Raw genomic sequence first — 61518 nt, forward strand, 5'->3', positions numbered from 1 at the left:
TATTAAACCACAAGCCCCTACTCTGCAAAACGTTCATTCAAAACGTCAACTGAGGAGCTGTTGTGGAAGGGCGTCGAGGGGACATGACCGCCGGTTGACCTGTGAGCCGTATGTGGGCACCAGGAGCTCCTCGCTTCTGCCCCTGTCCTTGGAATGTGGGTTCCACTCGCCTTTCCTGCTCCCAGAGACTGGTCCAAGGACATCGCCTTGAGATGGTGATGTGCTGTTGAGAACACCTGCACGGTATACGTGACTGAAACCAGTTAAGGATTCTTTACGCGCTTTTAAGGTTTGGCGGGCTGGTGTGGGGCTCCACTTGTCTTCAGATGGCCAAGGCACGCCTTGTGTATAAGGTCCCTTGTTCATTCATTCTGCCACCTACCAACCGGGAATGGCCTGCATTATCTCCCCTCATATCTCTGCTCTCTGAGTACTGCCTGGTTCCAGATTGCACCCAGTATGCTTCTGAGGAGCCCTTTAAGATGAAAGGAAACTCAGGAGATATGTCTGCTACGTTTAATAGATTACCCTGGATAGAATCTAGTTTGGAAAAAATATTGCTCCATAAGACATTGTTTGAAGCAAAATTGGCATAATTTGGGTAAGATAATTCAAATTAGATAATTCTATCGTATCAATATCAAATGCCCTAAATTTGATCATTTTGTTGTGATTATAAAAGAGTGGCCTTGGTCTTAGGAGATACTCTTGAAATACTGAGGAATAAAGGATCATAAAATCTTTGACTTGATCTCAAATGATTCAGAAGAAAATAGTAATATTATTAATATTGAATATGTACGAGAGGGGAGATAATACAAATGTGGCAAAATAGTAACACTGGTAAAACTGGGTGGACGATAAATGGGTGTTCATTGTAGTATTTCTTGAATTTCAATTGTCTTGAAAGTTTACTGTGGTTTAAAATTTTTTCAGTTAGAAGTTAAAGGGTGCTCAACTGGAAAATGCTATGGCATCATGTCAAATAAAAAAATTCAAGCTAGATAATCATGTATCCAGTGTGATCTTAAGTAAGTTAGAAAAATCCCTCCACATAGAAGACCAGACTGGCAGGAAAATATTGAAACATTAATATCTACACTTGGTGGGTAAACTGGACTGGGAATGCTTTTATGCTTCCATTTTTCTATATTTTCTTCACATTTTTAATAACCATCTATCACTTTTATAATGAAAAAAAAAAACTAACTACCAAGCACCATGGGAGAAAACGAAGTCATTTTGTCTACCTCCTCAACTTTGAGCCGGAAGCCAAAATCCAGAGCAATGACAGAAGAAAGGGGTTCAAGCTCTCAGCTATTACGGTGTCAAAGACTGTGTTTCAGGGGTTGCCGAGTGACCTTTAATGAACACCTGTCTGAGACAGAAAAATCATAGTATTCCAGGCTTAGGACTCAATGTATAATTGAGCTTTAGTATCACAGTGGGACCGCTGGGTATATCCCCAGATTTAAGATTTGTGACCAAGCCGAGGAGTATTTTTTAATTTGGCTGATTCTCCATGGGCTTCACTTCAGATCGGGGGCCCAGTGGGTCAGATGGAACTGATTCATTAGCCCACAGGCCTTTTTCATTGCTGGCAAGGTCAGCATCCTCTCAGTTCCCCGGGGGCGGGGGGGAATACTGGCCTAAGACGCCCCAGCGACTCCTCTCCCCCACCTCCTTCCAGCTACCTTCTTCTACCTTGGCTTCTGTTCTGTGCCTGTTCTCTGGCTCCTGTTCTCAAAACCCCACTTCCTCCTCCAGACTTTTGGAAGGGAAGCTGTCTCTTGTCTGTCCAAACTATCTCTGCACTCTTAACAGCCCTCTTCCTTCCTCTGGCCTTGTAAGCATGCAGTAAAAGTCTCCTTTCCCTCTGTTCCAAGGTCTCCAGGAATTCTCTCCAAGCTCCATCCGCTCCTGCCTCTCCCCAGCCCTGTCAGTCAGTCTTGCTGGAACCACATCTGTCTTTGGAATCACAGCCAGCAACTTGCACCCACATAGGCTGACATTTCTTATGGTCCTCTCACTGTCACCTTTACTGGCTGGAACAAGGGCTTCCATTCTGACCCTGAGACCTTGCCTTGGCAGAGTCTAGGTTCGAGTTGCCTAGACCAGAGAAGCAGCTATCAACATCGCCTAGTCCCCTCCAGGAGATCGGAGACCTTCTCATCCCCCCTGGTGGTTATGATGATCCTTAGTATTCCTCCGGTAGAACTGACTACTCTTAACACTGCCGCTAAGCCCTCGCCTTGCTGAGCTGGCAGAAAGATCAACCTCAGTCATGCTAGAAAGCTCCCCACTCCCCAGAGGTTTTGCAGAGGTCCTACATGATGCCAAGGCATTACGTTGAAAGCCTGGAGTAAGACCCCTTGAGATCAAATCCTGCCTCTGCTACTTATGAGCTGTGAGCACTCATGGGAACTACTCACCCTCTCTCTGCCTCAACTTCCTCATCTGTATAGTGGGAATAATAGTCTCTGCCTTGTAGGGATGTTGAGACGATGGCATGACTCGAAATGTGTAAAATGCAAAAAAACAGTGCCTGGCATATAACAAGCTCTAAGAGTTTGTTTTTGCTACTGTTTGTGCATCTGTATTGATTATGGCCATTGTTCCGGACACATCACCTTGGAATCCAATTGTTCCATCACTTCCCTGATACATTCAGGGTTTAGGAATTCTTGGAGAAGCAGGGGGCTCCTGTGCCTGCGGCCCAGTCCCCTGGGAGGCATCTTCAACCTTCCCTGCTGGAGTCCCGCCACCTCCTTGAGGGCCTCCAGGGAGCAGGGCACAAGCCTGGGTGCTCCAGGAGCCTCAGAACACCAAGGTGCAGAGCAGAAACTCAAAGCTTTGCTGAGGAAATGAATAAATGAATCTCTAATGACCGAGAATTCACACTGCAAAGGGATAGGAGGAGCTATGGGAAAGAGAAAATGTCAAAAGACAAGTTGGTTTGACAGAATGGCAGTCCTAGTCCATTCCTTCTGCTCAGTGTGAATTTGTGAGAGTTGGGCCTCAGGGTTTAGGGGAGAAAACATAGAGGGATGCTTCCCTAAGAAAGGCTTTGTATCGGGGCGCCTGGGTGGCTCAGGTGGATAAGCATCCGACTCTTGATTTCAGCTCAGGTCATGATCTTGCAGTTCATGAGATCGAGCCCTGCATCAGGTCCTGGGCTGACAGTGGGGAGCTTGCTTGGGTTTTCTTTCTTCCTCTCTCTCTCTCTATTCTATCCGTGCTTGTTCTCTCCTCTCTCTCTCTCTCTCTCTCTCTCTCTCAAAAATAAATAAATAAACCTTACAAAATAAAATGGGGCTTGTAATGTCACTCAGGGAAGATATCCCGACTCCTACTCAGAATGTGAAAAGTCCCAAGAAATAATTGCTGCTACCACTCGAATAGGTCAAGAGAAATGACCAGACTGAACCCCATGGAGAAAAGACATTGAAAAAGTAGAAAGAGCAACCTAACATCTATAAACCAATACCAAATGTTCTAACCTGCATGCAGCTGGAGTCTCAGAAGGTGAGGAGAGAGTGAACGGGGCCAAAGAAATATTTGAAGAGATAAAGGCTGAGAATCTTCCAAAACTGATAGACGACACCAAACCACTTACGAACCCCGTACAGGAAGCTCCGAGAACCCTCAGAAAAGAAAGACAAAGAAAACTCCACCTAAGCACTTCAGAGTCAAACTGCTGGAAACGGAAAACAGAGAAAGATCTTACAAGCAGTTGAGAACAAAAGAAAAATGACATCAAAGGGGAAAGGGGAGACTTACTGGAGACTTCTTAATCAGAAAAACTCAAGCCAGGGGGACAAAACATAGGCCGTGTGAAAGGAGCAAAGTGAAAAAGAAACCATCTTACAATTTTGTATCCAGTTTTGCTCCAGGACATCTGGAGGTACTTAGCCAATAGCAGGTGGTACTTTTATTGTGTGTAGTCCCGCTGGGGGATGCAAGGTCCTGGGGAGCCTTCCTTTTACATTTGCAAAGCCGGCTGGATCACCCACAGGACCACCCGCTCCTTCAGCAGCACGAAACTCAGTAGAACTGCCAGGAGGAGTCGGGGTGCCTGGGTGGCTCAGTCGGTTAAGCATCTGACTCAGTTCCAGCTCAGACCATGATCTAGCAGTTCATGAGTTCAAGCCCCGCATTGGGCTCTGCGCTGGCAGTGTGGAGCCTGCTTGGGATTTTTCTCTCTCCCTCTTTCTCTGCCCCCCCCCCACCCCGCCCCCTTGTGGCTCTCTCTCTCTCACTCTCTCTCAAGAAATAAACTTTTAAAATTTTTAAAAAATAATAAAAAGAACTCCTAGGAGGAGTACGTCCTGATCAATATGGTTTCCAGCCTTGATTGATATCACCTGGGAAACCACCTGGGGTACTTCAAAAAACTAGGCACATCCAAGCCCCAGACCTTGAGATTCCTGTTTCATTGTTTTGGGGTGTATCCTGCCATTTTCTTTTTAATTCAGCAAGCTAATTACAGTGAACAGCCAGGTGGCTTACAACCTATTTTTTTTTTTTTATTTTTTTTGATGTTTTATGTATTTCTGAGAGACAGAGAGAGACTGAGCACGAGTCGGGGAGGGGCAGAGGGAGAGGGAGGCCCAGAATCCCAAGCAGGCTCCAGGCCTTGAGCGGTCAGCCCAGAGCCTGACCCGGGGCTCGAACTCACGAGCTGTCAAATCACCACCCGAGCCCAGCTTGGATGCTCAACCGACTGAGCCACCCAGGCGCCCCGCAGCCGACCGTTGAAATAGGACTGTTTCTCCTTTAAAGTCAGATGTGATTTAACTACCAACACTATTTCTTCTGTTGAATATTAGCTAACCGTCTCCTAACTGTTTTAAAAATTAGTAGCTAGAACTGTCTCGGGCAAGACTCCTACACAGCTGACTTGCTCCCAAATTTGGATGCGCATCGGTAACACCTGGAGAGTTTTAAATCGTTCTGCTGCCTGGGTCACGGGAGATTCGGATTTACTCGGAATAAGCTACCCCCCCCACCCCCCCCACCCCCCCGGGTATCTGGAGTTTTATAAGTGCCACTGCTCTTCGGATTTCCAGAAGGCCCCGGTTCCCAGTAAGAGGTTGAGGAACTTGGGCCAACGAGAGCTTGCTGTAGAGAGCAAACAAGAACAGATGGAATCAGGTGAACTCCCAGGCCTCTGGCCTGCGGACGCTGCCCCCTGTTGGCTCAGCCACCACTTTGCTCCCTCGAAGGGGCGCCCTGGGACCCCCTCTGGCCCGCTGCACGTCGGCGTCCAGCTGGCTGCCTGCCTACTGCCCAGAGGGGCGCCCTGCAGAGACCACACACACGCTCCCCTGCTCTCTAGTGCCCGGTCACAAAATAGAAACCTCGTTACCTCCAAGTTGACGGGGGGGGGGGGGGGCGGCCCGAAATGGTCGCTGCCGCCTGGGTGTCCTGGAGGCCCCGGGGGAGGGTGACTCCTGAGCAGCTACAGTGTCCGAACCCTCGGCAACTGTTACTACGACAGGAAAACCGGCCACCTGACGGATGGCTGAGCTGTGCCTTCCCCCCCCCGCCCGTCCTCTCCCGGCCCTTCAACACTAATGTTGCCTCCTGGGTTTAAGCAGCCTCATTAGCAGGTTCATAGCATTCAGCCACGGGGAGCATTTCGTCGCTGTGCGATCTAAATGCCACGTTCCACTGACTTCTGTAAATCCAGTTTCTGTTTTCTGATATTAATGCTTCTCAGGCTGAGCACGCAGCCACAATTCTCACCTGTGTGTTTTTGCTTTTTCGTTAGTGCCCATTTCTTCTCTTTTATTAAGGTTCCGAGTTTCTCAAAGAATGCTCCCTGAAGCATCCATTGCTATCACCTGGGGAACCCGTGAACCTCTCAGATTTCTAGACCTACCACAACGCCCCTCCCCTCCCCCCCCAACCCTGATGAATCTTCTCCGAAGGAGGATCAGTTACTGTATTCTTACCAAGTACCCCCAGGTCCTTGTGAAGATCGAGAACCTTGAGTGTCCTGGGAAACCAAACTCTGGTGCTGGTCCCAGTGTGGCAGTTTTACTGGTTCAATCCGCGGCCTCGAGCCATCTCTCCGGTTTCCGCACCCTCCTCTGGGAAGTGGAGCTGAGGTATCATCTACCCTGTAGGACGGCTGTGAGGACAAAGTGAGCCGGCACGGGTAACATGCCCAGAAGGGTGCCCGCACGCAGCAGGAATTCACCACCGCCGGTCCGCTCAGTAAGGGGAGACTGACCTCACGAAGCATCGAAGAATAAAGCTGCGCAGACGTTGTCAAGGGCCAAAAGCGTACCGGAAATATGACCGTTAAAGCACTGCAGAGGCTAACATACCGCCAGCTCACCCGAGGGAGAATGAGCTGCAGTGTCAGATTGGGATGCACACAGACTTCACCTTCACCTGAGAAGAATTCAACGCACCCATCTAGAGATCCGACTCAGTGGAACTACCTAGCTGATTATTATTTTTCCTTTCTCATTATGCATGTGATAGATGAATGTTATACATGCTATATCATGTGTACCATATAATACACCTCATCACATTTATACCTAATTGAATGTGGAAAACGAATAAAATTGTACACGTGCATTAAAACAAAGGTCTATAGAAAAATTGAAGAGATAACACACAGTTCCCACACACCTCCTGCTCATACACAGTTTCCCCATCGTTAACATCTTGCATTACTGTAGTACCTTTGTTACAATTCATGAACCAATACTGATATATTTAAAAATATTTTTAGGGGCGCCTGGGTGGCGCAGTCGGTTAAGCGTCCGGCTTCAGCCAGGTCACGATCTCGCGGTCCGTGAGTTCGAGCCCCGCGTCGGGCTCTGGGCCGATGGCTCGGGAGCCTGGAGCCTGTTTCCGATTCTGTGTCTCCCTCTCTCTCTGCCCCTCCCCCGTTCATGCTCTGTCTCTCTCTGTCCCAAAAATAAATAAAAAACGTTGAAAAAAATTTTTTTTAAAAATAAATAAATAAAAATAAAAATATTTTTAATGTTTATTTATTTTTGAGAGAGAGGAGAGAGAGAGAGAGAGAGAGAGAGAGAACATGAGTGGGGGAGCGGCAGAGAGAGAGAGAAGGAGACACAGAGTCTGAAGCAGCCTCCAGGCTGTGAGCTGTCAGCACAGAGCCTCAATGCGGGGCTCGAACTCACAAACCATGAGATCATGACCTGAGCTGAAGTCCGACGCTTAACTCACTGAGCCACCCAAGCACCCCACCAATACTGATATATTATTAACAAAGGTCCATAGTGTAGATTAGACATTTTGTGTTTTCAGTACTTTCCGCTTATTTTTTGATTGGGCGGTTTGTTTCCTACTGTTTTGGGTTTTGTTTTGTTTTTTTTTTGGTTTTGAGAGAGAGAGAGCGAGCATATGCGTGTAAGCTGGAGAAAGGCAGAGGGAGGGGGGGATGTGGGGAATCTGAAGCAGGTTCCATGCCCAGCCCAATGCAGGACTCAATCCTCCAACCCTGAGATCATGACCCGCACCTAAATTGAGAGTTGGATGCTCAACCAACTGAGCCACCCAGGCATCCCTATTTCTTACAATTTTAAGGAATCTTTATATTTCCTTCGTTAGGGATGTGTTTGGATACAGGTCCTTTATTGGGTATTATATTTTCTCCATATTTTCTCCCAATCTATGGCTTGCCTCTTCATTCTCTTCACAGTGTCTTTCAGAGAGCAGAACTTTTTAATTTTAGTGAAGTCTAGCTTATCAATTTTTTCTTGAATGGATTATACTTCTGTTGTTGCAACTAAGAACTCACCACCAAACACAACATCTCTGATATTTCCCCCATATTATCTTCTGAAGATGATATAGTTTTACATTTAGATCAAAGGCATATTTTGAGTTAATTTTTGTGAAAGGCGTAAGTTCTGTAAAACCAATATGCATTGTATTTCTGGGGATGTGTTCCCAGGATTGAAACTTCAGGGTCAGAGGCCTATGTAATTTTCATTTTCATGGGCATTGCCAGAATGCATGTTCAGAAAATGTATTAACACTCTATTTTGGCATCATAAAAGCATGGGAAATTTTAGCCATGTTCCCGCTAGAAATTACTTTCATCAGTTTTTCAATCATTTTCTCAGTCTGATGAGCATGAAAAAAGATTTCTGTGTTACTTGTATTTTCCTTCCCTATTAGTTGAATTTGAGAATACACTGTATGTTTATCAGCCATTTGGGTTACATCTTCCATTAACTATTGAGGCATATATTTGGAATTTTTTTCAAATTGTTTTTTGTTGTCGATTTGTAAGAACTCTTTATATATCATAGATACTACCCTTTGCTGTCTTCCTTACAGTATGTTTTCCCCCCAAACCTACCCTTTTAATTAATTTTTTTATGGGCCACTTATTACTGACTTTGTTTCCACTTGAAAGTATCAAGCATTGGCTAAAATATGTGGGGGAATATTTTAACTAGAGAAATAAGAGTCAAATGAGGGGCACCTGGGTGGCTCAGTCGGCTAAGCATCATGATCTCAAGTCATGATCTCACAGTTCATGGGTTCGAGTCCCACATCGGGCTCTGTGCTGACAGCTCAGAGCCTGGAGCCTGCTTCGGGTTCTGTGTCTCCCTCTCTCTCTGTCCCTCCCCCGCTCATGCTCTGTCTCTCTCTCTCTCTCAAAAATAAATAAACATTAAAAAAGAAAAAAAAATAACAGTCAAATGATTTACTGGACAATTCACTCTTAGAAGGCGATAGATATGAGAAAATCACAGAGAAACTAAGGTCACACTGGTTAGAGAAGAGAATATTGGGCAGGAGGTTGGCAGGTAGAAGGAAATAAAAAGTTGTTTCAAAATATGAATGATTGCCATGTGGGAAAGGGGTCACATTAATTCTGAATGGTCACAAATGATAGAACCGCATCAAAGGAGAATGACAAGTAGGAAGAACTGGGCTCGATATAAGGAAGAAGCGTCCTCACGGTCACGGCCGCCCCGGAATTAAATGGTTGCTTAAGATTTAGCGTTCCGTGAAATTTCCGAAGATGGTCGCCATAAACATGGAGAACTGGGGGAAAGTATCATGCACAGGCTGCTATCGTTCAGAAAAACTGAAACCAAGCTCCAGTGTTTCAAAGAAAATGGGGCTTTAATACAATTTGGTGATCACAAAACTGTGGGAAGGGCTGGAGAAGGTAAAGGCAGGAAACAGGTGTTAGCCTTCAGCTTCACGACTACAGTTACAGCCTTGTAAGACGGAGAAACACTGCTGTCATGCAGGGGTCAGTGACGTGGACCTCACTGCTAACTTCCCAGCTCCTCTGTAGCCTGGAGTCAGGTGAAAACCAGGAAAACTCAGAAGCCACTGAGAAGATTAAATGGCATATATACAAAGGCCGTGTCCGTCTGCTGTCCCTACTAAAGGAAGGAGAAATGGTGTCTACCTCTACCCCACCTTTGTGTGAGTGCCTTTCATTGACAGAATGTAAATGACATCCATGGAGCTGGAAGCAAGAGGTTCTGAGAAATCCAGCTCCTAGACTTCTAGACCCTGAAGTACAGAGGAGAGTTAGAAGGATGGGACAGGCAATAAGGTTGTCCAACAACATCTAGTGCAGGGTTCCAGCATCTGTACAGCCCTTAGCACGGGTGGCGCCTCCTTTCTCAACGTGATGGAAACCCACCCACTCTATCGCTCTTATAAATTTTTGTACAAACTGTACCTTAAAGAGATGTCATTTCATTGAAGATGACCGTCTTGGCGACTGCTGAAAACTAAACCTGTTATTTAATTCAATTAGGGCATATTGAGTATCACTTTCTGTGAGCGGTTGGAGTGGTTTGAAAGCCCAAGAGGCCCAGCGGACCACTGGTACTGTAGTCACAACCATGCACTTGAGGGGCTTCTCCTACCCAGACACCGCGGTGTCCTCTGGAGAGCAAGGAATTGAGGACCCGTGGCCTTCCTACTTGGGTTAATCACATCATTATACGTGGATGGGCCTCCCGTTTACGCACCAAATATCGGGACTAATTCTACAAGGTCACGTCGTGAAGATTAAGGAATAGATCTCATTGAAGAAAGGCAAAGCTCACAAAGGCAGGGTCAGCAATAAGGAAGTTCATGGTGTACTCCATCTTTCGTTATCCCATCGAAAGGCACGCCAGGGCCAGTGAGGCAGCCAGGGAGGGCCACCTCTCAGACCTCATTCAAGAGTGATTTGCCATGAGGAGTGCAGCTGGCTGACAGCTTCCTCTTTGAGGGCCTCCAGAATCTACAGTAAGGCCATGCTGTCCTCAAGCAGCCTCCAGCCAATGACTGGGCATTACATAGGTAGTAGGGCCTGGCCACTTTTGCCCAGCGTGGAACCCCTCTATAGGCAAGCTTGTCCTGGCCCCTTCCACTGGGCTGGCCAAAAGTATCTCAGAGCCTCATCAGGGGACGCTCACAACAATTCTTCTTATGCACATATACAAGATCTCTGGGGGCCTATGCATGAATGACATTGCTGAATCAAAAGGAATTTCTTTACATGGCTTCCAAAGCTCCCATTATAGGTCACCTCATTTGTTCATTGGGCATCACAATTTAAATCCGTGGTATATCACAGAGTTCATTTGGAGCCAACTGTATAGGGATTTATAGTACTTCTGAAGCAAGATGAGCCTTCAAGGACCAGCCTCCCACCACCATTCAGAAATTACAAATACGATAAAGTAAAGATTATTCACCAAGCTTACAAACCAGACGAGTGAACTCATGTTGAGTTTGGGAGAAGATGACAGATTGCTGTTTGAAAGTAGATAGGACTCTAAAAGCAGCTAGAATCGCCAATGAAACTGAAATCGCATCCTTTTGTGAAGAAGATTATAAAAACTACAAAGCTAATTCCATTTAAGCCTGGTGAAAACCTAACAGGGGCTTCCTTTTTGCATACGATGTTAAGCCCTTCATTCCACTGCTGAGTACAATGCACCTGCCTGAGGTTCTTCCCCGCCCCCCTTCACCAAACCTGACCACCTTCCACCCCTCTTGACACAGGAGTCTGGTCCAGGGTGTGGTCTGAGCTTTCCCCGCTGACTCCCCTCCACTTATCTCTCAGACCTTATCCCCAATAAGTATCTTGCCCTTATAACTGTGTCTCAGTGTATACTTTCTGGATGACCTAACAAATACAGCTGTGACATCTTCTAGACACAGTGTGGGCTTTGCTCCAGAGGAAGCAGCCCTTCCCTCTTGTCAGCTCTCCATTTTCACGTCGCCAGAGTAGCGGGGAAGGAGGTAAGGAGTGCTTATCGCCAAGCAGTCTGGATTTGGGATGCAGCTGTTTATAAGAATTCTCTGAGATAGCCAGCCCCTCTCATCCTGTGGGAAATTTGGTCTGTGAGATGATCAAAAATCCTGATCCTGTAGAGTAAGACAGCTGATCTTAGATGTAGCTTCTTCCACTAGGAAAAAGGAGGTTCTGCTCCCAGGGGAAGTAGGATAACTCCCAGGGCTACTTGGAGATGTTTCTGCTCATTGAATATTGTACAATTAATACCGTACATTTTATTCATATGCCATGATGGTCCTTTGGAGCAGGAGTTAATTAGGAGATCCTGGATTTTACAGCTTTCAATTCCTAATTTAGAGCTGGGATGTATAGGCATCCTTTGATCTTAAAAACTTCCAATTAGGGGCGCCTGGGTGGCGCAGTCGGTTAAGCGTCCGACTTCAGCCAGGTCACGATCTTGCGGTCCGTGAGTTCGAGCCCCGCGTCAGGCTCTGGGCTGATGGCTCGGAGCCTGGAGCCTGTTTCCGATTCTGTGTTTCCCTCTCTCTCTGCCCCTCCCCCATTCATGCTCTGTCTCTCTCTGTCCCAAAAATAAATTAAAAATGTTGAAAAAAAAAAATTTAAAAAAAAAAAAAAAAAAAAAATCTTCCAATTAAAAAAATAATCCCAGTTGGGGAAACACACCATCACATGGGCACCACTCTCTGCTCCAATTCAGAAACAAGTTTTGCTTGTGAATCACAGGGCTGTTGGGTTTTGCAGGGATTTATTTTCCTCCATTTCCCTCCCAACATTCAACTCAACCCCTTTCCACCCCTAACACCATATAACCGTCCTTCATCTCTCACCCTCCTTTTGTTCCTTCTGATGCCAAGAAGAAAAAAAAACTAGCACAATTCCTTGTTTTGAAAAGTTGATTTATTCCAAGCAGCAGAGTGGAGTTCACCTATCTATACCTCTTTGAGACAGGAAAAGAGAAAGCAGAAACTGAGACGCAAACAAGGTAAATTGTATTAACCAAAGTTATATAGCAGCTTTTTGAACAAGAGAATCCAGTAGTTGAGTATCTAATTTGGGTACCTCTGTCCCTCGCCCAAAGTCTAAATGCACAGTTGCAAACAGGAGACAGAGAAACGTGGTGGCCTGTAGGTTAGCAGAAGTCACCGGGGTCATGTAAGGGCTTACTTGGATCATAGTACCTAGAAGGCAGCCAGACATTTATTTGGTCCAACATTTCCACCCACAGATGAGGAAACTGAGTTGCAATAATACATCCTTAGAGTGGTCCAACCAGTTGTGGCCCGTCAGAAATGGGACCCAGCTCTCCAGACCCCTAATCCAGGGCTCTTTCTTCAATGCCTGATTGCCCCTTGGTCATTTACTGTTTGGCTGCCTCGCTTTCTCCAGCTGCTTTTGTGTAACTCTCGCCAAGGAGAGACGTAAACGAGGTGGCCTTCATTTCCTCTTTACTCACAGTGAGGACATGACCTAGTCCGCTGGCATCACATGGATTGTCAACAGCAGTATCACCTTCTACCTGTGGGCATATGTCTTACATTTTTACCGCCAACTTGTCCTCTTCCGTCTAGCAGCCCCGCTACAATCCACGTGGATTGCTTTTCTCCAGAGAGGAAAGAAGTACAACTCATAAAGCTGATGAAGGCCATTGCACGCTTCCATTTCAATAAGCAGGAACTGGTTGTGGCAGACAATTACTCCTCACATGCACTGAGTCAGTTTCTCTATGTTATTACGTGTGGTCATTTGCATCATGGACCCTGATATGTTATCCCTTCCTGAAACCATGCCCTTTTCCACATGTCGTACCTTTGTTTTGTCATCGTAGCTAAGCTGAAACTACATTTCCCAACATACTCTTCTCTGTCTAGTCCTGCATTAAGTTTGCCAGAAGAAAATTTCTGTGAGTTTCAGAAAAGGGAAGGAAAGCGGCCGCTATTTTTTTTTTTTAATGTATTGAAGGTTGGGGTGTGGGTTGGCACTGTTGAAACTCCTGTGTGTTCTTGTTGACCTGTTGGCTCAACGCGCCGTGTTGACATGGCGTGGCACCTGCCCCACAGAGCCTCCAGCTCCTGCTGGAGATTTTCCTCCACCTTCCGTAGCTCTTGAGCCGGGTATGTGTGCACCTGGCCAGACACATCAGCGGAGCACCAGCTTCTCCTGCAGGCCACCCATGTCTGCATATTTGAAAACAGAGACCGACGCGGGTTCCAGGTGGCTCTTGCTCTCGCCACATTGTGTCCCAACCACTGGCCCTTCCCAACCACTGGCCCTGATTACCCCAGTCCCAGCCTCAGATACAGAGGCAACAGCCTTACGGTGACTTTTTAAATAGCTCCCACGACTGCATAAGGTATAATCCCTCTAATAAATCCTTTATTCTATATCACTCATAGTACTTCTGCACGCCCAGTTAAAGTGTGAGCAATATGCCATAGACTTGGCAGTTACCCCCCACCTCCACTGGAACAGTAAACCTGCTCACCTCTTGACTTTGAGTCTGGCCAGGTAACTTGCCTAATGTGACACAGACAGGGACTTGCCCAGTAAGTCTTTCCCCTCAGCAGGTGTGCTGTCGCCAGGAGAAGGGAGCATGGTCTGGCTGCTTGTGCCCCCGAGGAAGATGAGATCCACGTGCAGCATAGCGACCCCAGCCACGGCAGCCTGAGGCTTAACCATCCAGGCAGCTGCACACCCACAGGGCAAAGTAGAACTGTCCATCCCAGCCCCACCTAAAACCCTGGCTGACCCACAAATGCAGGAATAATAAAAAAAAAATTACCTCTTCTTAAAGTCACTGAGTTTTGAAGGGCTTTGTTATGCAGCAATAGCTAACCCATATACTGTTACTAAACGTCTTTTACCAAAGATACACTTAGATGTGTTCTCAGGTAACTTTAGCAACACTTCACTTAAAAATCACCCCCCTGGGGCACTTGAGTGTCTCAGTCCGCTAAGCGTCTGACTCCTGGTTTCCGCTCAGATCATGTTCTCACAGTTCGTGAGTTCCAGCCCAGCATCAGGGCTGTCAGAGCAGAGCCTGCTTGGAATTCTCCCTCTCCCTCCCTCTCTCTCTGTCTGTCCCCTGCTGGCTTTCTCTGTCTCTCTCAAAATAAATAAACTAAAATAAATAAATAAAAATCACCCTCCTTCCATTTTGATTGATTGATTGATTGATTTAAATGTTTATTTTTGAGAGAAAGAGAGAGAGAGAATGACTTGGGGGAGAGGCAGAGAGAGAGGCAAGCACAGAATCCAAAGCAGGCTCCAGGCTCTGAGCTGTCAGCACAGAGCCTGACACGGGGCTAGAACTCATGAACTGTGAGGTCATGACCCGAGCCAAAGTGGAACACTTAACCGACTGAGCCACCCAGGCACCCTTATTTATTTCTGTAAATTTTATTATTTTTTTAAGTAGCTCCACACCCAATGTGGGGCTCTAACTCATGACCCAGAGATCAACAGCCTCACACTCTGCCAACTGAGCCAGCCAGGCACCCCTCATTTTATAATGTAATTGTCAAACGTTGGAGGTGATTTGGGTGTGAAATTTTGGCTCAATTCTTATGACTTTAAAAAAAATTTTTTTTCAATGTTTATTTATTTTTGAGAGACAGAGAAAGACAAAGCATGAGCAGGGGAGGGGCAGAGAGAGAGAGACACAGAATCCGAAGCAGGCTCCAGGCTCTGAGCCGTCAGCACAGAGCCTGACATGGGGCTCGAACTCACGAATGGTGAGATCATGATCTGGGCTGAAGTCAGACACTTAACTGACTGAGACACCCAGGCACCCCATGGTTCAATTCTTCTGACTTTAATGAGAACTTATTTAACTTCTATAAACTCAGTTTCCTCATCTATACAATGGGGATGAGATATTACCTACCTGGTTGTAGTGAAGGTACAGTCCTTAACATAGCAATTGCATCTAATAATCACTAGCTATCACTCTGTGTGTGTGTGTGTGTGTGTGTGTGTGTGTGTGTGTGTTTTGCTAAGTATACTGCCCCCAAGTATTCGTATTCATTTAATATTTTAGTTGTCATTCACTCACCAGCCGCAGAATATTGAATATCCATCTAATAGTATTGTATAACAAGCTTCTGTGATGGGCTCAGAAAACATCTAGATGAACAAGACTCATACTGTGCCCTTAAAGATTCCTATCACCTGTGCTGTATTTCAAGCTACTCTCTAAATAACTAAATCACTCCTGAAAGGCAATATTTCTAGGCAGGATGGCGACCGAAGCTATAGTAGCCAAGAAGATACACATTTTATGATTCTGGAGACGATTTCAGGAGGTGACCAGAAAGATGAAATGTTCAGTGACAGTGGCCAGGGGGAGGGGGGAGGGGAGCTACTTGTTCTGTTTAAGTAAATTGTCATTATTGCCATCATTATTTCTATTTCATTTGAAACCTTTCGACTATTATATGGAACAATGGTAGGATTCCCATTCTTATTTGTGGCTTCTATTTTACCCCAACTATAAATCTTTCTTTTCAATGTGTGACCTGAAAAAAATAACAGGGGCGCCTGGGTGGCTCAGTTGGTTGGGCTTCTGACTTCGGCTCAGGTCATGATCTCACGGTTTTTGAGTTTGAGCCCCGCGTCGGGCTCTGTGCTGACAGCTGAGAGCCCGGAGGCTGCTTCAGATTCTGTGTCTCCCTCTCTCTCTGCCTCTCCCCTGCTCGCATTCTGTCTCTGTCTCAAAAAATAAAATAAACGTTAAAAAATGTTTAAAAAGACAACAGAAGTCTCAAGTTGTATTTTCCTATGTAGTGGGACCATTTTATTTCTGAAAGGAACCTCCCGAGTCTTGTAATTCATAAAGTGAGATTAACTCTTTGCTGTGCGCAAATTTATGTTACTGACGTCATTTTAGGCTAATAATAGCAACAAATATTTATAAATGCTTGCTATATTCCTCCCATTATTTTGAACATGATATTCACTTATTACGATAAAGTGATATAAGCAGATTTTATAAATCTTCCCATTTTGTGGATGAGGAAGTGGAGGCAGAGAGGTTGAGTAACCTTCCCAAGGCCACACAGTTAGTCCATGGCACAGGCAAGATCCATCTGGCTCCAGACTCCGGGCGCTTCACCTGCAAATTCTGCTTCTTCCGTCTGTCCCATGAAGCAGGGAGTCTCTACAGACAGAACATATTGATGCCTGATACAAATCCCCCCACACTAAACATTCCTCAGAATAATTCCTTTGTTCTTCCGAACGCTTGGCCTTGAGGGATGCTCTCTGTTGTCTTTAAGCACAATTTCCATTTAACAAATGTCCTTTCTTTATTGACAAAGGATTGCATTAATTTGGTCCTCTCTCGGGCCTGACAGAAATGAGTATCGCGGTCAGGAAATTGGAGAGAAATGGGTTATCACTTTGGAGGCAAACAGAGCAGGGAAGAAAGAGAAAAGAGGAAAGGCGAGGAGAGTGAGGTGCCCAAAAGGTGCCAGGAGAGAGAAACGGGGAAGTGAGGGGTCGGGTGCAAGCACGTTTCTATGCTTCTGCCCTCCCTCCCTGGGGTCAGTGGTCAGACAATTATCAGAAGGCCCATGACATCCCATCAGGGAGCAATGAGACAGCAGCAGCGACTGGGGATGGGGATGGGGGCAGGTGAAGGAATGTGTCCTGTGTGTTTCATCTCCAGGCTCCCGGAAACTTCCCTCTGCTCTGCGTTCCTCCCAGGAGCCCAGGAGAAAGACCGAATGAAAAGCATCCTTCAAACAAGCCCAGGAAGGAAAGCCAAGTCCTCCCTGTGGGGTCCCTGGGAGCAGGTGCGCTTCCCAGAGACACAGCATTCCTCCTGGTTACGTGGTGACTTTCTGTGAAACTGTTTGACACAGAAACACCTTGACTCAAGTCTTTCCAGCTGGAGAAGACTGCTTCCTTGTCCAGGCCACGGGGGCCAACCAGCTTCTGCCCTGCTGCGTGAGATGGTTCTTGGCAGCCCTGTCCTGGCTTTGTCCAACGGCCCCTCCCTGGCTCTCGGGATTCCTTTATCCCACAGGGAGCTGATGCCCGCAGCTGCCTGGCTGAGCAGCTACAGCCCAGCACGTACGCTTCAAGGGCCTCCTAGCTGGCCTCCTCATGTTTTCTCCCCTCCCTCCCATCCATTATCAGTCCAGCAACCGGAGTGGCTGTTTTAAAAACATAGAGAAAATGATGTCATCCACTATCCTGGCTGAGAACCCTTTTAAGATAGTGGGCAAAATAATTCACACGGCCTATAAGGAGGTGCCAGGAAAGGTCCTTACCTACCTCTCCACTCTTGTTATTGACCCGTCTCACCGTTGTTCTCTGTCTTCCTGTCACACCAGCCCATTCTCCCAAGACAGCATGCTGCCTTCCACCCAAGGGCCTTTGCACGTGCTGCACTGTTAGCCTAGAACTTACTCTCTTCACAGCTCACTTTTGCTTATCTTTTTGGTCTCTGAGCTCAGTAGTTTCCCCCTGCACTGCCCTATTTTCTGCCCCAGGGGACTAATCTATATGGACTACATTAATGGTCTTTTTTTTTTTTTTTTTTGCCTTCTAGCCTCTGGAAGGCTCTTGAAGGGAGAGAAGAGAGTGAAGTCAAGGCATTAATTTTCCTGGACCGTTTCTTGTGAAGGTCAATTCTTTGCAACTATCGAGGTTACTCTATTGGTCAGCTGTGGTTGTATAGTAACCCCAAACTCTCGGTGGCGGTACGACCATGGCACCCATTTCTCAAATACCTTCAGGGGGCCTGCTGATCAACCCTGCTGTAATAATAAGTCCTGATTTTCCGTAATTGATGTTTTGACATCTTCCAAGCATGAACCAAGCTAATGGCTGAAGCTGTTTACACCCGTATGACCCCTGTGTTATTGCAGATTACATAGATAACATATTATGAACCCTCTCACGCCAAACCCCAATATTGCATTTTGCTCCTACCCACTTAGAGGATGCCCCCACCTCATGACTTTTCACGGCTATAGTATTAAAGATTCTCACCTACGCTCGCTCCCTCTGCCTGCCGACTGACCCTGCTCCTTCCCCGTGTGGCCCTTCGTGACATACCATATCCCCTCCTCCTGGAAACTGTAAGTAATACACTCTTCTTTTAATGGCATTGACCTCTCCATGTTGTCACTCAGTCATACCCATAAATGAGATCCCAGGTATCGTTTCCAGTAGCTGTGCTCAGCTGGGCAGCTGGAGAGCAGACCCAACCCTTTATGTCCCTTGATAATTTAGCTGCCTTTCTCTCCTACTACGTTGTTAGTTCCATGTTTGTCTTGCTCATCTTTACATTCTCATCACCTAATAAAGTGCCCAGGGCATCGTAAATCCTTGATAAACATTTATTGAATGAATGGATAAAACAGGCCGCCCGCATTCGATGCAGCCTGGTGCCCTAATGCAAAGGGGGGCAGCGGAGCTGAAAGAGAGGCTGCTCTGTTCTTCAGGTGGAAGAAGAATTCTGAAAGGACATCGATTTCCCGTGAAGGCAGAGGCGACTGTGAACCGTCACCACACGAAAGTGACAATTTCTGGCTAAAAGCAGCCAACCGAATGGGTACAAAACCACCCTAACACCATCAAAGGCCGACCCAGGCAGTGGTGACCAAGGCTTCAAACACGCTGAGGATGCTTTGTGATGCTCAACAGATTCTCACTGATTGACTGGGAGGTGGATTTGGAATGAAGTGATCGGGGGACTTTCTGTTTGTATGACCTCTTTGAGCCCTGGTGTTCTTCTCTATAAAAGGCGATGGCATTACCTGCCTTAAGAGCTGCTGTGACAACAAAAAGCCCATGTACGAATGAGCTGTGCAAAAATTTACACACCGTGATTCATGCGCGTTATTGGCTGGTTTTGGTGGTGGCCGTAGACGTGTTAGCTGTTATTATTCACTGCTGTGACTGAGGACGGTTTGAAATAAAATAGCTCCTCGTTCTACTTGCGTGGAACTCTCTTAACGGCGTGTAAATGGTCTGTGCATGAAGGAGGAAGAAATGGGACCATTTGGATGAGCACAAAGTGTGCCTATGCCCTCTGATCCCTCCGCCTTAGGGGTCTCCAGTGCTCATAGAAGGGTGGGATTTGGGGCAGAAGAAAAAGAACTAGAGGAAAAGGCAGAGCACGCCTGCCATCTCAGGATACCTGAGCTGGGAGAGGCAGTGTGGCGTGTCAGTCAAGGTCAGACTTTCATGTCCCAAAGACCCAGGTTTGAATCTCAGCTCGACTACGTTCGAGCTGTGTAATCCAGACGTGTGCTTAAGCTGTTTGAGCCTGAGTTATCTAGAAACAGGGCTGCATGACATTCCCCTCACAGAATTATCGCATTGATTTAGATAATATATAAGGTTCCTGGCACACAGCAAACTCTCTGGCAATGCGGTGGCTACCACTCGTGCTTCGAAGAGGAGTTCGGAGAAATAATAGAGTCTAAAATAGGTTGGAGAGAGTCAGCCAAATTGCATCCACCCTCCTACCCTCCGTGCCCACCCAATGAAATCTAGCTTTCATATGGAACTCATTCATATTTAGAAATCTAAAAATTGCCGGCAAAGGATGACTGCAGAGGAACTTTGAATCATGCCAGACACCTTCTGCTGGGTTCCTAAAACTAACGCCTCAGAGCTGGGTTGTCTGCTTTCCCACGTCAGCACCTGGGGTTCCGTGGCCATGACCAGGTGAGCTGCCACATGGTCCATCGCTGTTTTGCATGGACCAGAAGTGGGACCTCTTTCGCCTTTAGGCATGAGCCTTATCATCTCTTCTCCCTTAGCCAACCAGTCCAGCCTCTGTCATGTTGTTGGCCGTATCTGTGAATACCCACCATAAGCCTTCGCCAGTGACAGAAATGTACAAATTGGAACTAGGGGCAAGAGCAAAAACAACATCTCCACACGAGTCACGTGACAGTTCATCAACCGTCTGGTACAACTTGTCAAGCTGCTTCGGCAGTTTTGGGACCTTGCATCCACTATTTCCTATTGCCGCTATAACAGATGACCACAAATGTAGTGGCTTTAGAGGACACAAATTTATGCTCTTCCCGTTCTTGAGTTTCACAAGTTCCAAATGAGTCTTACAAGGCTAAAAGGGTCCAACTCTCGATTTTGGCTCAGGTCATGATCTCATGGTTCACGAGGTGGAGCCCCGCACCCACAGAGAGGTAGACTCAACTATATCCAGTCATTTCCTTCCCTAGAGAGGGATACCACATCACTTCTCACTCATACCCACCACCGCCCGTCTGCTTCAGTTCTGAATGCTCAGTGACAATCAGCCCAAGTCTGTGGCTCTGTTAGGTCCATTTAGCAATAGCATAATGGTTGGAAGGAGAGAGCACACAGTTCCCCCATTGAACCATTTCAAACAATTGGAAAGAGTTCCCTGGAATCAGGTGAACCAACGGAGGTTATTAACCCCAAAAGCATTAAAGAACAAAAGCAGAGGGGAATTTGTACCATATGGGCGCGGCCATGTACATGGCTTTATGTGTCTAGAAAGTAAGGAAGATGACATTTTCAGGAGAGAAACATGACTTGCAACTAAGACGAGATTCTGCTTAGACAGTAGTCCCCATTGTATGCATATTTAACATACATGATTTCAACTGTAAGCAGAGAACATAGGAGTGTGAGAAATGCCACCATTCTTTTAAATGTGTCTTTAGGGGGATTCTCGCTAAGCATACTGTGAGACAAGGATTGGATGCATGTAATTTATTCAGGTGGTGATCCCAGAAAGCATCGGTCGTGGAGTAGGGAAGCAAGAAAGGCAAGCAAAAGAAACTAACAGAAGATGCATTAATCAGCTCAATATTGCTGTGAGTTAATGGGGCTCATTCCCCTGGGGTTCCTCTGGGAGACTTGTCACAGACGTTTCAGAGTGTCTCATCCAAGCGAAGAAGCACTTGGGATATTTATCCTCCAACCTTGGTCCATAATCGGTACGGGGCTTACTAGGAGGGCATGAAATCTTCAGTGCTTCCAGCCTCTTGCAGCGCAGGCTGAGTTTGCTCCCACCACCAAAGAGAGCCTTGGGCAAAGAGTCCCAGGTATGTGCAGAAAAAGTAATCCTTGGGCACAGAAACTGAGCGATGGAATTGTGAATTGTGAGGGCATGGTGGCTACCCCAAAGTTAATGAGAGATGGCAGGTGAGAATTAGTTATTTACTCAGCTTCTCTTCCTGGGGGAAACCCATTCACATATGTTTAAGGTGCATATTATTCCGTAAGTGCAAAACATTTACTCTATCTACTGCCCAACCGAACAAACACAAACTGTCTTGGCATTTGGTGAGACCCTTCATACCCAGACCTTTAGGAAAGCCTCGGCACCCTCAGCTTCCCTCGGCCAAGAAATCAGGTGAAAGGCCGGAGAGAGCCAGATCAGAGGCGGTCAGTAGAGGAAAGTAAATGTTTGAAACAGATTAATAAAGGAGACCTGAGGCTTCAGTCGTGTTACTCGGTAGAGAAACAGAAAGAGCATATTTTGTAAAGTAAGAAAGAATCCCAGAATTAACTTAACAGAAGACCATGGGGGAAGGAAAGGGGAGAAAATTCGTTTCAAACAGAGAGGAAGACAAACCATAAGAGACTCTTAAATGCAGAGAACAAACTGAGGCTTGTTGGGGGGGTGGCCAGGGAGGAGGGCAAAATGGGTGATGGGCATCGAAGAGGGCACTTGTTGGGATGAGCACTGGGTGTTGTATGTAAGTGATGAATCATGGGAATCTACTCCCGAAGCCAAGAATACACTGTATGCACTGTATGTTAGCTAACTTGACAATAAATTATATTTAAAATAAATAAATAAATAGAATTAATATTACTAGATATATAACATTTAATAGTTGCTTTACCTTTCTAAGTTTCCACCTTATCATAATCCTTTCTTTTTGTCCTTGTGGGACTTCTACAAGCCAGAGTGGATCCAGAGCTAACCTAGTCCTGGCATGTTGTGGGCACTCCGTGCACTTTAATTCTTGCTTTCAAAATAGGGATTTGCTGGATAAACTAATGTCATCAGTGTGTTATCCTGGATCCTAAAAGTCAAAGCACATCGGGTTTGGATACCTGACATTGCCTCCCAACTACTCCCAAGGTCAAATCAATCCTGTAACGACCTTTGCCCTAAGAAACACTTGCTAAATCTGGGACTAGATCCTGGACTACAAGTCCTCCCTATGCCAGGGAGCAGTTGAAAAAACAAAAAATGTGGGCGTAGATAGAGCTATGAGGAAAGGAGAGTTGTGATACAAGTATCTTGTGTCCCAGTCCCTTGACCAGCCTTCTGAGTTTTCTCATCCGGCACTAAGAGGGACCAAGGTGGAGGAGGGGAACCCGGAAAGGATTAAGATCAGTGTGGCTGAGGGAGGCTCACTCCCGTCTGAAGGCTGCCATAGTGGTATGGTGCTGAAAGTTTAGTCATCCTTCATCTCTGCTCTTGCCCAATCCTTCTTAAAATCCAAAATCCAGATGGTAATTGCCTATAGAGCTTCTTGACTTGGGTGTTTTATAGGTACCTAGACAAATAGAATAAATTCCTTGACTTTCCTTCATCCGTGCACCTCTGATTAATTGATTTTTGTCACCCTGCCATTGTATTGCCAGTTGATAGGAGCTAGAAACCATTGGATTGTTACTTACTTCTTCTTCTTGTTCAAAGTCCCTTTCATATAGCCAGTACACATAGCCTCTTTCTACTAGGACATTCTTATCTGGCCAGTATTCCTTCACGCTCATGAGTAGCAGAAAAACAATTCAGCCATGCTCATGGCCAACTCATTTCTCCTTGTCGCAACAAAAGTAGAGGTGCAGGACATTCTGTGGCTGCCCTCTCTCTTCACCCTGCAACCTCTAACTCTCTTTTCTGCTTCCTCAAAATAACACAGGATAGCAAAATCAGCAAACGGGCTGCAGACAGACTTTCAACTGCACATCGCCCTAATAAAGTGTCCTGCGGGTATGCGAACACACAGCAGTTGTGTGATGAGGCCAGTGACTCATGCATGACTTCAACAACTCTTCCTGTCCCTGTCCCAGTTTCCTGCTTACATAGGATTCGCAAGAAAACATGGGTGGAGAGGAAGGCTGGGGGTATGGTTGAGGGCAGCAGAAATTTTTTAAATTTGCACACAGTTAAATTCACTTTTTGTGGAACATACCGTTCTATGGGTTTTGACAAATACCTAGAGTTGTATAAACATCAAGACACTCAGGTTCAGAAGAGCTTCATTACCTCCAAATATTCCTCCATGCTTCTCCTCTATACGCAAACCCTCCCCTCCTTTAATCCCTAGCAACTAATAATTTGTTCTCTGGTCCTGTAGGTTTACCCTGGAATATTACATAAATGAGATTGTATGTAGCCTTTTGTATGGAAGAAAGGCTTCTTCCACTTTGCATAATACATTCAAGATTCATCGACACCGGTGATTGCTTCAGTATTTTGCTCCTTCTTACTGCTGAATATGATTAGACCACATTTGTTTACCCATTCACCAGCTGAAGTGCATCCGGGTTGTTCCCAAGTTTTGTAAAGTTTGAACAAAACTGCTATGATCATTCATCCGCAGATTTGCAGGGGGTGGGGCGCAGATTTTCAGGTCAAATGTAAAGATAAGTTTGCCTTATAAGAAACTGCCAACCAAACTACTTTCTAAAGTGGCTGCACGACTTTTCATTCCTACCAGCAATGTCTTAGGATTTCAGGTGCTCCGTATCCTTACCGGCACCTTATACTCGATAATATTGTCAGTCCTATTTTTTTTTTTTTAATTTTAGAAATTTGTATAAGTGTATAGTGGTATCCCATGATTTTCATTTTCATTTCTTAAATTACTAGCGATGTTAAGATCTTTTCACGTGTGCTATAGCTCACCTGTAATTGAGGTCAAGTTGAAGTCCTTCAGGGTGACCTCTCAGTGGTTTGTATGGATTTGTCTGCTTTTTATCTCAGTCCATTCGTTTTTGTCTCATGTGTTTTGAAGCTCTGATTTTAAGGACGTATGTATTTAGGGTTGCTTTTTTTAGTAGATTTGTCATTGTATCATCACATAATGTCCCTCTTTATCCCTAGTAATTTTTCTGGTTGTGAAGTCTATGATGTTTGATATTAATACAGTCACTCTAGCTTTCTTTTTATTAATATTTTCATAGCATATTTTTTCCATGATTTACTTTTAACCGATTTCATATCATCCTATTTGCAGTAGGACACTCGTGCATAGCTAAAAGCTGGGTCTTCATTTTCTGTTGGCTTTTTGCTTGTCCAATCTGACAATTATTATCTATTCAATGTGCTTAGACCATTTGTGGTTAATGTGATTATTGATAGGGTTTGATTTGGAGCTACATTTTTATTATTATTTTCTGTTTGTCCCTTATGTTTTTTGTATCTCTGTTTCCGTTTTCCTGCCTTTTAAAGAGATTATTGACATATTTTAATGCACACTTTTATTCATCTATTTGCTCTTCAGCTACACCTCTTTGAATTATTTTTTGTTACAGTTGACTAAAGATTAAAGTGTACATACATATTTTCTCACAGTGAATTTAGTATTAATATTTAACAACCTCCATAAAATAATCTTTACAACATAAAGTTCACTTTATCCTCTCTCTTCTATGCTATAGTAGTCATATGTATGTATTGCATCCATATACCTTGTACATAAACCAGATGTTGTAACATTTGCTGTCGATAATTAAGGAGACAAAAATAGTCTTATATTTCCCCAGATATTTACTATTTTTGTTGCTCTTCTTTCATTCCTGAAATTCCAAGCTTCCCTCTGTATCATTTCCTTTTCATCTAAAGAACTTCTTCTAGCATTCCTATGGCCAAGTCTCTGGCAACAAATTCTCCTCTTCTTCATTTGAAAATGTCTTTATTTTGCGTCCATTTTTGAAGGACATTCTTTTTTTTAATTTTTAATTAAAAAAATTTTTTTAATGTTTATTTTTGACACAGAGAGAGAGAGAGAGAGAGAGAGAGAGAGACAGAGCATGAGTGGGGGAGGGGCAGAGAGCGAGGGAGACACAGAAGCCGAAGCAAGCTCCAGGCTCTGAGCTGTCAGCACAGAGCCCGACGCGGGGCTCGAACTCACAGACCGCGAGATCATGACCTGAGCTGAAGTCGGATGCCCAACTGACTGAGCCCCCCAGGCGCCCCAGGTGAATGTTTTTAATTTCAAATACTATGCCTTTCACGTCACAACTTTATGTTAGCTTCTTTGTATAGTTTCTTATTTTATGCTGAGATCTTTTTTCTTTCCACTCATTTCGAGTGTGTTTGGCTTTACCTCACTGAGTATGGTTATAACTATATAACCTGTAGGCTTTTACAGTAGGTTGAACAAAGAGAAGCAATTATGGAAAAGCAACTCAACTATGTGGGGAGGCCAGAGGAAGAGAAGAGTAATTTTAACAACGTCTGTTTGTATAGAATTCTCTAGGCCTCCACATCTCATCTTGGTAAGAAAAATTTACTTTGCTTCTGGAGCTGGGAGAACACCTCTCACGTGGGAATCTCATCTCTTGCTTTTAAGACGCTGAAAGAAGATTAGGGTGTTTTTCTTGTATTTGCCGTTTTTCAAGTGCCTCTAACTCAAAATAACACTTGGACCAAAGTGACAAATTTGGGGGTGGCATATTCTGCCAAGTGTTCAGTGTGTAGATGTATTTGTTGAAAGTCATCGAATTATGCGTTTAAAAGGCATGCATTCTTATTCTATGAAAACTAATGCCACCATAAAATTTGTTAGAATTTAAAAATACTTGAGTGGCACAAAAAGCCAGTACATGGTAGTGCGTGTTAACTAGAATTATGAAGTTCCATTATATTTGAGAAGTAATGGTCATGTTATCTACAAAAGCATTCCCCTGGCATGTGAAGGTCTGAGTGGAGTTGCCTATGATGGTTGTTCTCAGTCTTAACTGCACATCAAAAGCACATGGATTTTTTTTTTAACTCTGATTTAATTGTTCTGGCACGCAGCCTGGGCACAGGAATTTTTCGGATCTCCCAGGGTGATTCCAGTGTGGAGCCATGGTGAAAGACCCACCGAGGTCATCTGATCCCCCTTCATATGCTCAGGACTCCTCCAGCAGAGAAGGTGGCTCTATGGCTGAGCTTACTTAGCAGGTGTCACATGTGCTTCCTAAAGTCGGGGAGGCCCCTGAGTTCAAACCATGTGGGGTCGGATGAGGCGGTGGCTGGGACTACCCTATTCCAGGACAAGGTTCTGAGAGTCACCCCCACATGTTTACCTGGGCACATAATGTTCACTGAAATTAATTAGCCAGACTCAGTGGTCCGGAGAGCAAAGATGGTCACTCCAACTCCATGATTGGAGGGTTAGTGATATGTTAATCCTTCCCCAGAAGAATTAGGTAGGATGGGGTCCAAGGGAATCATGGATTTGATCTCATTTTATCAAAACAGGGGAGGAGGAGAGTGAAATGCGTCAAGGACAAAGAAACAGCTGTAAAGATGCAAAACCCAGTGTCTCTTACTGGCCCTCTAAAAATGGAGGAAGAAGCTGACATGTACTGAGACCTGCACTGTATACCTTGTATACATCATCTTATTCAGTCCTCACTTTCCTTCTCAAAGATCCTGTACGGGGAGTATTGTTTCACCCATCTGGCGATACAACTCCTGGGCTCCTTTATCTCACCCAAGGTCTCGCAGTAAGTGACACAGAGCCTTAGCTTCAGAATTCACTTTCTCTAAAACTTGTGTGTGCTCGTACTACTACGCCATAAGGCCCTCTAACTATCTTGAAAACTGAAAACAATAATAGTCATGGAAGCAGTCCTACCAAAAATAATATTTATTAAAAGTTGCGTAGGAGGGCACCTGGGTGGCTCAGTTGGTTAAACTTCCAACTTCAGCTCAGGTCATGATCTCACGGTTTGGGAGTTTGAGCCCCATATCCGGCTCTCTGCGGTCAGCATGGAGCCCGCTTTGGATCCTCTGTCTCCCTCTCTTTCTGCACCCCCCCCTACTTACACCCATTCTATCTCTCTCAAAAATAAACAGACATTAAAAAAAGAAAGAGTTTCCTATGCGCTGGGAACAGGTCTAAGATTCTACCTATATCGATGTAACTATATCTGCATCTAGACTTACACTTGTACCTAGATAAAGATTTATAGAAGGCCATTTAACCTTAACGACTCTAAGAGGTAAATGCTATTATTATCCTCATTAAACAGGATACAACTAAGTTGCAAAGAGGTTAAATAATTTTCTCGAGGGCACCACGCTACACGAAATAGAGGTTATTTAACGATAATCCTCTCCTAAAAATCACCCGACCTAACAAGGCAGCCAGGAAAAAAAGAAAATTTTGCTAACTGCTCAACCTCGACACTCAGTACAACTATGATTTTTAAATCGCGCCTCTTTTCCCTCAGACTTTGCACACTTGTGATCGTCCATTTTGACCTGAGTGATCACAGTGTATGGGAAAGGGCTAGTTATTGCAAACTACTATTTGCAAGATCGATGGGAGTATATTATCCATCATTTTAAAAATCGTGGATTAGCAAGCTGGAAAATAGTTCTGGCAGCTTCTTCGGGGGAAAAAAAAGAGGCAACGCATTGTGTCTGACATGGTGAAAGGGACCAAAGAAAGTAGAGCTTAGACCAAAGATTGTCAGCTGGAATCGACTATGGAAAAAATGAGCCCTCCCTTCTTCATCAGATCCGTGACAAGCAGCAACCCATGCGTCAGGCCTCCCATTTCACCGACATATGCAAGTTCTTACCTGGCTAAACCCTGCGGGGCAGACGCAAGCGTGGAAATGTGAACGGGGTCCAACCCTCCCTCGTACATCATCAGCACAACTGTCGGCTGAGTTTTCACCGAGGAACTTTTATTCGTAAGAATGCAATCCGAACTGGAAGACGATCATGGAATCCATCATACTGAAGGCATGTTTACGTGAATGTATGTTTATGTGCATATACTCCGTGGCATTGAATATAAGCAGAAATTATTCCAGTACCAAAGAGAGATGGTTTAAAAGATAACTGGTCCAGTTTACCAACTTACACTTTTATTGTCTAGAACCCTCATTTAAAAGTCAACCATGTCCGTTCCGTTATTCACACACTTCCAAAGCCAGACCCAGGCTCAGTCTGAGGGGTGGTCTCAGGGAGATCTTCCCCTCCCTGGTTAGTGCATGAGGCTGGGCCTGGCAGTGTGCCTTCCAGAAGGAGAACTCTCCGCGTGTCTCCAGCCTGGCAAGCGTGCCCTTCTCCCTGCCCTGCTCGCCCAGCACGCTCATCGACGCTCTACCCTCCCAGAGGCCCAGCTGTCACATCACCAGGTGAATCTGCCCTCCTAAGGATTCTGCTTTGCTAGATGGCATTGGTTTAGGAGCATTTTTATACTCATTGGAGTTAGGCCTAAAAGAGTTTTTTTTTTTCTTATCTCTGCTTTTATCCCCACTTTATCAAATCCACATTTTCTCTTAACATCTTGGGGAGATTCCAAAGTACTTAGTCAAGTTTCATTATTAAAATTGGTTTGGACGAGTTTTAAATTTCAATCTTACGTGCCATTCAAAGCTCTCCATCCCCCACGCCCAGTTGGACTTTTGAATGAAGACACAGTGTGTGGGTGTGGGTGTGGTTTATACACGCCACTCCCCCTCTGTCCTAGGCTCCACCTCTTCCAAGGAGGAACACAGGGAGCAAGAGGAGGCAGGGAGAACAGAAACTCCATTATCTTCTTGGCCATTGAGGTCCGCTCTTCCCGCTGGCTGTGGCTGCCCCTCCGGCCTTCACCTTCTAGCCCTCAGGAGCTGAGTGTGTTAGGGCTCCAAGTGCTGGCTGGCACAGGGGTGGGTTATCATGGAACCTTGTGACTCCTCCCTCCCCCACAGTCCCCTGAAGTGGGGGAGTCCAGCTCCCTCTCCACCCTACCACAACTCCCCCGCCTCTGCCCAGTGGCATTCCGCATGGCCCCTGCTGTTACCATGTCCCCTTGCCTAGCACGTGTCCCTCGAGGGGGGTGTATCAGAACACCAGCTCAAGCCCAGCTACCTTGTGCAGCATCCCCTGGCTGCGTGGGCTCGTCTTTGCCAAATGGTGGAAGCCCCGCCCTCTGCTCCCTACTCCCTTTCCCCTGCTCGGTGGGCACGGGGCTCATCAGCGAGATTCTATCCAACCTGAAAACCAACATCTCCTGTCCTTGCGGGGCGTGTACCTCCAATCTTTGCAAGTGCACTGGAGGGTTTGCATCCTTGCTTTAGACAGAAAAGCACAACCCTCCCTCCCTCCTCTGTGGGGAGGGAAGGAGACAGCCTTGCTCCCCAGAATGCTCTCTCCACAAGACTGCCCCCAAGGACTCTCTCCTCCCCCAGCCTTCTGAGTATGTAGAAGGGAGAGGCAGTGGGGCTGTGCTGCTAACAGGTGAGTGCAGATCTCCACCCCATCTGCCTTCTTCAGAGCAGGACTCATTCCACTTAGGGCAAAGCCATACCACCCATGTAAGCCCCCCCGATGGGAAGTGTTAGACCTGAGGTTGCCAGGTAAAATACAGGACTCCCAGTTAAAGTTACCTTTCAGATGAAAGACAAATTGTTTATGTAAGATTGTGTCCTAAGTATTGCACGGGACATACTTAATTAATAAATAATTATTTGCATGCCGCAACATTTAGGACCTATTTATACGAAAAGTAATTTATTGTTTATTTGGAATTTGAATCTGGTCCAGCACCGCATCGGGCCTTCTGCGCAAGGCCTTTTTGGGATTCTCTCTCTCCCTTTCTCTCCATCCCTCCCCCAGCCCCACCCTCTATCTCTCTCTCAAAATAAGTAAACATTAAAAAACACTTAATCAGATATCTTATATATTTTTTAATGTTTATTTATGTATTTTGAGAGAGGGAGAGAGCGCGTGATGTGGGCCGGATGCCGCGAACCTTGAGATCATGACCGGAGCTGAAGAAATCAAAAGCTGGACGCCCAACCGACTGGGCCACCCAGGCACCCCGGATATCCTACAAATTGACTTAATATTTTATGTGTCCAGGGGAGCATTCAGAAGGAAAATGAAGAATTTAAGAAGCCATTAGACTCAAAAGCTTATAGCTCTTTTTACATTGAGAACAGTTAAGTTGAGGGGATGTCACCAGACAGAGGGGCTCAGGCTGGGGCGGTAAATTGTGGGGAGGTGACCAGGAAGTATATGGGGGCAATTAAGGGAAGGGAAGGGTTATTTTGGTAAATTTGCTTGTACAGGCCCATTTTGGTATTGGCCCCAGGATCTGGTGATAAGAGTGTTCTTATCTTCCTGGTACAGGGAGGGCGCCTTCCTCGCAGGAAATTCTATGTCTGCTTTTCAGTAGAAAAGGTGAGGGCAGAGAGCCCTTCCTCTTTCTGCTGTTTCTCAAGTGCCTTCAGCTTAAAAGAATAAATATGCCAAAGCGGCACATTTAAGGATGGAATGACCTGGTTCCTTTGGTTCACAGCTTCGTGAATCTTCAGCCTCTCGCAGGGACACTCAACCACGGTCACAAGTCTCCATGCCTACAATAGGTGTGATTTGTCCACCCACAACTGACTGTAGAGAAACCCGATTAACTGAGAGCTGACACCGGACCCAGAAGGAGTTTGGCCATCGTCACCATAAAGCAAGCAGGGCGGGCTGGGACATCCAGAAGCTGGCGTGCAGCACAGAGCACATTCTTTGGCCTAAATGCCTCAAGTTAAGATCTTCTTGGGCCAAACACCCTACCTTTCTGTATATTTTCCTCCCTGAGATGGACTCTCTCATGCCTGCACCCAGATCTCCTCGAGTCCTTTTATTGTTTCTCTGTGTCTCTCTCCCAGGTTCTGATTCAGTTGACTTTGAACACACCGAACCCATGACTGATGTCGGACGCCTACTCAGGCTGCTGGAGCTGTTTGGCCCACGTACAAAAAAAAAGCAGAAATGTCAGTTTCCACTCTGCCCTTGGCTATGAAGCCCTCGATCAGTGACTGGTGGGTGAGGAGACTGGAGCTCAGCCCTGTTCACCCCTAAATATAAAACTCTGAGGTCCCCTGAGCATTGAGATGAAGCTGCCCTCTGTGGGACTTGACTCTTCCTGTCACCTGTTTGACTTCTCCTCCCTGCACTTCTGTTCCCACTGCCTTACTGTTTCTCATCATAGGACTTCCTTAATAAGTCATTTGCACATGAGTTCTTCTCTTAGGGTGTGCTCCTGCAGGAGCCCAATCTAAACATTTCCTTTTGAGCAAGCGACGGAATAATACGGAAGGCATAAAACTGGAGAAAGCCACTGCCCCTTGAATGCTTACATTTCCACCAGGATTTTCCACTCGTGCACTCAAGCTCCCTCTCATTCGTGTTAAATTAAACCACTTGGAATAAAAGCCGTACAGGAAACGAAATAAAACGTGTTCATTTTTTGAAACGTTTGTGTGGATAGATTTTTTGGAAAGGAAAGGGTGCTCTCATACGCTTACAGAAACTAGGATAATGAGTTCTAAGAGGAAACTCAAGAGTTTCAAAGACATGATTTTGGCAGAAAGAACTGAAACGCATGGAGCGAACATCAAAATTGTAATTTTCTAGAGTAGTTAGATAATTGTGGAAGTATATTGGGGGAGGAGAGTCACTTTCTAACTAGTAGAAAAATTCTAAGAATCCCGTGCCATACTGACTAAGCATTCTTACGAAAAAGTCCAACTGAAATCTAGTGCATAGGCAGTGAAGGTTTGTTGCTTTTATTTTTTACTGAAGAAGATCATACTCAGGCAACCCAGAGAGTCATCCTATGAGGAGCCTCTATGTGGCCACAGTTTAGCTGAAATCTACGCAGAGGGCCTTGTGGGAGAGAGAATGGAGGGTGGTGCTTCACATGACCTCTGACAAAGAAACCAGTCAGCATTCAGGTTGCCTCCTGGATAAGCCAGGTGTCTTATGTGGGGTTCTGCAAATGCAGAGCCTGAGGCAGGGGTTCTTAGGCCTGGATTTAATGAGGGAGCACTCTCAGGTGAAAGTCGTAGGGAAATGAGGGACACAGGATAAGGCAGGTGAAAAGTCTAAGCAAAAGTGTGGTTTTAGATGAAGTGTAGTCCCAGCCAATCCCACAGCGAGCTCTGGGAAGGAAACTGCACCATGGTTGTCCTACCGAGAAGCTGGGATTTTTACCCTCAGTGACAGTCATTTGTTGCCAGGGGCTCCCTGGTGGGAGGGGGTGAGGTGGTGGGTCTGATCACCCATCATCACTGGGCATGCTGCTGCAGGTTACTTTTTTACCTCAACAGCCGGGATTGATACTCTCACCGCTTTGAAGAAAGAAGGGGTAGACACAAAATAAAATGAGGAGTGGGCAAAAGTTTATTAGAGTATAAGATTAGAAAGGGAGAATAGTATGAAAGCTCTCTTTATGGAGAAGGGGCATTCGAAGGTGAATACCCCTGACAGTAGACAAGGGCCTCTGTTTTGTAAGGTTTTGCCCCCACCCTTACCTCCCTCCTTGTTCCTTCCGGGTTCTACCTTCATTGGCTTGAATGCTGGGGTTGTCCGTTCCCGACTGGCTCCACTCCATTGTGTGAGGAGTCAGACTATGGTCATACTGTCCCTCGTGTAACATAAGTTTTATGGTTTACTTATTTTAGTTATTTTGATTGTCCAATGCCTGAGGGGACCCTGAGGGGGAGTACGAGGTGTCTGTTATATTCTTAAGAGGAACCTTACGCCCAAGGGGGTTTCCTGTGGTCAGATGCTCCCAGCATTGTTCCCAAATCTGTGTTTTCCCCCACCCAGCGACCTGAGGTCCTGATCTTTCCCTCTCTGCCTATATGATCCTATCTTTTCCCTATCATAATGGCAGCAACAACCAAGGAGAGACCTTCTGTGGAGAAGAGGACAGCTGTGCCACCAACACCCACAGCAGCTGCGGGGGTGAGGTAGGCTGGTCTCCTAAAGGAAGGGGCTGGGGAGACCAGGAATGCCTACCACACGAGGTTACCTCAAAACCGTGGTGTCCCAGAGGAAGTACCACTGTAAGGTGACTCCCTATGCTACACTGGCCTACAGCATGCCTCCACACTCAGTAGTTTTCCAGTAATTTTCTAGAGAAGGAAACCAAATCCTCAAATCGTTCTGCTCTATAATTATCCAGTGCTAGCACCCAACTGAAACAAAATGATTTTTTTTCCTCTTTTGCAGTTTAACATTTCAGCCTTTATGAAAAGATGTGTGGCTCGTCCTCTCCAAAGTCCTCATCTCCGCCCACTGGAAACCTCGCCCGGGCGGCTACGTGTGCGGTATGGTTTTGCCCTCAGTGGTTGGAGTCCTGCTCTGAAGAAAGCACACGGGGTGGATTAATAAAATCTGCTCTTCCCCAGTTCACCTGAGGGCCTAAGTCCCTGAAAACCGAGATGAGCAGTCCCAGGGCTTTGCCGTTTTGATACGGAGGAGATTTAGGAGAGGCCTTTCCAGCATTTGGGGATTTCTGTTAAGTATCTGAAATCACGCGGTTTGATCCTATGGGAGACGTTTCGTCCCAGGAGGTCAAGTTTGAGAGCCGCACCCCTATGGCTGCCTCTGATGAGGAGAGTAAACCCGAGGGGCTGTGCACACCCGTCCAGCCTCACTAGCAGCCCTGGGGGGTGTGCACAGTGTGGAGGCAGGTGTGAGGACAGGTGTGAAGGCCCCGTAAACGGCTTACCTCTGAATCGGTCCCGGATTAACAAGAAAGCCTCAGGCATACCCAGAGAGCCCAACAAAAATGCCACATGAAGACATCCTAGTCAATTCAGAGGCTTTTTCAAACTAAATAACCACTCTCTGAAACACTGCATTGTGAACTGGCCAGCTGAGGAATCAGCCAGCACGGACTTCAGAACGGAATGAAAGAGGGTGTGTTCCCTTTGTCATCCTTGCCAGACAAGACAATTGTGCCTATTTAGCTCAGGTCTGTGTTTAAGGATTCACATCGCCATCCTCCCCACTGAGCGGGGCAGGAGTTGTGTGTGTGCAGGACCGTTTTCATGGTCAGGAGCATGAAAGGGAGGCGAAGTGGGTGGTGACTTTTGTCTGAAATCAATTGTGTTTGGGAGCCTTTTGAAGAGCGAAAAATAGACCTACTTATTGACCTAAAGCCATCCATGAAATGGGATATGATCTCTGGCACAAAGAATAGAATAGAAACTCCCCCAATATTGTAGCTATCAAGAGATGAAAAAAATTTGTCCGGAGCTGAGAAGATTATTTCTTCATCCACAATCCTAATGCCAAGCTTCCTGCAGAATCGTGAACAGTATTACCTGTTTCTAGGCCTCAGACGGATAGATAGTGAAGGGGAACAGAACGTACCATTCCCAAATGTGCCTCCTTGCTAGGAAAATTATTTTAGGCTGATTATTTTTAAGAAACAGCAGACATAGATGAAGATCTGAAAACCAAATAGAAGTTATTCTTTTGTAATGGCCATTCATACGTACAAGGGAAATCTCTTTGTGCAAGAGTGTCTCCGTCTCTGTACCAGGAAGGGAAGGACGACACTAAATCTCTAGAAACTCTTATCCCTAGAGAAGCAAGGACTTCAATCTGCATAACAAACTTACCTTGTTTACTGTGCTTTTCCTGGTCGCCTCCCCAGGCCCCCATCTTCTTTTGCCTTTAGCTGGAGGTGGTATTTAAGGCGGTGGCTTGGGCCACTTCAGGGAGCCACTCAGTTTTCCTGGGTCTTTCCCAGGTAGACAGGCAGTACACATGCTCTTAAAGTTCTGTTTCGTTTTCTCCTGCCAATCCGCCTTGTATTACATGGGGTTCTCAGCCAAGAACCTAAAAGAGTGGGGGGAAAATTACTTCTCACAACAGAGATACAGACATTGATATCGATATCGATTTTGTTTCTTTAATAGTCCTCTTTTCTTATGGCTACTGCAGGGTGAGACAATTCATCCTACTTTGATAGGAACAATCAACATCATTTTCTGAGCACTGAGTGGGGTGCCATGTGCCGTGATGACCCCGTCCACGTATCCTCTGGTTCAGTCCTCCAAGCACCCTCATAAAGGAAAAACTCCTATTGTCCACATTGAGAAGCTAAGGAAACCGAGGCTCAGGACAACACAAAGCTTGCTCAAGACCTCAGTAGTAAGATTGAGTCCTGCTCAGTCTGACCCCAGCCTCAGCTCTTCACCACCGGTTCAGTTAATTAAAGAAAAGTGCACTCGAGAGAGTAGCTGCCATTCAAAAGGAGCTTGGCGTGGCCTTTGGAAGGAGAAGCGGAGAGAGCCAGAAACCAAGTGTGCTTTAGCATTGGAGGGAATTGGTTTCTGTCAGCCTCAGCAGCCTGTCATTAGTGCTGCTCACAGCTCGAGGCGGAGGGCTTGTGGGCCGAAGAGAGCAAGTCACCACTGACTCATCTCGCCCGTCCTTTGTTGCCAGTCAGCCACTAAATACAACCGATTCTCCTTTGAAATGACTCACGGTCCACCATCCTCATTGCATTTTTCCCCCCACATTAGGTTCAGCCTTCCTCTCTTCCTCTGACTCAGCACCCTCCTTCCTCGTCCTATCTGCCTGCTCCTGGCCAGACACAGCCTCCGAAAATAGTGCATCCGACGGTTCCCTGCCCTGCTCAAACACCCGGGATGGCGCTCCGTTCCCCGCTGTGATCCTTTTCCTGCGTTGGCCTGATCTTATCGTCGCCGGGGACCAAAGTCCACCCCTCATTTCGTCGCCCACCCCCCCTGCATATCTGCCCACCTTTGCCTGCCCTGTCTTCCCCTCCCCACCAGTTATCCCTGTGGACAACTGTAGCCTGATCCCGTGGAGAGTGGTAGAGCCAGGATGGGACACACACTTATCAATGATCCCACCCAAGGGGCGAGGGAGTTGGGGTATTGATACACCAGCTGTCAGTCTTCGTTGCTAGAGAGAGCTGCCAGGTGACATGAACTCCCCAGCTGTTGGCAAGGTCAATGACAAGAGAAAGCTCCAAAGGAAAGAAATGCAGGTGCCTCCGAGGTGCACCCTGAGATGACAACTGAGAGGATGTGAATGGGGCTCTGCCAGCATCCGCTACAATAACCAAATAGTTTACCATCCAAACCAGGGCACTTCTGAGAGGGAAAGTGACTACTATGAATTCTATGCGGTCCAGTTGTGTGTTCTTGGTTGAAGCTAGCGCGGCCCTTAAGACATGTTCGCAAAATACCGGGCTCCCAGACCTAGGATGGGGCAGCCAATCAGGAATTCACAGTCTGGTGCTATGTAGAGAGCAAGGACTCTGAAGTCAGACAGTCCTGAGTTAACCCCCAAGCCCCACTGACCCATTGTTAAACCTTGGCTTAGATATGACGCATCTCTGAGCTATTTCTTTATCTGTAACGTCAGGGTGATGGTAATACCCGCCGTGCAGAGTTGGCGAATATCAGAGATGACCTACCAAAAAAATCCAACCTAGTATTTGGTAAATCCAGCTACAGTAAATTGAGCGTCAATTAAATGATGATTACATGAGCTAATAATTTTATTGATATCATCTCGATCATTACGCCCCAGGCACTAGCTTGGGACTTGCACTGTGTTTCTTTCTCCCATCTAACATTCTATTTTCTTCTCTGTGGCTGTGGATCATTTTCACACAGTAGATGAATTGAGCATTCACATCATGCACTTCCATTCACTGAGACAAGAAAGCTGGAATCGAAGGGACATTCTCTAAGGCAGGGGTGGATATGAATTTGAAAGGGGACAATATTTACCAGCAAAGAAGTTGAGAGGATAAATCTGGCAGGAGCTATTACCTGGACTGGTGAAATCAAAATCTCCAGATTAAACATCACTGTTTTTTACAGTTTAAGAGACTATGAATTAAGAGGAAAGTCACAGTAGAAAGATGCCTAGCTTCCCAAAAGGAGGTGTCTAACACCCTGGGAGCAAACAGATCTTATTTAAGCTTCTGAGATGTGTCACTGGTTTATTGCCATTATGATTGCTTTTGATGTCTACTGGGAAGATTTTCTTTGTATTCATAGGAAAGCAAGAAAAGTAGAGTAGATACAGGGAAGACTGCATAAGCCCAATTATTCTCTCTCTGTAATTTGGAATCATAATTTTTCAATTTGCAATGAGGCTTAAGAATGCCAGATTCACGGGGCGCCTGGGTGGCTCAGTCGGTTAAGCGTCCGACTTCAGCTCAGGTCACGATCTCACGGTCCGTGAGTTCGAGCCCCGCGTCGGGCTCTGTGCTGACAGCTCAGAGCCTGGAGCCTGCTTCAGATTCTGTGTCTCCCTCTCTCTCTGACCCTCCCCTACCCATGCTCTGTCTCCCTCTGTCTGTCTCTCTCTCTTTCTCAAAAATAAACATTAAAAAAAAAAGAATGCCAGATTTGCTTTATGTTTAGAAATGAGTAGGAAATAAATATGAGGGGAAAATGGAGAGAAATATACTCCCAACCTGCACAGCCTGCTATCACACCCCATGCCAGACCACCTATGGTTTAACTTTTTTATCAATATAATACATTCATATAATTTCTTAAAGAGTTAAAAGATAAAGGTACCAAAATTTTGTAACAAAGCATTGCAAGGTTATGCATCACCCCTCTGCATTCAAAAGCTTCATTCTCCAACCAGTAACTAATTTCAATAAATTTAGATATTTCTCCTGGAATTGACTCCCACGTTTCTAAACAATATGTGTGGAAGAAACGGCCCGTTTTTCCATATCTGTTCTCCCATTCTCCCATAGAAACACAAACCCCAATTCTTAGCTGAGTTCATGATTTCCAGAATAAAAAGTATTTTTTCAAGTCCCCCCTTTCAATGATATATAGTAGTGCAATTAAATCCAGGTCGAAGGGATGTAAAAGTATTATTTGCAACTTTCAGGAATCTTCCTTAAAATACAGCTGACACATATCCTTTGACTGCTTTCTCCTTCATTCTTTCGTTCTTCTGGATGGCTGGAATGCAGACATCATGGCTGGAACCTAGGCAGCCACATTGAACCATGAGGTTAACTTGGGAATGGAAGCCGGCCTCATCAGAACCACAGTGTAGGACACTGGGTTACACTGAGGCTATTATGGAACAAACTATCACCACAATCCTGGACTGTTTAGTTACACTGAGTAAGAGAGAAATAAAAATGTTCGCCCAGTTTAACTCATTGTTATTTCATGTTTCTGTTTTCCGCAGCTATGGAAAGAGTATATTTTATTGCTATTTCTTCACTTGCCAGTTTTAGAAATTATCTACCGATGACTTATAATAATAGGTAATTATTTAGCTTTCTTATAAACTTATCCCTCTGCTTACAGGTCCTACATCTCATTATACTTCTATTATAACATGATAACTATGTAATACTTAGTCACTGCCAAGCTGAGTCATATACCAGTAACGTTTCCCTTCTTGTAAAACTTTCCATTTTATCTGGATTTAATTGTAGACTTATTTTTTTTCACTTACTTTTCTCTATAGCTATTGCTAGGTGTTCTACACCGTCCTATAGCATCTCAATTCATGTTTCCCCAGGGAAACATATCCAGTGATCTAGCAGTTCGATTTTTTTTTTTAAACTATTTTTTAAGCTCTCATGTTAGAGTCCAGGGCCCTAGGTCTGCCGTACAGCTGTCATCCCCAGGGCTTCCCTTCACGCTCACGCAGGGGCTCTCCGACACCACAGTCCTCTGTGGGATTCTCAGTTTCCTTACTGCCAAACCTTCCCCTGCCTTGGTTTCTCATTCCTCGTGGAAAATTGCTTCTGGAAGCTTCCTAAGAAAGGATGCTTAAAAGTAAATTACACTGAACATCTGCTTGGTGGGATATGGACCCAACGGGTGGCCTTGGACTTTCTGCAGGGCTTGCGGGACCCATCAGAAGCCCCAGAGGAAGGGATGCTAGCAAAATGTCACCTCTTTTCTCCCCTTCAGGTATAGCTGTACTGCCGCACAGCAGCCTGTAAAAGAATATAAGCAAGGCGGGGAAACCCACTCTCCACAGAGACCTTTCCAGCAAGAGAGAAAGGCACTACCCATACACCTGACGCAAGAAATCCAAGAACTCCAGACGCTCCTCTCATGAACGTGCTGCATTTCAAAATCTGACTCTGGCTCTGTTTAACTCGCTCCCCAAGGGCAGAAGATGTTAGGTGGCCCTTTTTCCACTTGTCACCTAGAGTGAGGGAGTCTGAAAGCCAACTCCCCAGAGCTCATTAGCTGTATAATTAACCGCCTAGCATTTTCAACTCAAAATCCTCCAGCAAGGCGCAATGAAATCCGATAAAACAGTCCTGCAGGAACAGGGCAGCCTGTTAGCCCAGGAGATGAGGGGCAGGTGCTTTTAGAAGCCCAGCCTTTGCTTACTCCTACGCAGACTCCTCAGCCCTTGACTTCAGACTGCCAGTGAGCTACCTAACCGAGTGGTGAGAACTCCAGCCCGGGGTTTTGTGCCATTTCCTGTGCAAGATTGGATGGGTAGCTTGGAAAGTCGGTTTTGCTGCAGGTAGTAAAGCAGCCATGATGCATTAATCCAACACCCTTTCTTGTTTTGTAATTTAAAATTGTATCTCGAGGTGTATTCGCTGAAGGCAAACGCACAGGGATCCAGAGAGTCAGGGGAGAGGCTGCTCCCCGACTCCTTGGCTCTGCTCGACCCAGATTATCAGGCTAGTGGTGTTACTGCAGTGTCTTAGTGGCATCAGCTGACCGACACTAAGGAGAGGTCACTCCTTAGCGGTCACAATCGCCGTAAGGATTCCGTCAGCAGTGAGGGACCCGCGTGCTTCGGCCCTAAGGAGCGTGCAGGAAATAGTGGGACTTTTCACGGCCTTTGGGCCTCTGCCTGTTTCCAAAGGAGGAAACGGTAAACGGTTTTTTTTCTCTTTGGCTTTGTCTCTTCCTCTTTCTACCTCTCTTGCATCCCCTTCAAAGCTGGGCACTGCCCGGGTGCCAAGATGCTGTTCCCCCGGAAGCTGAAGCAACGGTTCTCGTAAAGACAACATTAGGAGTGTGAAATACATGTGGAAAAGGTGGGCTTGACCTAAGTAGTCTTCATTGTTGGAGGTTTTTAGGTCTTCCATATGCTAATGCGTGATAACTCTCCAAGACCGGGCTACTAAGAGTGGCTTTTCCAAAAGTTATTTGACCACAGAACCTGTTATTTGGGGAGAGAGGAAGGGTGTGGATGTTACCGATGCGTCACAGACCATTGGTCCAAGGACTATAGTTTAGGAAACTGAAGGGAACACTGGTAGGATCATCCTTCAGTGCCTCCGGCGCCCGTGGTATAGTTTTGAACCAGAGTAATGCAGGCTTTGGGGAAACCAAGAGACCAGGATATGAAAATGCCGTTCACCATATCCTCGCTGTTTTACCTCAGTCCACTTACTTAACCTCTATGAGATCCATTTTCCCATCTGTAAAATGGGGACAATTGTACTTAGAGTTTTAGTGTTATTTAGAAAGAATGAATGAGATACGATACATAAAGCCCCCCACCAAATGCCTCACCCTCGGAGGGCTCCAACAAGAGTTAATGGCATTTCTATTTTCTTTTCAATTTCTCTTTTCCCGCACACATCCACCTCATCGCATCAAAGACAAGACGGTGGCTGCAAGTGGAGAAAACAGTAATGTGACCAAGGGTGAAAGCAGTTTGGAGGCTTCCGAGACTCACTGGCAGGACTCATCGGTCAGCCATGCACTTGGACTTGGTAGGTAGCCATGCTCTTGGCCCCAAAGTCATTTCTAGTTCTGCCGGTACCATTAGCCATACCAATTACAGAAGCCAGGGGTCATGACCAATAGTCCCTGACAAGAATTTTTAGGGACCTAGGAAAACCTAACTACTGAATTACCTAAAACCCCAAGGTCCTTAATGATCAGGCTCGACAGTTTCCTCTCCTGGTATCGTGCCAGGCTTCGTGTATCTATCTTTTTGTGAATGGAGCCACCAAACGGCCCTCCCATTTTGCTAATCCAAACCTAGGGTGCCACTGTCCGTGAGAATGGCCTGAGAAACGAGGAGAAAATCACAGAAAGAGAAGCAAAGGGGCCAAAAAGTAAAAAAGCTCGCCTCTAAATTTCAGGATTTGGTAAGGATTTAATAACTGATATATAGTGTCTGTCAGGATGTGGCCCATGGTCTGGAATGTATTTTTAAATTTAAATTTATAAATGGTTAATAGTTAACTATTTTTAAACTTTAAAAAATTATTTTTTATTTGAGAGAGAGAGAGAGCACGTGCACGCTCAAGGAGGGGAGAGGGGCAGAGAGACAGAGAGAGTCTCAAGCAGGCCCCATGCTCAGTGCAAAGTCCAATGCGGGGCTCGATCCCACAACCCTGGGATCATGACCCGAGCAGAAATCAAGAGCCAGATGCTCAACCAACTGAGCCACCCAGGAGCCCGGTACTGTTTTTAGAATCAGACTGAGAATATCTTCAGTCCAGGGAATATGTTTTTACTTCTACCTCTCAAGTAGGCCCAGGGCATCCCATACCATGGGAACTCAATAAACTTCAGCTAGCTGACTGGATAGCTGAAACAGATTCTAGCAGCAACCATCAAATCACCAGGGTTTTATGACATATTCACTGTGTGGCTCCCCCATGGTGGCTCGAAAGAGGCAATAGATCTCATCCCAGCTTAGGTATTTATAATTTTGTCTGGCAAGATGAGTGCACGCGCACACACACACACACACACACACACACACACTACACTATACTCTGAATACTCTAAATAGTATACAATCAAGTGGAATGAAACGTGCTATGGTAGTTTGGGTTAAAGGAACATTTGGTGTGGGCTGGGGTAGCCTTATTAGGGAAGAAAGACTCTTTGTGAGGTAGTGGAGAAAATACTGGCTTTGGAGTCAGACAATTACCGGCCCAAACCTAACTTTAATTTCCTCTTCTGTCAAATGAGAATAATAGCACTCGACTCCTAGGGTTCTTAGGAATATAAGGAATTAGAACATAGAGCAAGGTAATATCTTGCGATATTCTTAATCTATTTTTTTCATTTTGGGTAGCGTGGAAGGCTGAAGAATGATAACCACTCCCCCGCCCCCCCAAAGATGCCCACATCCTAATCCCTGAAATCTGTGACTACGTTACCTTAAATGGTAAAAGGAGCTTTAAAGAGGTAATCGAGTTAAGGGTCTTGAGCCGGGAAATCATCCTGAGCGTTCCATGTGACCCCAATGTAATCACAGAGGTCCGCATAAGGGGGAGGCAGGAGGGCAGAGTCTGAGAAGGAGATGTGAAGACAGAAACAGAGGTTGGAGGAAGGCAGGGCCACAGACTAGGGAGTCCAGACGGCCCGTGGAAGCTGATGCACTTAGGGAAAAAGATGCTCCCCTACAGCCTCTAGAAGGAATACAGCCCTGCAGACAGCCGAGGCTCTAGTCTAATAAAAAACCACTTCAGGCTCCTTGTCTTCAGACCTGCAAGACAACAAAGAGGCATGACTAAGTCGCGACACTTGTGGCCGCTTATTAGAGCAGCAGCAAGAGACTCATACGGGTGGTTTTCGTACAGCTGTTGCTCTCCAGCCTGGAGGGCGACGCGTCCGCTGCTTCAGGAGGACAACAGAACTCAGATCAGGACAGAACGCCAGGTGGCCGGCTTTGGACGTTCCGAATAGACTCCCCAAGCAATATTGGGAGATATGTGAAAGCTCTGACTTTCATTTTGTAAAATTTGTGACTTTTGGAGAGCAAAGGGAAAAAAGAGATTGCTGCCTCTGAAGGTCAAAAGCTTATAAACTTTTGAAGATGAAGGTAGAGGATGCGGCCTAAGAGAAGCTCAGCCACCCCACAGGGAGGAGATGAAAGCCTCGGGGCACGGGGAAGAGGGCAAGATTACAGGTAAGGTGTGGTCCTCCTGTCCCACAGGGAGAGTGGTTCAGAGATGTGCGTGAGATACTAGAAAAGCCAGATGTGGTGAATTCCGGGCACGTTAAACATGAAGAGGCTTCTATCTCAACTCACATCAATAGTTCTGGGGGGAAAACCCCTTGGGACCCCACAGGAGAGTCAGCAAGAACACCTGAGACAGTATTTGCGGTTCCCATAGAGATCCATAATTCTTCCTGCTCCGGTGGAGGGACCCGGCACAACGCCGAAGAATCCGTGTGCTGAGAGGGGTCTGGGGTCAGGAGGAGGAGGAGGAGGAGGTCAAGTCCACAGACATCATGACTGCAGTCCACGACTCGGTCCACGGACAGCAGTCAACACAGCCAGCACACAGCAAGAATTAAGGGCCACTCCCCATGATCGAGAATGTGTGGGCTCAGTGGAGGCCCGTGGGGGCAGCCAATGGGTTACACCCTCGCCCTGAGGCTGTGATGCTACTGTCCAAGCTTTCCCTTGCACTCGGGCAGCATCCTGGAGACAGAGGGGGGAGACCGAACCCCGAAGAAGGGAGATCAACCTTGAAAGGGAATTTCGACTTCGCATCAACCTAGTTTAAAGCCCGAATTGATTGAGGACTGACTCCAAAAGAAATTAAATTTTAAGCCAGAAGAATCTGAATGATCTTGATGTGACAAATGTTTCCCCCCACCACAAAGAACAAGTTGAGTTTGATTATGGAGCAATAAATTGAATTCCGCTGCTGTTCTTGCAAGCTGTGACTATGCATTTTAAATCCTGTAACATGGATATAAAGCCCTTGGCACACAGTAGCTGCTCAGTGATATTAATTATCCCACCTACCTACCCTTCTTGAATGAAGGAAGGGATTTGCCTAGGGAAACATGAGGGGGAAGAACATATTTTTACGGAAAGAGTTAGAACCCAGTCTTTAAAAAAGGAGCAGATTATATATTGTTTTTGTCTGCCCGTTATAAGAACCATCCTGCTGATAACAATAACGTGAGTTTTCTTTGAGGTGAATCCCCTTCCCTGTTCTTTCCATGTGATTTGAGTCTGCTGACATCATCACCAGCCCCAAGACTGGCACATTACCCAGGCCCGTTCAGTCAGAATATTCTAGCTCCGTGACTGCGGTCGTCAATTCAAGGAAAGCGAAGGGACCCAAACTTCATCCCATCTGGGAACTCCGAGGGCTTTTCTTGGAACCATGTAGAATGAGAATCTCTTTCAATTAGGATTGGTAGGCTGAAAAAAAAATGTAAGAAAGCCTGGATTTCCAACCCTATCTTTCCATAAAACGAGAGACCTTACCTGAAATTAAAGACCGGTGCCAAGAAAAGAAGAATCAAGAGACTCTGAAAGCCACCAGGAAGCATTATTTGTGCTTCTATCCATGCTTGAATCCTTTTTTGCTTAAGCAAATGATATTTCTTTCCTGGGTAAAACATAGAGGTGTGTCCGTCCTGTGTTTCAAGATAGCAAAGAAATCACCCAGCTAGGGAGCAGAATCCAAGGTGAGTGATGGCACCAGAAAAGTCTGGACAGGTAGGGTAGCAAGTATTATGAAATTCTCCTGAACGCCAAGCTCAGTAATTTGATTTTGGTCCAATAAGCAACAGACCATCAGAGCAGATCGAAGGAAGAAGTGACACAGTGAAAAGATTGTGTGCAAAACACTGACCTGGCAGCGCCACGCAGGACTGATTAAAGCGGAGGCTTCTAACCTGGGATCCCCGTACCTAGGTGGAAAAAAAATTAACCCTTTTGCTGATACTAATCTTTGACGGGAATGTGGCATTTTCTTCTACTTCGAAGGTAGGTACCAGATGGCAGGAGTATCATTATTACTTGTATATTTGCCAGCGCAAAAGTTATGGATATCTTCATATCCCAGTACAACTGTTGCAGATATATAAAAATATCATTTATGCTCCTTACAGCTTTAAAATTACAGTTGTTACCAAACCTGCCACTGGATCTTATTGTCTGAGGCATTAGAGAAACACAGATAGTACTATAGTAGATGTTTGCATGGGGGTTATATTTCAGTGGCTATATTTTAATATAATTGGTTGACTTTGTAATCCTAAGTATTCTACTTTGGGCATCTAAAATCCTTATTTGGTGGAACCCTTAAGTGGCGCCGATGCGACACCAAAAAGGAAATGCCACAAAAAGTATTACGAGTCCTTGCATTAGAGGAGGAGGAGAGTCTGGAAGCCAGAAGGCTAGCGGTGAGGCTCTGACACAACCCAACACAATCCAAAGCTTCGAGTCAGGAGGAAGCCCGGAAGGGGAGAAATATCTCCAAGAAGTTCTGGAAGAATTTCAGATGGACGTCAAGGAGAAAATGAACCTGTGCCACTCAGGCAGTAGAGGAAGATCTGTGAGAATGAGGACACCAAGTTCTAAGTTGAATGAATGGGGTAAAACGAGTACCCAACAGATGACAAAATGATAAAAATAGAATTTTAGGGCACAGAGCTGGTGTACGGACAGCTTTGTGATCTATTCGGACATAATGCTGGGACTTTCCAAAGGAAAATATTCCGTGGGAAAATCAATACATCACCTAAGAGCTCAGCTCAGGGGTCAGGGTGGGGCAGGGCTACGGGAAGGCTTCGGTGTGGAGGAGAAGGTGGGACGGAAATGTACTCTCCTGTGGACAGGGTGTGGAGGAAATTGAGGGCCAGTGTCATGGCAGCTCCAGCTCTGGTTCCCTGGGAACCCCCCCTTCCTTCTGCCCTCCTCTGTGTGTTGGCTTTGTCACCCGTAGGGAGCAGATGACAACACAGACTGTAGCAATTTCCAGCCCGACGCCCTCACGTGGCATCAGGCAGAGAAAGTGCTCATCTCTTCTAATAGTCTCTGGGGAGAATGCTGCTCCTTTTCCAGGCATTCCCAGAAGCTCATTCTGCTCAGAAGGCCTTGGCTTAGGTGGCCCCTCTGAACTGGGGGAACCACATATCCAGGTGTTTCTGGAAGAGTCCCTGTCTCCCTGTTGTCCCAGCATAATTGTTAATAGTGCCCCCTTTCACTGAAAGCATTTCAGTTTGGATGACAGAGAGTATGGCCACCCAGTTACCGGACAGTCACAGGGCTAGGGGAGCAGAGAACAGATTCCTCTGGTCCCGGGTAAGGAAGGATTCCCAGAACAAAATCAGGATCGGTACCAGAAAAGCACATGGAAGCTGGATAGAGAAATCCACAGGTGCCCACTTTGGCAGGCGCGATGCAGTAGATTCCTTCAAGTTGGACGGGAATATTTACAACAAGGCGAAACTTAGAAAGCTGCTGAGGGAGGACACGCCGAAGCCATTCCGTCCTAGAGATGGAAAAGAGGGGCCTTAAGAGAGGCAACTAGCTCTTACTAAATTGTGAACGGTCTACCGCCCTGGCTTATTTATCCTGTGTCTCCTGGCCACCTTCAGCAGAGTGCCTGGAAGTTTTGAAATCTTTTCACTGCAAATAAAACCTCAGAAATGATTGGCCCTCGATACAGAGAACGCTTTAACTTGAGAAGACTTTCATTTTTCAAAATCGATCACACAATGCAGTCTGTGTGGTTTGTGGTGCAAGATGCCAGGCGGCTCCTGCAGACCGCCCTTATCTGGCTTCTCCGGGAGAAGGCCCGTGAGGCGACACAGATGCTGACGTTGGCGCCTCTGCCCTCAAAGAGCCTGCATGTGATCGGCTATAAACGTCATAGGAGCTGGGGTGCAAACATCTAATTTTTTTCTCTGTTTCTTAATTTAACCAAGTTTCCAAGCCATCACTGCTGACCAGGAAAAATATCTTCTTCTTTTCCACTCAAAAGTAACTCTGAATCTCCTGGACTTGAACATGGTCAATTCGGGATTTAAATCTAGTCCGTTAACCATCTCTATTCAGGACCGGCTGTGTCATTTTCGGGCCCTACTGTGAAATGATCATGCAGGGCCCCTTGCTCCAAATTATTAATAATTGCAAGACAGCAACAGCAGAGTATTGAATCAAGCATCAGCCCTTCTGAGCAGGGGACCTCATACAAATCGCCGGCCGCGAAGCCAGCCCGGATTCTTCTCTCGCTTCCTCCTTATACCCCTTACGTTAAGACCTGTCAACTGTTCCTTCTTTTTCCCTTTTCCCAGGTTGATGAGGACATTTTGATATTTTGACTTACAGATTATCACCCAGGCAGAAGGCATTCTCTACCTCAGAATCTCCACGTAGAACTCACGTCACACATTCCCGTTCATTCTATCATTGTCCATGGCTTATCACTCTGGGGGCTGCTCATTTAGAGCTCTTTGTCAGTTGTTTTACTCGTAGCTACTTTTTCAGACTTATTTCAAATCCAGAGATTTCAATCTTTCCCCCTGGCAGGTGAATAATATCCTGGCTTCATAGAAGATTCTGCAGGCACAGATCTTTCCTCTTAGAAATGTATATAGACATCGTTCTACTCTCTTCTCATATGCAGTGTTGCCAAAATACAGTCAAATGACAGTGATTCTTTATCCTGCATAACTTTTTTTTTCTATCTTGCAGCATAGAGGATTTTTTCTCTCTACCCTTTAAGTTCAGGAATTATACCAGGATATACTGAATTATACTGCTTTTTTCCTTAATGCTGCTTGTTACTCAGAACATTTTTACTCTGCAGACTAAGGGTTTTCTTTTCACTCCAATTCTCTCATCGGCTCACATAGATTTCTTTTTACTCTGTGTTTCCAAACAAGCCCTCCCTCACGTGTTCCTGTGCCTTCCAGTGCTGCTGTTGATCGTACGTTCGGTCCCATGAATCTGCACACAAACTCACTCGAGCGCTCCCTCTGTGATTGCCTTCACTTTGCAATTTGGTTCCAAATTCCTGCCCTTGAAGTATGGGTCAGGTTCCTGCCTCAACAGCCACCAGCCTCGTCCCCATTCATCGATAACATGTTTACATGAAAAGATCATGGGTTTTCTTCCAAAGAATTTCCTCTGTGCGGTGATCAAAACACCTCTTGTGTTCTTACCACCTTTTCCACTTGGGTCCGTGAAGGTGTTCTCCAGAACCTTCTTTCCTCTGAGGAACTGCCACCATGTAAGAAGTCTGGGACTGGGGACAGCTCCATGGAAAGAGATAGAAGCTTGGGCAGTCCTCACTGGGCCTGCTCTCAGCTGTTTGCCTTTGCAGCCCAGGAGTTTAAAACAAGCCAATTCATATTTAAGGCAACCCTGGCCCCAGCTACCATCTGCAAGCTGTGTCAGAGACCCCGAGCAAGAATGGCTGAGCTGAGCCCAGCTACCCGCTGCCCGCTGCCCCAGATTTGTGAGCGAAACTAATGGTTGTTACGGGTTTACAGTTAAGCCAACATTTCAAGGCGGATTTTTTGTGTGTGGTTAACAGATAACTGGAACACAACATTTGCCGCTGCACCTCACCACTTACTCTCCCGGCAGAAGCAACGCTCGGCAATCGATCCAGAAGCTTCACGTCCTCTCTCCGTGGACGATGCTCTGACACTTGGCTATGTTCGCCACTCAGTGTCTGGCCTGGGATAAGCAATCCACAGCTTCCCTTACGAAGTGCCCTCACTTAGTGCCACAGCGATGCCCTGGCTATCCTGCCAGCTCTCAGCTCTCTGCCAGCTTCCTTGTCCCCCACCCCCGACATGGGAGGTAGGAGAGCTACCTCCCAGCCCTTCTTCCCGACAGGTGGTTGCCTCTTGTTGACATGAGACAAAAAGCTGCCTGGTTCCAGGTGAAAAATAGAATTCTAGTCCCCCGGACCCTCAGATTCCCAAATGGCTGAGGGTCTCCATCATTCCCACCTCCTAAGGAAGATGCACTAGGCATCTTTGAGAGACAACAGTGTTTAAGCTCAGTATCATTCCTTTCTAATTTCTTCCTCTTGCTAGATGGTTTCTCCTCTTGTGTGGCATTCCAAGACTCCTATGTCACCCCATATTTTCCCGCCTCTATTGTGTAAGTACTGTATTCTCAAAATCCTCCAACCATCATGGTTTAGGCTTGCCGCTTAGCCATGTGGGATTTCATGACACCTACCCCAACAAAGTCTGTCTGTTGAAAATAAAATCTATTGTATCTTTCAAAGTATTGAGAACCAAAATCACCTATGCCCATCCAACTTACTGTCTATGTTAACATGGCTATTCCAGGATTCTCTTGCCCAGGAAGATGAAATGCTGAATACCTTTTATTGTTCATTTCAGAGATTTCCTGAAAGTTCTCAACAGACAGCAACAGATAAGTCAACTAGGCTCATCAGTAATGAAGACCAGTTTTGAACCCCTTGCCTTGAAATTCTCACCTTGTTGTGTCAACCAGTCCCAAACTACTTCATCATGAACTTTGCCTACTTATCACGGAATCATAAATATTCCAACTTTACCCACAGCTTTCTGAGATGGTATTAAGACCCTGTCAAGGTGGCACACCTGGGTGGCTCAGGTGGTTAAGCGTCTGACTCTCGATTTCAGCTCAGACCATGATCTCATGGTTCGTGAGACTGAGCCCCATGTCAAGTTCTGCGCTGACAGCACAGAGCCTGCTTGGGATTCTCTCTCCCTTTCTCTCCCCCCCCCCCGAAAAAACAAACAAACATTAAAAAAAAAAAAGATTGTCAAGGTAATTATCTCTCTTATTGTGGTAAGCAATAAATTCAGACGTGCTTCATCAACAGTTTGTCTTGGGTATCATTTTGAGAAGTCAGCATCCAGCACTATTATTTCTGCTATAAATTTACAGAAGCTTATTTAGGAAATTTAAAACTAGGGGCACCTGCAGGGGATTCACCTGAGGGAATTCAGAATTCAGGGGATTCTCTCTCCTCCCTCCCCTCCTCCCCGTCTCACTCTCTCCCTCTCTCTACCTCAATCCAGAAAGAAAAAAAGAAACGTAAAATGAAAAAATCAATGATCCTACACTGCTTCTACCATCCCCGAGGGCAGTTTGTATACAGGGGAAAAATACTAGGCATGGAAATGAGGTATATAGGGGCACTTGGGTGGCTCAGTTGGTGGAGCATATCCAGCTCTTGATTTGGGCTCAGGTGATGATCTCACAGTCATGAGATTGAGCCCCACATTAGACTCTGTGCTAAGCATGAAGCCCGCTTGGGATTCCCTCCCTCTGTCTTTCTCTGCACCCCCCCCACTCAAAATAAATAAATAAACATAAAAAAAAAAGAAATGAGGTGTAAAAAGGCAGGAGGAGAAAGAGGAATAATGACAATTCACTTGCTCCTTGACACCAACGTGTGAAGCACGTAGGATCATCATTCCCCTCATTTCAGAGATGGGGAAACTCACATTTAGAGACCAGGTAACTTGCCCAAGATTACACAGCTAGTAAGTGATAGAAGTGGGACTGAGCCTAGGCAGTCTTGCTTCAGAATCTCTGCGCTTAAGCACTGAGAGTATCCTATTATGTGAGAAAACAAGAACTACAAAATGGTATCATAACCACGGCAACGTAGGTACAAATAGAACTTAAGGAAACGACAGCAGCTCTACCTAGGGGTGGTGTGAGGTGAAAGGGACAAGCCTCTGCTGGGCTCGATATAGGGGTTGAGGCTCGACCTGCGTATTGAAAGATGGTCACATGTTTCCTCACGTAAACGGGCCCAGAGAGCAAGCGTGCGAAGGCCCAAAGGGACCAACCAGTATGGAGTGTTCGGGGAATGGCGAGGAGCTTCTGTATGGCCGGGCCAGGGGGAAGTCTGAAAGGGGAGGCAGGCACTGTAAGAGACAGGACCGGTAGGGCTGCAAAGGCTAGATCCCCAAACGTCTTATGGGTTCGGCCAAGGAGTCTGGTCCAGAATAGAAATTCCTGGATATAGCCACCAGCAACCTGTTTCACCATCCTTCCTATTTCACAGCGGAGGCTGTGAACTCACCAAAGAACCGGACCCAGGAGCGTTTGCTCCCCGGCAAAAATAGAACACCTCCCACCCCCCACCCCCCCAATGAAGGCAAAAGGCTCCTATTGTGTGGAGGCATTCAGAGGAAGCAGGTGGAATTTCATCTGGAGTGAAACTCCTCCATTGAAACAAACACCTCATTGCCAAATCCCAAAAGAGCACATCATAGGAGGTCGTTGCTGTCTGTAGGTAAGTAAAGTTTTCCACTTCGCCGTTCTCCATCAGAATTCCTCCCCTTGGGCCTGAAGCTAACAGAGAAACATGTGTGACGGATGAAGCCAGCAGAAGGCGAGGTCCGAAACACACACATTCCCCCAGGCACCTTTCCCTCTCTCGGAGTGCCATCCTGTGTTACCAGGTGTGAGCGCAAAGCAAAAGAGCAAAGAACAAAAAGCTGAATTGGAAGAGAAAGAAGAGAATCCATTATCATCAATTCTCAGATCTAGGACCGAAAAAGAGTCATAAGGGAGGAAAGCACCAGGCAACATTTCCAGCACCTAATGAATACTTCTCAAGAGACAGAATAAAACTAGGACAGAAGTCGTCGAGACTTCGGAAACTTCATTCTCAGGGTGGGAGCCTACCCTGCTTAAACGAGAAAGTGGGGGGGGAGAACAGAAGCTTCTATTTCTGAATTCCAAAACCACTACGGCAATCCTTCCCTTAAAAATTAGCAAGGACCTTAGCTCTCAATATTAACTCAGAAATTAGCATTCATTTGCATCCATTTCTTACGTCCCCAACATTATGAATAAAATTAACTTAATTAATGAATTAAATTGCAGAAGTAGCAAAACTATTTATTATTTGGAACATGACAGAAAAGAAACTCATAACATACACCCACACCACCACCACCCCCACACACACACACATTGTCTGGCACTCAGATGTAGCTTAATAGGGCATATCAAATAATAGGGTGAATGAATGAATGGCCCCCTAGTGGCTCTATGACATAGTCCTTACCTGCCCTGTGACTCCATTTCTGGCGTATAAGAAGAAGTGTGAAGGAAGTGACACAGTTCAGCTGACTCAACCCAGGTGTTGAATCAACGGCACGGTCCACTCGTATCATGTCAGGTCAAGGTCTTGCATGAATCACATCATCACCCATGATGCATCGCCTCTTCTCCACTATCCCAGAATCCGAGCCCCGCTTTTCCCTGGTGCCATGGTCAGCGTACTGAGGGGAAATCGCTTCCTGGGCTTTGGTCTCAGAGGGGCACCTGCAGAACCCTCAGGGACTGAACCCTGCGTTTGGAGGACCACGCATGAGGGAGGACTTTTACTTCTTCCCTTCCTTTTGCCCGTGACAGGGAAGGGAGCGTCCTAGACACCAGTAGACGCCTCATAAAACTGAGAGTGAGCAGGACTGCAGCTAAAAGGCCTTCAGACACCTCACAAAATGGTGATTTCGGGACTGCAAACAGACATTTCTTTCACTTCCCCACACTGCATATGGAGAAAGAGCGAGGAGGGGGTTTTATGTTACGCTCAGCTGAGAGCCAGAGAAGTAAACTGCCTTCCCCCGGCTCAGATTTTATTTTCAGCAAATGGGCGCCTTCACGTGTAGACCAGTGAGTATGAGACGCACGTGTCACAGATTCACCTGGAAAGCTGGTTAAGACAGAGACTCCTGGGTCTCGTTGCCAGAGGTTTTGATTTAGGAGATCTAGCAGGGGCCTCAGAATTCGGATTTATAATGAATGTCCAAGAGCTGCTGCCGCACTTTGAGATCTGCTGATTTAGATGGTCGGAATTGTATTTGGGTGCTTGGTCTATGTACATTGCAGGTGATGCACGCTTCTATGTAAAGTTCTATTGCCAGGCAGGGAGATGATGAGGGAGGAGAGAGGCCAGGGTAGAAATGGAAGGAAGGAAGAGGGAGAGGCAAAGAGGAGGAAGGAGGTGGTCACTATGGAAGAGGGCACCATGCTTATAGACTCTAACTGAGGGCTCAGAGAATCAATGATGCACGGGTTCCACGGGACCATATAAATGAGAAATGGCCAGCGTACGATATGAGCGAGACAGCAGTGGGTGAGGTGGCTTTGGGGACTCGGAACGCCATGCTCTCTCTAAAGGAGACCGTCCCCACCCAACTCCAGCTACCTGTTGTTACTCAAAGAACGGGGCCCGGAGTTTGCCAAAGTTGTTAGTTTTTCAAAAGAATAAAATGTTTGGATTTTTGTAAGATATACCTAGCAAGTAATGATAACCAAACTCCTAATGAAAAAGACAGCATTCCGTTTGCTACCTAAGGTGACCCCAGAAGACACCAGGCAGGATTAAGCAATTTTCCAGAATTCTCCTGTGAATGGAGGACCCGAAATTTGGGCCCTTGGCCATAAGGCAAGCAGATCATCCTAGATTTAGTAGCCTGCCAAGGACATTGAACCTCCCTGAGATCTGGCTTCTACAAGAGATCAATGCCCGTTTGTGCTGAATGACAAACATCGTTCATACCAGGCCAAGAAACCGTGTGGCATTTTCGCTTCACTAGAACTCTAGAAACCCAGTGGGTCTCTCCTGACATGGTCACAGTTGGGACAAGAGGCCTCAGTGTGGATTTCCAGTTGGAGCTACCCCAATGCTACCCTCCCAGTTGCCCAAGGTTGGAGTGGAACTCACACCCCAGACAGTGGCCAGGAAAGCAGGATGAGGCGTTCCTAGAAGCAGGGCTGTGTCTCACTCACCCAAGTGTCTTGGGACCCCACACAACGTGGAATCTCAGTAGTGTTGACCTAAATATATGGCCTTCAAAATGAGACCCTTTTAGAGAATTGGCCCATTTTCTTAAAAATCTTTATTTTCTTGGGGCACCTGGGTGACTCAGTTGGTTAAGCATCCTTAGGTCATGATCTCACGGTTTGTGAATTCGAGCCCCGCGTCGGGCTCTGTCCTGACAGCTCAGAGTCTGGATCCTGCTTCCGATTCTGTGTCTCCCTCTCTCTCTGCCCCTCCCCCACTTGCACTCTGTGTGTGTGTCTCTCTCTCTCTCTCGAAAACAAATAAACATTTTAAAAAGTTTTTTTTTTAAATCTTTATTTCCCTTTCCCTCTTCTTTGGTCCCCACAAACTTCTTTGCTTTTCTTCCTCCCCAGGCCTCTTACCACAGGCTCCTTGTCTGTGTCTATAAAACACTGCCATTGTAGATGCTGAGAGTCATTTTTAGAGCCATTATAGCAGGGGACCCATCCTGCCCTTCACCTCTTCTCTTCAGGGGATTCCAGAAAAAGAGAACAGGTACAAGGGGAAAAAGCCAAATGAGAATTTCAAAAAAATTTTTTCCTTAAGTAGTACTTAATTAATACCTGAGGCAGCCTCCAAAATCCCCAACACAAGGTACCCCAGTAACAGTTGAATTGGAATATGCAGCTTAGTTTGGAGGACGAAATGGGGTCCAGGGTGAACAACTGTGTCTGTTTACTTGAGACTGAGGGGGTTCTCGAGGTATTAGACTTTGGTGCTAAAACCAGGATTTCCGGGGCCAACCAGGACAAGTTGGTCATCCTAACCTCCTACTTCTCCCCCAAACCTAAATATTTGGGATCAGATAAGAGGGGAGAGAAGGGATACTTGGGAGAATAAACACCTTGACCAAACCCATGCTTTTGGAGACACAAGATAAAAGGAAAGAAACAAATCCAGAAGTCTTTGTTGACCTTTAAGTCACAGTGGCCCAACCACAAGTTAAATCCAACCCAACCAGATCAGGAAAGTGCCCTCCCTTGGAAGTGGGGAGATACGAGGGGAGTAAAGAGGGAGGCAGGAGACTCCTGGGCAGGAGTGGGCCCTCCACCCCAGGGGAATTCATTCTAAGGTGAATTCTTTCCTTTTACTTTCTAGAATCCCTTCCTGCCCGGCCTTTGAGACTCTTGTTCGGGGACCTGCTCCACAGATCCCATTGTCTCTGTGCTCCAAAACAATAAAGAAATGGATTTTTGCAAATCATTTCTGGAACCTGATTGTTTTGACACAGTGAACTTCAGCTTTTGACCAAAGCAGATTTCTCTGCCACTTTGGTCATTTCAACATGAAATGACTCCATTCAGCAACGGTGTGTGAGATACCACGCAAAATCACCGCAATCCCCATTGACTGTTGGGAAATGAGGAAGCAAAGAGAGGCTGCTCAAAATGGAACAGAAACTCTATTTAAAACAATTTTCTGAAAATCAGTGATTGCAGAGGCTCTGAGCCAGGACAGCTGGGAACAAGCCATCAGATCCCCCTTTTAAGGCGCAGCTCCCCATTGCTGTCAGCAGACCACATATTTCTTAGCATCTCTGAAGAAATGTTAAATCAATAAACTACCTAGAGATTGCTGACACGTCAGATGCTGTTCTATAAAAAGATGCAGCCCATTGCCAGAGCAAATTTGAAGACCTGGAGAATTTTTAGAAGGAAAAGGCCATTTTCCATCAACATCCCACCCTATATTCTGGCCTCTGAGGCATCGTAGCCCACGTAGGGGCACGGTCATAGGTCCTGTAGACTCAACCAAGCCTTCAAGGTATGAGACCCCTGGGAAAACACAAATAGAACTTGAGCTTCACAAACGCAGTGTTCCATGTCAATTTTGAAAATTATTTCTGACTGCAAAGTAATCCCTTTTAGTTGGGTATTGCTTTACAGTTTCCAGAGCATTCCACACCATCATGTCATTAGCTTGCCACAAAAACCCTCTGAGTCTGGCTAAGCCAGTATTCTTAATACTTAACCCATAGCTGAGAAAGGGGATCAGAAAGCCCTCAGTAACTTGTTTAGATCACAGGGCTACAAAATGGCAGATCCAGGTCTAAAACCCAAGGCTTCTCATTTCTAATTTATTTCCTTACTCTTCTGGGGAACTTAGTACCTTCATCAAATCCACCCAGAATTTTCTGATACCTCCTACATACTATGTGATAACAACTCACATATTCGGCCCCGAAGAACAAAATTTTTGGTTTCTCCAACAGCTGTATCTACTTGTATTTCTTAATGTATCAACTCCTATGTTAATAGTTGTATGAGTTTATGTTTTATGTCCAAAATTCACTCAATCACTTCACAAATATTCATCAGACTCTTCCATACAGTGTGTGAGACACTGACAACAGGGACACAAAAATAAGTAGGACAACCCCTGTCTTCACTGGTCCCACAGCCCAGAGCAGGGGTTGGCAAACATTTCGTATAAAGGGCCAGTTAGTAAATGCTTTAGACTTGGTAGCCATATCCTCTTGGGCACTACTACTCAACTCTGCCATGCTAGAGAGAAAGCAGCCATGAACAGTGAACGGGTGTATCTTTGTTCCAATAAAACTTTATTTACAAGAACAGGCAGTGGGAAGGATTCGGCTCACAGTCTTAGTCGGTCTACCTCTTGATCCAGACGGAGCCTCAAGGCAGAAAAATCCAACGATGAGGCAATATGGTACATGTCTTAATTTTATATGTGCTTAGAATGTATGTTGGCAAGTTGGCAGGACCACTTTCATCTGTGGTTGGGAACCACATCTCTTAGAATCACCCTTCCTTATGCCTCTCCGTTAGAGTTGACTAGAAGGAACCCATATGAGAATTGGAAAGCGAAAGAAAAGCAGAGGCCCTTACGTTAGGAGGTTGTGATGTCAAACATGAAGAGAAACAGAGATAGGCCCAGAGGGCCCCTTAACTGCACCCACCTCCTATTCTCAACTGCCAGTCCTGCTGACCACCATGACCCCAAGTTGACCACAGGCAACAGATTGCATCTTGTCAAAATGACAGATTCCGTGAGGACCATAGCTTTCACACAGGTAGCAAGTTCTACACTGCTCTCCACGAGTATCTCCTTTGGGGTCACACGTCAGCAGCCAGCCACACAGAGCATCTCAGATTTCCCTGCAAATTCCAGCTCTGTACTCAAGCCTGTGCTTCAGGCAAACCTGTTTTGCTGTTCATCTGTTGCTCTGACTCCTCTGTTGCTCTGACTCCTCGCTTCCAGACCTTCGCCTCCTTGACACCTTCCATTTTTCTGTAAGAAAAAGGTTCTGTATTGAATCCCATATTTTCATGCTATGATCCAAATGCTTGTGTCCTCCTCACCCCCAAACTTCATATGTTGGAACCCTTATACCCAAAGGGATGGTGTTAGAAGGTGAGGCCTTTGGAAGGTGATAAGGTCATTAGAGCAGAGCCCTCATGAGTGGGATCAGTGCTCTTACAAAAGAGCTACGACCTAGCTCCCAACCCCTTTCCCCGATGTGAAGATACAACAAGAATTCTGTGACCTGGAAGAGGGCCCTCATCTAACCATGCTGGCATCTTGATCTTGGACTTCCCAGCCTCCGGAACTGTGAGAAACAGATTTCTGTTGTTTGTAAGTCACCCGGTGTGTAGTATTTTGTTACAGCAGCTCCAACAGACTAAGATATTCCATAACATGAATAGTAGCTTTGTCTTCCTAACGGAACCCAACAGATGCACCGTATGAACAGAGTACCTTGGGTACATAGAGGAGGAGGTGATAACCTGATTGAGTCCATTTCATTCTAACCTGTCGGGGCAGGGGCTGGGAGGATCTGAGAAGACTTGACAAAGCTGGATAAGGTTATCTTAGACCCTGCATCTCTGATATTTGCATGTAGAAGGTTGATTGAGAAGCGTTCCCTAAGAGTGAGAAGAACAAATTGGACCAGGGAAAATGTAAACTGTATTGTAACTGCAGCTGAGATCTCAACTAACCCCACAGGAGGCTCTGGAGCTGGGATGGACCTTAAGAGAGATCCAATTTGTGGTAAAAAGAGTTGGGACTCTGTGCCTTCAGCCTCACCCGTCAGGCCCCTGAGGAGTGGGTGCTATGGGTCATCAGCCACCACTACCCCCCAGTAGTGCAGTAAATTAGTGCCTTGGTCCTGCACTGGGGGCTCTCTGTGGCAAACCACAGCATCCATCAGAGGTCTTCACTCTCAAGATGGCTTTGAGGGATAAACACAAGTTATTCACATATTAAAGATGGGAAGGGAGTGAACGCACCTTGAGGTGAAACAGCTGAGGAATTCAGAAAACTTCTAGTGGACCAACGTGTTCATGGAAAGGAAGTAGCTAGATGTGATGTATGTTGAGGTCAGCTTATGAAGGTCCCAACTGACCTTTTATAAATTCCTTGTTTTAGCCTACTTTAATTTACATGATCTTATACCCGGAGTGAAGAAGACTTTAAAAGTGTTTGAGGATGGATAGTGAGGCGGTGAACAGGAAGGGGCTGGTTGGACGGCTGGTGAGTAAACGAGTTTATATATATATACACACACATATCTATGGATTGATGAATAAGAGAATACTGAGTGGATGGCAGGTACCTGGATGTGTGGTAAGTAAATGACTTGATGGATCCACAGGTGGTTACTAGATAAGTTGATGGGTGGCAAATGAATGAGTGAATGGGTTATTGAAGGTACTGTCATGCATTTGGTCACTACCTGGTGGCAATCATTCCTCCTGAGGCCCCCTGGGACGCAAGGACTATATCTTGGGAGGAAAGAATAGCTAGTAAGCTAAAGTCTTTAGGCAGAGCTCTTGAATACTGCGTCTATTGGTAGTAGGGTACGCTCAGGGGAGGAACATCATTTACCACACCTGCCTGGCCCCTATAGGCACCTGAATCTGCACTCCTTCTTCCATACCACCTTGAAGTCAAGGGTTATGTCTTCAAGGATTCCCCCAAAAGCAGACTCTAAGACAAGGATTAGAAGTAAGCCTTTTATTTTGCAAAGGGATCCCAGGTAGTCCCAGTAGGGCAATGGGACAGAGAAGGGAAAGCAATGACTAAGGGTTGTATTTATCAAATCACTGCCACCCTGGGCAAATGATTTTTAACCCCAGGGGGTAACTCTGGGAAACTGTAAAACACATGCTACAGGGGTTTCCCCTCAGAAAGGGGAGAGAAGAGGGGTATTTATACACTAACTCCTATCAGTCGTTGTTCGAGGGTGGCTGGTGGGGGTACGTGATTTCTCATCACCTTGGAGAACACCCTCAGGAAAAGACACACTGGTGCTGGTAGTTGGAAAGCTCACAGGCTAGGCTGAAGTTTCAGGAAATGTGGGCAAGAAGCCAACGGCCCTTACAGTCCTGTTCGCTGCTGGAGTGAGCACCTAGCAGATGGTAAGCACTCAAACAAGTATACAGAAATGAATGAACACATGTGAGTCAGCGAACGGGAATGATCAGCCCAGTACTGTCAGCCTGGTTTCATACAGGGGGCGGGGCAAGTGTAGAATACAGCTGAGGCAGGGTTTCCCATGTGTCGTGGTCAGGCACAGCAACGCGACTGCACCCCGCCTTGGGGGCTGCTCCTACAGGAAAATTATTTAACGCTCTCAAATTGCTTTAAAAGAGCCAATTTACTGTATAATTGCAACAGGAACAATCATCATAATAATTCCTTGTTCTTAATAATACATTGGAGTCAGTGACAATAACAATTACACTTTAATGGGTTTAGCTGGCAAAGGAATTAAACTTGGGTAATCCTGTGTACATACCCGTTTTGTTGTTGTTGTTTGGGTTTTTTTTTTGTTTGTTTGTGTCTTTCTTTGCTTTTGTTTCCATTTCTTTGTTTTGGACCAAAGATGTCTCCATCACAGTTTTCCCAAAGACCATATTCAGGAGGTAAGGTCTAGAGAGGACATGTAATTATGGTCATGTTTGTCTACCAGTTATGTCTGCCTGCATCATCTCTTGGCCACTGGCTTTTGTGCCCCAGGGTTATTTCTGTCACCCTGATGGCTGTCATTTCACATTTTTCCTCCCTCAGTGAACACACCTAGCGTTCCCAGAAGCTTTTACGGTTTTCAAAGTAGTCATAGATGCTCACGTGATTCTTGGGGCAACCCTGAGAGATGGTCATCTGTAGGTATTGTCACAGGATAACTCTACACTGTGGGATAAATGGGGCCAAATAATCCGATGACATAAAACGTGGAATTGCATCATTGTGAAGTTAGTGAATATATAATTTTTTAACTGTTCTTCCAGTTACCTTTGGGGGGGGGGGGAAGAAAAGATGTCCTCATGTATTAGATGTGAAGGAAGTAGGCTGATTATTACAAGAAACAAGTGCACCAAACACTGGAGTTAAACGTCCCTCTGTCCCAAACCCCATTCTGCAAAAGAGGAAACTGAGGCTTGGAGAAATTAAGTGATGTGCCCATGGTGACACCTCCTGTATTTGCTCCCAGCTAGAACCAGAAGCCAAAGCTATTTTTCCTGCCTGGCACACTGCCTTTTCATCCAGGCTGACTCTAACCATTCGTCACTTGGCAAATATTTCCCTTCACATAATCAAGTCAAACTTATCATTTAGCTCTAGTCCTTTCTAGTCTTTGCTATTATGTATATTCTATTTTAATATATTTACAATGAAAGTGTAGATAGACAGTTATAGTTGGCATTCCCATTCAACATTATACGACATAATCTGTTAGGATTAGGAGTGGCTTAACGAAGATAGAAGCTTCTTTTTTCTCAAGCAAGGGAAATCTGGAGGCAGGCAATCTGGACTGTTATGGTGGCTTCACAGGCATCGGGGACCAGGCTCTTGCCTTTCTCCTTCACTACCCTAGAACTTTGCTTCTATCCCAAAGCACTTCATGATCCAAAGGGGGCCACTGATTCTCTGGTTTTCCTCTGTGAAACTGGAAGCAGGAAGAAGAAAAGAGAGAAGGGCAAAAGGGGTGTATCTCTCAGCAAAGTTGGGCGTTTTTTGTTTTTTTTCCCAGAAATCTGATCCAGCACTTTATCTCATTGGCCAAACTTGGTCACACAGATACATCAAGCACTTAAGAAAGCTTAAAAATGTATTCTTTTTAGTTGGGCTCAATCTTGCCCCAATAAAATTAGGATTTTATTTTCATAGAATAAGGAGAAAATCAATCAGCTATTGTCACAACAATGCTGCATAAGAAACCACCCCAAAACTCAATGACTAACCACAAGTATTTCTTTCTCATCTGTGCCTCCTGGATGAATCAGGATTTACAGAATAGTGAGTGATTCTGGCGGAAGATGTCAGGAACAGAAACCTGGCTGTGGGATCCCAGACTGGCAAAGTGGGGACAGAGGCTCCAGCGGATGTGGTCTGTACTACTGGTGTTTAGTGGGGAAGTCTGCCTTCCTCCTGTGCTCCTACTAGATGACCTACCTAGAGCTGTCTTGAAAATCCATTTGGGGGACCACCAAGAAAGAGAACCCTCAAAGTGCCTGGGTGACGCAGTTGGTTGAGGATCCAACTCTTAACTTTGGCTCAGGTCATGATCCCACGTTCATGGGATCAATTCCTGCATTGGGCTCTGTGCTGAGCATAGTGCCTGCTTAGGATTGTCTCTCTCCTTCCTTTGCCCCTCTCTCTGCTCCCTTGCTCCCTCTGAAAGAAGAAAGAAAGAAAGAAAGAAAGAAAGAAAGAAAGAAAGAAAGAAAG

The 61518-nt window shown here is 45.8% G+C and overlaps 2 long non-coding RNA genes across 3 annotated transcripts; both read left to right on the forward strand.

The window, feature by feature from the left end:
- The first annotated feature begins 11176 nt into the window (after positions 1-11176).
- LOC125921391 (uncharacterized) lies at positions 11177-19223 on the forward strand. Of its 2 annotated transcripts, none has more exons than XR_007457409.1 (4): positions 11177-11262; positions 16944-17070; positions 17832-18363; positions 18730-19223. It is a non-coding gene; the product is annotated as an uncharacterized LOC125921391 (long non-coding RNA). The 2 variants fall into 2 exon arrangements; XR_007457408.1 differs by lacking the exon at positions 11177-11262 and adding an exon at positions 11999-12260.
- Positions 19224-50654: 31431 nt separating this feature from the next.
- Positions 50655-55401, forward strand: LOC125921392 (uncharacterized). The gene is made up of 3 exons (XR_007457410.1): positions 50655-51255; positions 54174-54315; positions 54919-55401. It is a non-coding gene; the product is annotated as an uncharacterized LOC125921392 (long non-coding RNA).
- The last annotated feature ends 6117 nt before the right edge of the window (positions 55402-61518 follow it).

The sequence above is a fragment of the Panthera uncia genome, chromosome C2 (genome assembly GCF_023721935.1).
Source record: "Panthera uncia isolate 11264 chromosome C2, Puncia_PCG_1.0, whole genome shotgun sequence".
Taxonomy (NCBI): Eukaryota; Metazoa; Chordata; class Mammalia; order Carnivora; family Felidae; genus Panthera; species Panthera uncia.